Source organism: Hypanus sabinus, chromosome 13 (genome assembly GCF_030144855.1).
Source record: "Hypanus sabinus isolate sHypSab1 chromosome 13, sHypSab1.hap1, whole genome shotgun sequence".
NCBI lineage: Eukaryota > Metazoa > Chordata > Chondrichthyes > Myliobatiformes > Dasyatidae > Hypanus > Hypanus sabinus.
The window spans coordinates 110030039-110102127 of record NC_082718.1 but is presented as its reverse complement, the minus strand read 5'-3'; positions in this window follow the sequence as shown (position 1 = coordinate 110102127).

Sequence of the window (72089 nt, the reverse complement as noted above, 5' to 3'; positions counted from 1 at the left end):
ATCAGCTAATCATGTGGCAGAAACTCAATGAGTAAATGCATGCAGACATGGTCAAGCAGGTTCAGTTGTTGTTCAGACCAAGCTTCACAATGGGGAAGAAATGTGATCCAAATGTCTTTGACTGTGGAATGACTTGTGCTCCTAGACAGAATGGTTTGAGTATCTCAGGAACTGCTGATATCCTGGGATTTTCAAACAAAACATTCTCTAGAGTTTACAGAGAACGGTTCAAAAACCAAAATATCCAGTGAGTGGCTGTTCTGTGGGCAAAAACACCTTATTAATGAGAGAGGTCAGAGGAGAATGGCCAGGCAGTTTCAAGCTGACAGGAACTCAACGGTGGTGTTCAAAAAAACGTCTTTGAACACACAGAATGTCGGATCTTGAAGTGGAGGGGCTACAGCAGCAGAAGACCATGCACTCCTGTACCTAATAAAGTGGCCACTGAGTTTATATTTATAAGCAGTCCCTCCTATTCAAGGATGGCTTGCATACAAAGTTTTGGCTTTGGTGTGGCTAATGAGGCCAGTGTTGAAATCACAGAAGCAGATAGGGCAGGAAGGACCTAGTAGAGGGGGTAGGTATGTACTTCACTTCAATCACTCCTTTAGGCAGCAGGACGCAGATTCCAATTGCTCCCCGGACAAAAAGAGAATCCTTATCGGGTCCCCTCCATTTTTCTTGTCCCAGTTTATTTCTCGCACAGGGAGTGGCGAGTATATGGAATAAGCTGCTGGAGGAGGTGGAGAGGAGGGTACAATTATAATGTTTAAAGATTTATTTATTTATTCAGCTATACAGTTAGGAAACAGGCCCTTCTAGCCCAATGAGCCACACAGCCCAATTGCACCCATATGACCAATTAACCTACTAGCATTCTCCAATATTAAATGGAACTACTTATCTATCTCTTTTAGTTTCTGCATAGAGGAATACAGAGTACAAGAAGATATAAGTCAAAAGAAAAAGATCAAATAGTACCAAAGGCATTGTATTAAAAATACAGTTACTATCACAAAATCCTATATTCATAAAAATTTAATCAAATCATAATATTGAAATATTGTGGTGACCCACTTCCCAGCGCATTCAAACTTGCTCACAAAGTGGCGCGCGCCAGCATTGAGGCTGGTCCCAAAAAGGGCGCCAACCGTGCTTCACCAGCAAGAGGAAAAGCCCGCACACGGGACGGGACTGTAAATACGTGCCCCCTACAGCATTCCTGCCCGGGGAGGGCAGGAACAGGAAGGCTTTAAATCGAGGCCACAAAGTTTGAATAAACCTCTTTTGCAACTGCAACTCACTGACTGCGTGTCGTTATTTCAGCACTGTATGTAGCACACCGCTACAATTGGTGACCCCGACGGCCCAAACGATATTTGGACCGGAGATGAACGACGCCACATCTGTTCATGCAGTTTCGTTAAAACTGCCAAGATTCTGGACGCTGCGACCTCACCTGTGGTTCCAGCAAGCAGAAGCCCAATTCCACATTCGGCAGATAACCGCGGATTCCACACATTACTACTTCATGGTGAGCTCCCTTGACCAGGAGACAGCCGTCCAGGTTGAGGAGTTCATACAGTCGCCCCCGGAGGATGGCAAATACACAGAATTCAAAGCCCTGCTCATAAGGACTTTCGGACTCTCACGGCGCGAGCGAGCTGCCCGCTTACTGCACCTGGATGGTTTGGGAGACAGACTGCCATTGGCTTTGATGAACAAGATGCTTTTCCTGGCCGGAGGACATAAGCCCTGCCTTATGTTTGAGCAGGCATTCCTGGAGCAGCTGCCCAAGGACATGCGCCTGCTGCTGTCCGATGCGGATTTCAGCGACCCCTGGAAGGTGGCAGCCCGGGCGGACGTGCTGTGGAAAGCCAAGAAGGAGAGTGGGACGTCCGTCACACAGATCACCAGGCCACGCTCCCAGCAGCAAACCAGACCAGGCCTGGCTGTAGAGCCCTCTAATCCCAGAGGCAGGGGTGAGGAGACCAACAAACACTGGTGCTTCTACCACCAGCAGTGGGGCGCAGAAGCCCGCCACTGTAGCCCATCCTGCAAGTTCCTGGGAAACGACAGGGCCAGCCACCACTGATGGCTACCGCAGCTGGCCATCGGGATAGCCTCCTGTATGTGTGGGACAAGCGGTCGGGACGCCGCTTTTTGGTCGACACCGGAGCAGAGATCAGCGACTTACCTCCAACGAGTTACGACACCCGCAACAGAGAACCAGGTCCCACCCTGATGGCTGCGAACAGCAGCACAGTAAGGACCTACGGCACCCGTACGGTGCGGCTACAGTTTTGCTCCAGCCGGTTCACGTTCACTGGCTGCCGTAGCCCAGCCGCTCCTGGGAGCAGATTTTTTGCAAGCTCACAGCCTACTGGTCGACCTGCTAAGGAAGAGATTGGTCCACGCCGAGACCTTTCAAACATTCTCCCTGGGTGAAGCCCAGTTGCCGGCCCCACACCTGGATTCCATCACGCTGTCCGACAACGACTTCACCAGAGTCCTGGTGGATTTCCCATCGGCTCTGGTACCGCAGTTCACTGCAGCCATGCCTAGACACAGAGTACAGCCCCACATCCCGATCCAGGGACCACCCCTCCACGCCCGTGCTCGAAGGCTTCCCCCGGACAAGCTCCGACTGGCGAAGGAGGAGTTCAAGAGGATGGAGGAATTGGGGATCATCCGGCGGTCCGACAGCCCATGGGCCTCCCCCCTGCACGTGGTGCTCAAAGCAACAGGGGACTGGAGACCAAGCGGCGACTACCGCAGGCTGAACGAGGCTACAACATCGGACCGCTACCCTGTGCCGCACATTCAGGACTTTGCAGCAAACCTGCACGGCGCACGGATCTTCTCCAAGGTAGACCTCGTCCGGGGATATCATCAAATCCCGATGCATTCGGACAACATCCCCAAAACGGCACTCATCACCCCGTTCAGCCTTTTCGAGTTCCTTCGCATGCCATTCGGACTAAAGAATGCCGCACAGACATTTCAGCGGTTAATGGACATGGTGGGACGTGACCTGGACTTCGCGTTCATCTATTTGGATGACATCCTCATAGCCAGCGGCAGTCGTCAGGAGCATCTGTCCCACCTCCGTCAACTCTACGCCCGACTGAGTGAACACGGCCTGACAATCAACCCGGCCAAATGCCAGTTCGGGCTCGAAACCATCAACTCCCTGGGCCACAGGATTACTAAAGACGGTGCAACCCCTCTGCCCACCAAGGTAGACATGGTCCACCATTTCTCCCGACCCAACACAATCAAAGGCCTTCAGGAATTTGTGGGTATGGTCAATTTCTACCACCGCTTCCTCCCTTCAGCTGCCCGAATCACGCGCACCCTGTTCGCCCTGATGTCAGGTAAAGGCAAGGACAAGACCTGGGACAAGGAGTCCGCCGCCGCTTTCATTAAAACCAAAGAAGCCCTGGCAAACGCCGCGATGCTAGTGCACCCCAGAATGGACGTCCCTACCGCCCTCACAGTGGACACATCTAACACGGCAGTCGGTGGGGTACTGGAGCAACTCATCAAGGGTTGCTGGCAACCCCTGGCGTTCTTCAGCAAACACCTATGACCACCCAACCTCAAATACAGTGTTTTTGACCGGGAACTGTTGGCGTTATTCCTGGCAATCCAGCATTTCAGGTACTTCTTAGAAGGTAGGCCCTTCACCGGGTTCACGGACCACAAAGCACTTACCTTTGTGTTCACAAAAGCATCCGACCCCTGGTCGTCCTGCCAGCAGCGACATCTGTCCTACATCTCCGAATACACGACGGATGTCCGGCTTGTCTCAGGAAAGGACAATGTCGTGGCGGACGCCCTCTCCCTCCCTAACATCCAAGCCCTGTCCCAGGGGGTAGACTATGAAGCGCTGGTGAAGGCGCAGCAGGCAGACGAGGAGATCCCCAGTTACAGAACTGCAATCTCCGGTTTGCAGCTCCAGGACCCCCCCATAGGCCCGGGTGAGAGGACCCTACTCTGTGATGTCACCACCGGCCAACCCCGCCCTGTTGTCCCGGCAGCCTGGCAGTGGCGCGTTTACAACTACATCCACAACTTAGCACACCACTCTATCAGGTCAACCATCCAGATGGTAGCCAACAGGTTTGTTTGGCACAGACTCCGCAAGCAGGTCAGTGAATGACCCAAAACGTGCGTGCACTGCCAAACAGCCAAGGTGCAGAGGCACACCAAAGCCCTGCCGCAGCAGTTCCACCCCACCCGCCGGCGTTTCGACCACATTCATGTGGATATCATGGGCCCCCTGCCAGTGTCACGCGGAGCGCAGCACCTCCTGACTATCGTGGACCGGTTCACAAGATGACCAGAGGCAATCCCACTCACCAACACCACCGAATCTTGTGCCCGAGCACTGATTGCAACTTGGGTATCTCGCTTTGGTGTACCGGCCCACATTACCTCCGACAGAGGCGCCCAGTTCACCTCCAGCCTGTGGTCAGCCTTTTGGAGACACAGCTGCACCACATTACTGCCTACCACCCACAGTCGAACGGGCTAGTGGAGCGTTTCCACCATCACCTGAAGTCGGCTCTCATGGCCCGCCTCACAGGGCCTAACTGGGTGGACGAGCTTCTCTGGGTCCTGCTCAGAATCCGCATGGTGCCCAAAGAGGATCTGCACACCTCGTCGGCTGAGTTGGTGTACAGCGCACCCCTGGTCATCCCAGGAGAGTTCATACCAGCCCCAAGGGGGCAAGAGGAAGAACCCGCAACAGTCCTGGGCAGACTGCGTGAGAGGCTCGGTAACCTGGCCCCCATACCCACTTCACAGCATGGGCAGAACTCGACCTGCGTACCCAAAGACCTGCAAAACTATAAGTTCATTTGTATATGACGGGGCGGACATCGGGCACCGCTACAGCAGCCCTACAAGGGGCCGTTTACGGTGATCAGAAACAACGGGTCCACATTCGTGCTGGACATTGGGGGGGAAAGAGGAGGTTTTCACGGTGGACTGACTCAAACCGGCCTATGTGGACTTGGCGCAGCTGGTCGAGATTCAGGCACCGCATCGCAGAGGCAGACCTCCCAAACAGAGTCCAACCCAGACGAAGGACATTGGGGGGTGTATCGCCGGATCTGGGGGAGGGGGTTATGTGGTGACCCACTTCCCAGCGCACTCGAACCGGCTCACAAAGTGGCGTGCACCGGCATTGAGGCCGGTCCCAAAAAGGGCGCCAAGTCTGCTTCACCAGCAAGGGGAAAAGCCCGCGCGTGGGACAGGACTGTGAATGCACACCCCCTACACAGCATTCCCGCCCGGGGAGGGCAGGAACAGGAAGGCTTTAAAGTGAGGCCGCAAAGTTTGAATAAACCTCTTTTGCAACTGCAGCTCACCGACTATGTGTCGTTATTTCAGCACTGCGTGTAGCACACCGCTACAATATAATAATTTTGTTATACAGAAAAAAATCTAAACCCACTACCAAAGTCAGAGCTGTTAGGAAAAGCAAGAAAAAAGGGAAAAAAAGCCCTTATCATATAATAAAATATATTATTAGCCACCATCTGTACTTTTACAACAAGTCAAAGGTTTTGAAAATAACTCAAAAATGGTCCCCACAATGAATAAAAGTCTTGGCCAGATTCAAAACCTGAACATCAGATCTTGTCTAAATTTAAGCATGACATAACATCCCACAACCATTGAGCATGAGGAGGTGGAACAGCATCCTTCCACTTTAGCATCCTGGCTGTAAGAGAAGTAAAAGCCAAAATATGCAAATCAGGTGTCTCCAAAATAAAATATTTTCCTCCAACAATACCAAATAATGTGGTCAAAGGTTAGACTTAAAATTTACCTTGAAAAGTACTGAGAAAGTTTGGAATACGTCCTTCCAGTATTTCTCAAGGCTCGGACATGTCCAAAACATGTGAATTAATGAAACTTCTCCATTATTACATCTATCACAGAAAGGAGATATATCCGAATAAAATCAAAATAGTTTATCTTTAGACATGTGAACCTTATGAACCACTTTAAATTGTAAGAGGGAATGATGGGCATATAACGATGAAGTGTTAACCAATTTAAAAATTTCATTCCAAGTTTCCTCAGAAATTGAAGTCTGGAAATCTTGTTCCCAAAGATTTTTAATTTTGTCTATAGGAGCGTTTCTCATTCCTAGCAGCATACCATAAATATTGGATATCGAATCATTATAAAAAGGTTTCAAATTAAAAATTACATCTAATAAATCCTTATTGGAACTTACAGAAAATGTATATAGTTGAGAATGCAGAAAGTCTCCAACTTGTAAATAATGAAAAATATGAGTTTTGGGTAAACTGTATTTAGCTGATATTTACTCAAATGAAAGAAGGCTTCCTCTGACAAACAAATCCTGGAAGCATTTAATACCCAATCTATCCCATTCTTTAAAAACTGAATTGGTCATCAAAGGTTTAAAAAAATAGTTAAAACAAATGGGACTAGACAAAGAAAATCTCGATAGACCAAAGAATTTCCTAAATTGTACCCAGATCCTCAAAGTATGTTTAACTATCAAATTTTCAGTTAGTTTACTAAAAGATAAAGGGAGTGAGGATCCGAGAAGAGAAATAATAGAAAATTTATTAACAGAGCTAGCTTCTAAAGAAACCCGTATAGGACAGTCCTCATGGTTATTATAATATGTCCAAAATGTAAGATTTTGTATATTGACTGCCCAATAATAAAATCTAAAATTTGCTAAAACTAAACCTCCATTCTTCTTAGATTTTTGAAGATGAACTTTATTTAGTCGAGAGTATTCATTTTTCCATATTTAAGAAGATATAATTGAATCAAGAGAATCAAAAAAAGATTTAAGAATAAAAACAGGCAATGCCTGAGAAAGGTGTATAATTTTAGGTAAAATGTTCATTTTTAATAGAGTTGGTTTGGCCAATCAAGGATAACGAAAAAGGTGACCAATTTGACAGTGTCCTTTTTACAAAATTCAGTAAGGTAAGAAAATTTTCATTAAATAGGTATTTATAATTCTTGGTTATTGTTACACCCAAATAGGTAAATTGATTTCTTACAATTTTAAAAAGAAGGTTAGTATTAATTGATAACAAATTATTCAGAGGAATAAGTTCATTATTATGTAAATTCAGTTTATATCCTGAACACTAGCTAAAACAAGAAAGTAGAGAAAGCACAGGAGGTAGTGAAGTCTTGACATTAGAAGTAAAAAGCAATAGGTCATCAACATAAAGCGAAACTTTATGAACAGTCCCTCTCTTTAGAATACCAGTAATATCCTTAGATTCTCGAAAAGCAATGACTAAGGGTTCTAAAGCCAAATCAAAGAGTAAATGGCTCAGGGGACAACCTTTTCTCATTCCACGTTGAAGTTTAAAAGGTGTGGAATACTGAAAATTAGTAACGACCCTAGCAGAAGGAGATAGATACAGTAATTTAATCCATTGAATAAAATCGAGCCCAAAATTAAATTTTTCTAAAGTTTTAATTCCATTCAACCCAATCAAAGGCTGTTTCAGTGTCCAAAGAAATCACACATTCAGATATCTCCATAGAAGGAGAATAAATAATGTTGAATAAATGACGAACATTAAAGTGAGAATATGGATTTTTAATAAATCCCATCTGATCATCAGGAATTATAGATGGTAAAATATTATCAATTCTATGGGCCAGAACTTTAGGTAGGATTTTAGTATCAACATTAAGTAAGGAGATTGGTCTATATGAAGAGCATTCAGTTGGGTTCTTATTCTTTTTAAAGATAAGAAAAATGGAAGCTTCATTAAAAAATTGTGGCAACCTACCCAACTTAAAGGAATCTGAAAAAACTACACACAAATGAGGTATAAGCAGCGAGGAAAAAGCCTTATAAAATTCTGCAGAAAATCCATCAAGACCTGGAACCTTCCACAAGTGCAAGGAGCGTACAGCCTCAACAATTTCCTCATATGAATTAGGTTGATCCAACAGTTTTCAGTTATCAACAGAAAGTGTAGGAATGTTTAATTGATCTAAAAACTTATTCTTTACAGAGTTATCTTTGGGAGGGCCAGAACAATAAAGTTTAGAATAAAATACTTTACAAATATTGTTTATTTCTAAATGGTCAGTTGTCCAATCACCATTGGCTTTACCAATGTCTTTAATTTGCCATTTAGCTATAAAGGTTTTTAATTAGTTAGCCACTAATTTACCTGTTTTGTCTCTGTGGATACAAAATGACTTTTATCTTTTAAAAGTTGAGTTTCAGTTGAATATGTTAAAAGAAGATCATAGTTAGTTTGAATTTCAACACACCTTTTCTATAAAGCAGGATCTGGAGCCAAGGCATATTTTTGGTCTAATTGTTTTAACTGATTAGCTAATTCTCTCTTTATTAGCTTTTTACTTGACACTTGCAGTATAGGAAATAATTTGACCTCTAATAAAAATCTTAAAGGCATCCCATCTAATAAGACTAGAAGTCTCTTCCAAAGTATTCTCTTAAAAAAAAACAGAATAAATCTCCAGAAAGTTTAAGAAACCTTTATCAGATAACAAAGTTAAATTAAAACACCAAGATCTGTTTATTTGAGGAAAACCAGGGAGATTTAAAGATAAAAGCACTGGAGCATGATATGAAACAGCAATTTCTTTGTATTCACAAGATCGAATTAAAGGAATCATTTGACTATCAATAAAAATGTTATCAATCCTGGAATACATATGATGGACTAGAGAAAAAAATGAATACTCCCTATCTAGTTGATGTAAGAAATGCCATCCATCAACAATACCATATTTCATTCAAAAAGATTGAATAAACAAAGCTGATTTATTAAGTGTCGATGTTTTAAAGGATGACCTATCTAAAACTGGATCTAACCAACAATTAAAATCTCCTCCCATCACCAATGAGTAAAGGCTCAAATCTGGCAGAAATGAAAAAAAAGCTCAAAAAGTCCTGGATCATCTGTATTTGGAGCATACAGATTGGCAAATACCATTAATTTATTATCTAATTTTCCTGACACTGTGGCAAAACGCCCATTAGTATCAGACACTACTTTATGTTGGACAAAGGGAACTGTATTATCCATAAAAATCGAAACTCCTCTAGACTTAGCCTGGAAAGAGGAGTAAAAATGTAGTCCTTTCCATCTACTGAAAAGACATAAGTTGTCACAATTATGTACTTGTGTTTCTTGTAAAATAAAGTAATTGAGGCCATAAGTTTTTTTTTAATATAGGCAAAAATCTTATTCTGCTTCACAGGATGATTTAATCCTTTCATGTCAGGACTGAATAAGTTAATACTATTTATTAGAGAAAATTAAAGTAATAACCAGTAAAATGAACATTAAACCAAACAATAAGCCTTGAAATAGGGTAACCAAGCAACAGATTTGGCTAACGTCCCAAAACAGAAAAAGGCACCCTCCCTCCCCCTCCCAAAGTTAGAAGGCCAGCCGAAAGAGGGTTGGCAGCTACAACTAATGACATCACACTCCCAAAACAGTGTGCTGATTGACTCCTAATTAATTCCAAGGTCAACTGTATTCCAGGTTAGACTAAATAACGGCCAAAAAAAAACAGCCCTCATAACAAGAAAACAAATAGATTAATTATTACAGTTTCAAAACAATATTACAAAAATACCCAAACTAAGCCATATTGATTAAAAAAAACCTCAGGAAAAGTGTATGAAATAATAGAAAACACCAAAATTCATAACATATAATCACACTCAGTATTAACTCATTAAAATCTTATTCTCCAAGTAAAGCATTTAAATCACAAGGAAGTTTAGCTGCGAAGGTTTACCAAAAGTAAGAGAAGCAATTATACATATAGCAAGATACTAAATAGTCAATAGTCGGGCCTCTCCACTCAAGCAAAACTATTCTTTATCACCATCTTGCAGAGTGATTTTAAGACAAGCAGGATAACGAAGAGCCAGCTTTAAACCTTTGTTAAAAAGTTCTGACATAACCTCTTTGAATTTAGCATGCTCATTCATGCTCGGGTGAAAAATCCTCAACAATCCTAATCTTCTGATCCTTGTAATCAACCATTCCTCTTCAATGAGATTCACAAATTAAACATTCCTTTGTTTGAAATTCATGAAAACAAATTATAACTGATCTGGGCTTGGCTCCCAGAGGTGGTCTTGGGATGGGCGATCTATGAGCTTGATTGATCATAGGTGTTGATGGTAAGATTTAGGAAATAATTGTACCAAAAAGCTTGCAAAGAATTCAGTAGACTGATCACCTTCCCTTAACTCTTCAAGACCCAGAATTCGTAGGTTATTTCTTCTGCTTCTGTCTTTTAAATCCATAATCTTCTGTCTTAGTTTCTCATTAGATTTAGATTGCTTTTGCAGGTCATCCATTCTTGCATCCAAAATCGTCAGAGATTCTTCATTCTTTTCTATTTGTTTATCATGCTCGAATAAGGTTTTTTGAATAGAATCCAATTTTGCATCCATTAGTTTAAATTCAGATCTAAGTTGTTGGAACTCGTCGGAAGATTCTTTTCTGTGTTTTCAAAGCAAATCCATTGTAGAATCCAAGGATGCAGGAGCATCTTCTTCGTTTAAAGTTCCTTTGGCACTCCTCGTACTCATAGTAAAAATTATCACGTTTAAAAGCGAGGTTTCAAAACAGATTGGAAACAGTAAAGTAAGTGAGATAGGAGTGACTGCAAGAAGCTGTTACTCCATTCACAACCAGCAGGAGAATCAGAACTATTTATCTATTAAACTTTTGAACCCATACACCTTAGGAATGCAGAAGGAAAACCATGTTGTCATGGAGATAACATACAAGCTCCTTACAGACTGTAGTGGAAATAGAGGTCACTTTCTGTGGTGCATCAATAAAAATTGGTAAGTATCAACAGGTATATTCTTTGGCCTCCTGAAAAATAAAGGTGTTGGTAAGCTTTCTTGGCTGTAACATGGGACAAAAGCAGGCAAACGAGATCAGCTCAGGGAGGTAACTTAGTCAGCATGGACCAGTTGGCTCAGTGACTTGATAAATAATTTTAGGTTTACCAGTATGGTACATATTGGTATGTGAAGGCGATGATGAAAATTATTCTAAACCACAAATTCTTATCATCTTGAATGCATTGCTTGAGAGGCCAGTGGAAACAAAATCAATAGCAGCTTCTAAAGAGATATATACATAAAAGAGAAAAACATAGTGGGGTTATGGGTAAAGAGCAGAGCAATAGAGTATAAAATGGCAAAGACATGCACAATGGGTGGAAAGGCCTCCTCACCATTGCAAGATTCTTTAAAAGAAAATCTTCAGAATTCATTAGAGAATAAGAGCCTCAAGATTTATACTTGGTGAAATAAATCTTTCAAGTTGGTTTTACAAAAGTTGTGACTGTGTTATGAATGCATGTTACTGATAATAAATACTACATATATCTGCTACAAAGCTGGTCTTTTGTGATAAAAACTACCTATAATTAATCAAAAAAGACCAACTTCTTCCATTCATCTAGAGCATCAGTGGACTCTTAAAACCCTAGGTGGACATTTATACTTCTTATTTGATCAAATTCTTAAAAAGTTATAGCATTTCCACATCTTCTATCAAGAACTCTGTGTAGCTATGTATGATGAGGCAGATAGACATCCATTTTGGTCTTTATTGCCAGATGCCCTGCACTAATTATTTCCCTCTCCGTCAGGTTTCTGTGCAAGGAGACAGCCACATTAAATTACACCTGACGGAGACAAATGGCAGTAAACGTAATAACACTTGGGACTAGAAAGAGAAAACAAACCAACAAGATGAAAGCATTTGAAAATAGTACCTAGAATTTAAAAATTAGAACTGCAGCAGGGGGCTGTGTCAGATTTATGATCAGAATTATTTTTAGTTAATTTATTTACAATAATCAAACCCAAAAAAAACATTTGAAGGTAAGGCATAGGAGCAGAATTAGGCCTTTTGGCCCATCAAATCTGCTCTGCTATTCCATCATGGCTAATTTACTATCCCTCTCAACCCCATTCTCCTGCCTTCTCCCCATATCCTATCAACCTCTGCTTTAAACATGCCCAATCACTAGGCTACCAAAGCCATTTGTGGTAATAAATTCTACAGATTTACCACCCTCTAGCTAAAGAAATTTCTGCTCATCTCTGTTCTAAGGGACATCATATTCTGAGGCTGCGCCCCCAGTACTCACTTTTGGAAACAATTTCTCCATGTTCACTCTATCTAGGCCTTTCAAAATTTGATAGGTTTCAAAACTTCTAAACTCTCCCTTTCTTCTAAACTCCAGTGAGTACAGACCCAGAGCCATTAACTGCTCCTCATGTCTTAAAAGCCAGGAAATTTGAAAGCTTTTCAGCCTTCTATCTAGAAAGAAGGTGTATAAAGAAGATAGAATTAGAGCAGGAGTCTGACACACAACCTCTCTACTATTCAACAACTCGTTCAGGATTTGATCTTTGCCATTAGCACTCCCCAATATTGCTGAATCTGTAAATTCAAAAATCTTTTCAGAGGGGTTTTACCAGGATGCTGCCTGTTTTGCAAGTATAAATTGAGCAAACTTTTCACTTTGTAGCAAAGGAGGTTGAGAGCTGACGATGGAGGTGTACAAGATGATTAAGGATGGGAATGGCTATTATGGGAGGACATAATTTTAAGATGATTGAAGGGAAGTACGGGGGTGCTGAAATGCCAGAAGTAGATGTCTTTTACACGGAGTGCTGGGTGTGTGGAACATGCCACCGAGGGTTAGTGTGAGTGGCAAATATTTTAGAGACATTTAGGAGAATCTTAGGCACATGGATGGAATCAAAAATGGATGGCAATTTGGGGGGCATTGATCTTGGAGTGGTTTAAAATATCAACACAGTATCATAGGCTGAAGGTCCTGTACTCTACTGTACAGTGCTGTTCCATGCTCTATATTCAGGCATCTAATAGCCTCTTGAACTTCACTATCATATCTGCTTCCAAGAATTCCACCTCCAACGAAACCACACAGCTAATTTATGGCTGCCCCACAGGTGGGTTTATATATGGCATAATTTTATAATCATAAGGCAGTTGGTGAAGTGAGGAGAGGCAAGTTATAGAAGAATCCACAATTACCCTCACCCATGAAGACCTGTAATTACATAGCAGCATCCCTGCCTAGTTTAGAATCAGTAAACTCATATGTGGTAATGTTTGAAAATGGAAGTTTTGAAATAGGATTCAAGTTTGTCAGGATTGCTATAGTTGCATGATGTGTTCAGAGCAGCCCTGATCAAAATGCAGACCACAGAGTAACCTCCTGGCCTCCTTACGAGTCTGAGAGTGACAGTGCAAAGATGCATCCTCATTCCTCAACCACAATAGACTGGATAAACAACTTCAAACTATGCTTGCAATTATTGTTCCAAAGCAGTAATATGAAAGATGGATGCAAGAAACCCAGGAATCAGTTCACAGTCAGAGGATCCATAAATCACAATGATGGCATAACTGCTTTTGTTTTGTAGTGGTTGAGAGCTAAATAGCAGGCAATAAGCTGGGAATAATTTCCCCAAATTGGTACAATGTATTCCCACCTGAGAAGGCAACTAGGGCCTTGGTCTAATATTTATTCTAAAAGATGTCAGAGTGCTCATCTAGATTCTGTGGCCAACTCTCTAAAGTCAATATAAAATGTTGCAGTTGTCTTAGCGATTCCCACCTCTAATTGAGTCCAGTGCTCCTGTCTCTGACACAGGACTATTCTTTACATATATCAGATTCTCTGCATTGAGTGCATAAGACATGGAATCAAAATAGCTTACAGCAAGTTTTATCTCTAACTTTGCAGCTCTATAATATTGACTCCCTCCAGAGTTTTGTGCATTTCCAATATTTTCTGTTCTTATTTATTACTGACTGACTCCACAGAAGATGAGACTTCAGCCTGAAGCTGTTTCTCAATCTTGGCTTTATGGAACACAGGCAAGTTTGCACTTTACATGGCATTGGTATTGGTTTATTATTGTCACATCTACCAGGATACAGTGAAAAGCTTGTCTTGCATACTGGTTACTCCAATCAAATCATGACACAGTGCAGTGAGCTGGAAAAAGGTAAACAATAACAAATTAGAATAAAGTGTAAAAGTGCAAAAAATACCAAAAAAGTGTAGTGCAGGTAAGCAATAAAGTGCAGATTTGTAATGAAGTAGATTATGAGGCCAAGAGTCAATCAACAAAAAGGTGATGAAAAAGCTCCAAAACCTGGGCCCCTGTACCTCCCTCTGCAACTGGATCCTCAACCCCCCACCAGAAGACTACAGTCTGTGCACATTGGAAATTACATCTCTATCTCACTGATAATCAACACTGGTGCACCTCAGGGATGTGTGCTTAGCCCAATGCTCTACTCTCCCTACATCCATGACTACGTGGCTAGGCGTTACTCAAATAACATCTGTAAATTTGCTGATGAAACAACTATTTTTTGGCAGAATTTCAGGTGGTGATGAGAAGGCGTACCATCTGGTTGAGTGGTATCACAGCATCACCAGTAAGACCAAAAAACTGAATGTGGACTTCTGAAAGGGTAAGGTGAGGGAACACACACCAGTCCTCAGAGGGATCAGAAGTGGAAAGGGTGAGCAGTTTCTAGTTCCTGGGTGTCAACATCTCTGAGGATCTATCCTGGGCCCAACATACTGACACAGCTACAAAGAAGGCACGGCAGTGGTTATATTTTATTAGGAGCTTGAGGAGATGTGATATATCACTGAAGGCACTCGTAAGTTGCTAAGGATGTATTGTGAAGAATTGTCTCGTATGGGGTGGGGGCACTGCAGAGGATAGAAATAAACTGCAGAAAGTTGTAAACTCATTCAGCTCCATCATGGGCACTGTCCTCCCCAACATCCGGGACAACTACAAAGGCAGCTTCCATCATGGGCACTGTCCTCCCCAACATCCGGGACAACTACAAAGGCAGCTTCCATCATGGGCACTGTCCTCCCCAACATCCGGGACAACTACAAAGGCAGCTTCCATCATGGGCACTGTCCTCCCCAACATCCGGGACAACTACAAAGGCAGCTTCCATCATGGGCACTGTCCTCCCCAACATCCGGGACAACTACAAAGGCAGCTTCCATCATGGGCACTGGCCTCCCCAACATCCGGGACAACTACAAAGGCAGCTTCCATCATGGGCACTGGCCTCCTCAACATCTGGGACAACTACAAAGGCAGCTTCCATCATGGGCACTGTCCTCCCCAACATCCGGGACAACTACAAAGGCAGCTTCCATCATGGGCACTGTCCTCCCCAACATCTGGGACAACTACAAAGGCAGCTTCCATCATGGGCACTGTCCTCCCCAACAGCCGGGACAACTACAAAGGCAGCTTCCATCATGGGCACTGGCCTCCCCAACATCCGGGACAACTACAAAGGCAGCTTCCATCATGGGCACTGTCCTCCCCAACATCCGGGACAACTACAAAGGCAGCTTCCATCATGGGCACTGTCCTCCCCAACATCCGGGACAACTACAAAGGCAGCTTCTATCATGGCACTGGCCTCCCCAACATCCGGGACAACTACAAAGGCAGCTTCCATCATGGGCACTGTCCTCCCCAACATCCGGGACAACTACAAAGGCAGCTTCCATCATGGGCACTGTCCTCCCCAACATCCGGGACAACTACAAAGGCAGCTTCCATCATGGGCACTGTCCTCCCCAACATCCGGGACAACTACAAAGGCAGCTTCCATCATGAGCCAGTCCTCATTTAGGCATCAGAGTAGAGAGGGTCAGTGACTATAAATTCCCCAGTGTTACCATTTCAGAGGATCTGTCCTGGGCCCAGCATGTAACTGCAATTACAAGGAAATAATGACAGCACCTTTTCTTCCTTAGAAATTTGCAAAGATTCAGCATGACATCTAAAACTTTGACAAACGTTTGTACATGCGTGGTGGAGAGTTTATTGACTGGTTGCATCACAACCTGATATGGAAACACCAATGCCCTTGAATGGAAAATCCTCAGAAAGTAGTAGGTACAACCCAATCCGTCATGGGTAAAGCCCTCCCCACCATTGAACACATCTAGGAGAGGGCAAAGAATACACTCCGTGTATTCCTCCTGTAACTAATAAAGTGGTCACTAACTATTTCTGCTCTAGCCCATCCACTTCAAGGATCGACATGTGCATTCAGAGATGCTCTTCTGCACATTACTGTTGTAATGTGTGGTTACTTGAGTTACTGTCACTCTCCTGTCAGCTTGAACCAGTCTGCCATTCTTCTCTGACCTCTCCAACACCATTAACAAGGTGTTTTCACCCACAGAACTGCTGCTCACTGAATGTTTTTTTGTTTTTCACACCATTCTCTATAAACTCTAGGGACTGCAGTCTGTGAAAATCCCAGGAGATCAGCAGTTTCTGTGATTCTCAAACCATCACATCTGGAACCAACAATCGTTCCATAGTCAAAGTCATTTAGATCACATTTCTTCCCCATTCTGGTGTTTGGTCTGAACAACAACTGAACCTCTTGACCATGTCTGCATGCTTTCATGCATTGAGCTGCCGTCACAAGATTGACTGATTAGATATTTGCATTAACAAGCATGTGTAGAGGAATGTCTAATAAAGTGGCCATTGAGTGTATGTTCACCAGGATGCTGTTTGGATTAAAACAATTTTTCATAAAGTGACGTTGGATAGATTTGGATTCTGTTCTTTGAAGCATCAGATGCTGACAGGAGACCTAGCAGGAGTTTATAAAATTATTGGAGACGATCAGATTTTAAAATTATACAGGGTAACCAGTCAGAATCTCTTTTCCAAGGTAGGTCAAATAGGAGAGCATATAAGTTTAAAGTGAGAGAGGGAGGTTGCTAGGAGATATCCTTGGCATCTCCATGCTGTAGACCTTAGGAGGCAACATGGTAGTGTAGCAGTTAGTTAATGTTATTACAGCTCCAGCAATTCAGGTTCAATTCCATTGCTATCTGCAAGGAGATTATACAATCTCCCCATGACTACTCAGGTTTCCTCCAGATGCTCTGGTTTCTTCCCACATTCCTAAGACATCTGGGTTCATTGTCAGCACACATGTATTGGACCGAAGGGTCTGTTCCTGTGCTGTATTGTCATTTTGCATCAATGAGCAACACAGCCTGAGGGTTGTGCTAAGTGCAGTTTGCAAGTGTCACCACATTTCCAGAGTCAACATAGCATTCCCACAGTTCAGTAATCCCAACAGTATGTCTTTAGAAAGTGGGCAGCTGAAGAAAACCCATGTGGAGGAGAACTACAAACTCCAAGAACAGGACTGTGGCTGGTGATCACTGGAGCTTTGGTTGAAGCTTACGTTGGGTAACTTTCAGAGCAAGTTCAGTCACACGTGAGCATTTACAGCAATCCCATTTGTCCTTGCACTTGGGAGAAAGCAAGTAAGGAAAGTAGCAAGGCAACACAACATACCGTCAGACTGATGAAAAAAGCCAGAGTTTTCAGGAGTGCAATGACAGGACTGGCACCCACCAATCAAGGAACCAATTTGCAGTTCTGAAAAGAAAAGCTATTTTGTCTCATAGTTGCCTTTTCAACTGCACAAGTATTACTTCATTTGAAGGAAAGCAAAGATGTAATCATGCCTGAGCTCTGACAAGGAGAGCATTTGTAAAATAATTTATATGTCATATCCTTTTACTGCAGTACTTTGTTAGGACTAAACAATAGGCTTCTAGATCGAATGCTATCAGTAGAGAGTTGTGGACTCAGCCCAGGCCATCAGTCTCTCTTCCATGTATTCTGTCTACATTTCCTGCTGCTTCAAGAAAACAGCCAACATCATCGAAGACCCCTCTCACCCCAGAGATTCATCCTTCTCCTCCCTCCCATTGTTCAACTATACACGTTTACTGCCAAACGAAACAACATTTCTCCAGAACAAGGTGCACAACACAGTACCCATAACTCACAGACATAACACATAAAGTAATATTACAACAGATAAGTTAACAAATAGTAAGGTGCATTTATGACACAAATTAAAAAGTCAACAATATAATGTTACCGGTGCTTCCAGTGTAATGAGAGCTGGGTGGCGGCAGAGTGTTCAGTCGTCTTACAGCCTGCGGGAAGAAGCTGTTTTCCATCTTAACAGTTCTTGTCTTAATGCTACAATACCTCCTGTCTGATGGTAGGGTGTCAAAGAGATTGATGGATGGCTGGGAGGGATTATTAACAATGCTCAGGGCCCTGCAGATGCTGCACGCCTGATAAACACCCCTGATGGGTGGAAGAGAGACCCGACTGATCCTTTGTAGTGACTTGCAGTCAGATGCCCTGCAATCCCATACCAGGTGCTGATGCAGCTGGTCAGAACACTCTTGCTGGTGCTCCTGGAAAAATTGGTTAGGATGGAGGGGGGAGGGTTCACTCGCCACAGTCTCCTCAGGAAGTGGAGATGTTGCTGCAGGCTCTTGACCGAAGAGGTGGAGTTGAGAAACCAGCTCAGATCGTCGACTCCCAGAAACCTGGTGTTCCTAACCCTCTCCACAGAGCAGCCGTGTATGTGCAATGAGGAGTGGGCAGCATGCACCCTCCAAACTTCACAATTGTCTCTTTAGTTGTGTGACGTTGAGACTCAAACCATTCTGCCTGTTGCGTTTCTTCCTCTCCGTACACCGTCTCATTATCGGTGTTGATGAGGCCAGTAACTGTTGTGTCATCAGTGATTCAGTTTGAAATGGATCTGGCAGTGCAGTCACGTGTCAGCAGTATGAACAGCAAAAGGCTGAGCCTGCAGACTTGGCAAGTGCCGGAGCTCAGTGTGATGGTGTGAGTGATGTTTTTGGCAACACGAACCATGGCCTTTCTGTCATGATGTCCAGGATCCAGTTACAGAGAGAGGTGTTAAGACCTAACAAGAACACTTTACCCACCAGCTTCTGATGAAGATCATATTAAGCACCGAACTGGTCAATAAACAGCATCCTGGCGTATGAGGCATAATTTTCCAGGTGGGACAGGAGAGTGGAGTGCAGAGGCTATGCATCAACAGTGGACTGATTTGAGTGATAAGCGAACTGGATGCAGCAGGAAGACGGAACTTAATATGATCCATAACCAGTGGCTCAAAACACTTCATTATTTTTGAGGTCAGTGCCACTGGTTGGTAGTCATTGAGGCAGGTTACTGTCTCCATTTTGGGCATTGGCCATCTTGAAACCAGAGGGAACAGTGGACTGTCCAGAGAGATGTTCAAGATGTCTGTTAGAACCTCTATCAACTAGTCTACAGAGTCCCTCAGCACCCAAACGGATACATTATCAGTCTCTGCAGCTTTATGTAGCTATGGTCTTCCTCACATCACCTGCAGCCAGCCAGAGTGCCTGCTCCTCGGGGGAAGGGGCCCATCCTCACCGACACTTCAAACCAAGTGTAAGTTCATTCAGTCTATCAGGGAGAGAAGTGTCACAGCTGCTGAGGCGCAGGGTAGACTTGTAGTCCATTATAATCTGAATTCTCTGCTACATACGCCACATGTCTCTGGAGTCACAGAAGTCTCTAAGCATTCTCTGTGAATAATCCCATCTTGCCTCCTGATGGCATGGGAAAGCACAGCTGTTGCTTGACCCGAGAGCTGCTTTATCCCCCAATCTGATATCTCAGCTGTGCCTGGACCTCTGCTGTCAGCTATGTGAGTCCACAGCCACAAAGCCGGACACAGCCAATTCAGGAGTCCATTAGCTGTGCGCCACAGAGATGAGTAAACCTTGCGGAGCAGCGAGCTGATCCCTTGTCCCCAGCCCCGACAGCCTGACCTTTTCAATCTGGCCTGGAACTTAATTTGACCAAGTCCTCACTCTTGGACCCCGGCCCTGCCGCTTCGATATGCTATGAGGCAGAGGATTCGCTGCCTCCATTCAGCCTATACCCGAGTTTTCCTATGGAGCCCTGTACTTAAATTAATCAAATCTCAGTTTGTCCCTTACCCCAGTTCTGCAGCTTTGAATCTCCACCTAGCTCACCTCCTCATTCAACCCATACACACCATGCCACAACTGTCCTGCACCTCAAGACCAATTCACACTGCAAGAAGGCCTGGTCATACAGGTGGTTCAAAATCTCAGCCTCACAAGGGAAGTTACAAACTATTGATTGCAGTGACCGTTTTTGAGAAAAGTGTCAATAATAAAATAGTTAATAGTTGTTTAAGTCCTCACTGTGCTTCACCTGTACTGTCTTAAAAAGAAAAAAAAACTTCTTTTACTACATGTAGTCACCATTAAAATATGGCAGTTATTTGCAACAAGAGCAATCCGCTGATGATCAGATAACCATTGACTGAGTCATGACCAATGGGCAGGACACTGGAATAACTCTCCTGGGTCTCCCTCCAGAAGCTACCCATATATTTTTGCGTCCTTAATTATCTCACCCAAAAGACATGGAGACAGTGGGGCACAGTGAAGTCTTTGAGTTCTACTGGTAAAATACATGAACTTCTTTGAGCACTCTTCTATTTATTGAGTTGATGCGATTTGGGATAGCTTTTGTAGACTGCATGTAAACATTTACGAGTTGCCATAACATCAGCCATCATAGACCATTTCAGCTCTGACAGGAAGGTTTTCTGCAAAATGTGATTCAAAATCTGGAAAGCTTTCATTCCTCTGTGATATCAAGGACTGCTCCTACTTTGATAAAGACAATGAATGTTATTTCACTTGAGGTTCTGTCAAATAGATCTCATTTAGAATATTGCTCTCCACATGACTTTGCACAAAAGAATTTCCTTTCAACATCTTCCAGTTAAAGATAAGAAGACTACACGAGTATTATTAAAGATATCCTTTTGTGCTTCTTTTCTTAAATTCACATAAATTAAGTAATTCCGTGCAGAATACCACTGCAGCAGCGGCAGCTGAGGCATTGAGTTAAACAGTCCGTACTCATAGTTTCCGAAATGTCTAAGTGGACAGATGTAAAGGAGGAAAGCATTGCATTTGCCTAGCACTTTTGATAACCTCAGGACTTGCCTTCCCAACTCTCACAAGCAGCAGAGTGACTATGAGCATATCAAATATTGATCAGACAAACGATTGATTGAGGGATAAATATTGGCCAGGACACTGAGAATAACTCTCCTGGATCTTCCTCCAGAAGGTATCTATGGATTTTTATATCCTTAATTATCTCACCTGAAAGACACCATTCAGCTTATCAAGTCCACTCTGCCATTCAACCATGGCAGAGTTATTATCCATCTCAACATTCTTCTGCCTTCTTCCTGTAAGCTTTGACGCCATGACTAATCAAGAACTTATCAACCTCCGCTCTATATATACACTCAATGATTTGGCCTCCACAGCCATCTGTTATAATGAATTCCACAGATTCGCCCCCCTCTGGCTAAAGAAATTCCTCCTCCACTCTGTTCTAAAGGGACATCCTTGTTTTCTGAGGCTATGGAATTGGTTTTTGGTATATTATTCCACTATGGCCTCACCTCTTCCTGTCTCTGTGACATTCTCCAGTTCTATATCCCATTCAGGCTTCCAGCTTCCTCCAACTTGAGTAGCACAATTTTAAATGCTGCAACATTAGTGATGTGCCAAGGATCCAAGCTCAAAAATTCCCTCCCTATCCTTCTCTTCTGTCCCCCTTTTTTGGTAAAAGATGCCTTAAAAGCTTCTTACCACCTCCCTGAACATTCTCTTTTTGAATTCAAGTTTTTTATATTTATGTTCCTCTGAAATGGGATATTTTACTGTGCTAAAGACGCTACATAAATGCAATTTATTGCTCTGAATGTATACTTGCAAGCTGAGTGGTGCCTTTGTATTTGAGTGTGTAACATCTGTATAGCTCCAGTCTTACCAAGTGTCACAGCACTCTCCAGAGAAAATCAAATTACACCTGGTGTTAATCGGCCATCAGAAGAATCCAGGAGGTAGTGAATAGAAACCACACACTTCTGGAAATAAGATTTTGATTATAAGGAAAAAACAATATGTACAAAATATTTACATGAACAAGAACAATTCAAAATTCAAACGTTCTGTTTAGGTTCCAAATGTTAGATATCAAACCACAATAAATTCCTTTTTAATTAGAATCAGTGTTATTCATTAGAATAACCTTTGCTACTCCAATTTCTCTAACTAATTAGACCTAGTGTTATTCCCTATTTAAAAGTTTACAGAGTAAACTTTCTTTTTTTCTCATCCCTAGTTAGTTAGAAAACCAAATATAATTCCTATTCTCAAGTATTATAGTTAACTTCAGTTTCAGTTCCAGGCAGTATATCTTCAAGTTTAAATTCAAATTCAAAATTATATATACACAGTTTAACTCCTTCATGACAGTTCTCTAACATCGCAACTCTTAAACAAAGTAAATCTCATTCAGTAAGTCAGAGGTGATTTTTTCCACACAGAGTGATAAATGTGTAGAACGTGGTGCCGGGAGTGCTGGTAGGGGCAGATACATTAGGGGCATTTAAGAGACTTTTAGATTAACACATGGATGAAAGAAACATGGAGGGCTATGTTTGAGGGAAGTGTTAGAATGATCTTAAAGTAGGTTAAAGGGTCAGCACAACTTGATGGGATGAAGGGCCTATACTGGAAATTAGATAGAGGGGAACAAACAGTCAACACTTCAGTTCCTCCAGAATCTGCAGAAACTCTTGTATATGATGATGATAGTGTGGATCACTGTATCTGCAGCAGGAACTCAAATTCTCAGTGTGTAACTGGGTTAAGTGATCTTCCCTATTAATACATCACTTGACTCATTGGAAACACAGTATGCAAACTTTCCTTAAAACTTTGTGAAGCCATTGCAAATGTAAGGAGAGAGATACAGACAATAGTATCAGAAAGACAAACACCACAAAACAGACCCTTCAGCCCACCAAGTCTGTGCCAGCCAGGGCAAGGTGGGGAAGGACCACAGCATAGTGTTCTTCCACTACCAGGGAGGGAGCCCTCAATTATTACTGTAGTGTACTACCCCAGGGGGCCACATGAGTGGAATCAGTGCTATTGGTTTTAAACAATGTAATTTAACACAAAAGACACTGTCTACAAATGTAAGACTGTGAAGGCATTACACAATTTATTGTTGTAAATATTTTATTATGAATAAAGTTTATTCTAGTTCATAAAAAAAACAGTGGAAAATTCACCTACCAACCCACATCACTGGGATGAGGGAGGGAACTGGAGAACCCCACACTGTCACAGGGAGAAGGTGCAAACTCCACACAGACAGCATCAAGGTCAGGACTGAACCTGGTTCGCTAGAACTCTGAGGCCCCGGCTCTTCTAGAGGTGCCAATGCATGACACGTGAATCTGTGCCATACATTTTTTCCAAGAAAGTTATTAGTTTCATTGTTTTATACCAGTGAAATTCTCAGCAAATTAAATATTTAAACAGAACATAGAACATTACAGCACAGTACAGGCCTTTCAGCCCCTGACCTTTTAACCTATTCTAAGATCAATCTAACTCCTACCCCAGACACATAGCCCTGCATTTTTTGATCATCCATATGCCTGTCTAAGAGTCTCATAATGTATCTGCCTCTACCACCATCCCTAGCAAGGCATTTTATACACCTACCACTCTAGGCAAAAAAAACTTACCTCCCGAATTCTCCCTTTACTTTCCTCCAATCACCTTAAAATTTCCCAACCTGCTTCTGCCCCTAATGAAAGTAAGCACAATTTGTAGGGAGCCTGGGCTGGAAACACTGGGAAAAACAGTCCAAAGAGAATGGAAACTCCATCCTTTCTACTTCTGGCACTGAATTTACAGTCATTTCAAAGTTCATTCAAGTCAGGGGGTTGTAAAATGGAGAGCTCATTTAAGTAGTTGGTTGCCACTCTAATTTCTGTTGAAATTTGTAAGTTCTGCAATGTTCTGAGGTCCTTTTGAATGATCTGACAAAGAAGAAGAATTATTTGCTGAGCATTCTCTGTATTTTTGCAACAATCTCTATTAATATTAAACATCCCTTCATCTAATTGCATAACATTAGTGTTCCAATTTACAGAAATGACAATTCTTATGTGCAAATCTGCTGACCCACCATACCTTCTATTTTAATAAATTAAACTTCCAAATAGCTGCCATTTATTTCACAGATCTCTCTCCCACTCTCTCTGTCACAGTACCTTGGGAATATTGAATGCTAAGGTTGTATGATTATTATGTTTCAAGTTCACTGACCCGCGTGGGACTGATGTAGGATGAGATTTGTTTTACAGTAATATCCTCTGCAGTCACCTAATGTACTAAATTAGTCTGCAAAGGTTTCTTGGTAATTACCCTGACTTCTATGCCACTGTAGAATAGTTAAATGTGCTCTATTAAAGCCGGGAAAATATTTCACAGCTCCTTGTAAATTTTAATAGAAATTGCAGCGACCATATTCTACTTACAAAAGCCCTCCATCATACCTTCCACTCTAGCGGAGCACAAACTTGGAGCCAAAAACACTAAGGGCGACACAGGAGCATAAAGTTTAGTACAATCACTTTACAGATTCACAGATTGAGGTTCAATTCCCGCCACTGTCTGTAAGTTTATACATTCTCTCCATGACCACATAGGTTACCTTTGGGTGGTCCAGTTTCCTCCCACATTCCAAGGACATCCTGGTTAGGGTTATTAAGTTGTGGGCATGCTATGTTGGTGCTGGAATCATGGCAACACCTGTGGACTGCCCCAGAACAATCCTCAGACTGTGTTGGTCGTTGACACAAAATGGCATATTTTACGTGTTTCAATGTTTCGGTGTACTGGACATGTGACAAATAAAGCTAAGTTCCATTTTGAAGTGATTGGGGACCTCAGGAAGGTGAAATCAGGAGAAGGCACACTAGTCCTCGCTGAGGGGTGAGAGTGCAAAGAATGAACAGCTTCAAGTTCCTGGGCATTAGCATCTTAGAGGATCTACCCTGGGCTCACATTTTGATGCAAGCACAAAGAAGGGACATCAGTGACTGCTTCATTAGGAGTTTGAGGAGATTTGGTATGCCACAAAGACTCTTGCAAATTTCTACCAAAGCTTGCAGCAGGATCTGGACTGGTTGGAAAAATGGCAGATAGAATTTAAGACAGACAGTATTAACCATTAACCAATGCGATCTGTGATCTTTCAGTTCTGATCCAAAATGTCAACAATTCCTTTCCCTCTGTAGATACACAATTATATTGTTTCCTAAAAGTAGTGTCACAGGTAGGCAGAGGATTGAAGAAGGCATTTGGCACACTGGCTTTCGTCAGTCTGGACACTGAGTTGCCCCAGGCATTTTGTGGACAGCTTTGTTTACACTGTTATATGAAAAATTACATGAAGTCGGAAAGAGTGCAAAGAATATTCACAGGATTGTTGTCAGGACTGGAGGGGAAAGTTTGAATGACAGAGTGTGAAGGTTTAATGTGAGAGGGGATAGATTTAATGTGAGAAGAAAGGTTTACTGTGAGAGGGGAAAAGTTTAATATGAGAGTAAAGGTTTACTGTGAGTGGGGAAAGGTTTAGTGTGAGAGGATAAGGGTTTAATGTGAGAGGGGAAAGGTTTATTATGAGTTCCTCCAGCAGATTGTTTGTTGCTCCAGATTCCAGCATCTGCTGCCTCGTGTGTCTCCTGTGATCCTTTATCCCATTCCAGATGAAGTTCACCAGGATCAGGATCTCCCTCAAGATGAAACTGCAAGATTTCAACTTTCTCCTGTTACATACCCGTGACACGTGACAATGGTGTACTTGTCACGTGACAGGTGTTGAAGCTATACTGGACTTAAGGTAATGGTCTTGTGCTGGTGGAGTGACGTCATTTTCCCACCATTAGAGATCATGTGACAAGTTTTTTTTTACAGGTTTTAAAAGGAGGATCCCTCCCTGTGAGGAGGGGCAGTTCGTGGCTGGATTTGCCATGTTGACTTCATGCCACTGCGTGATTTAATGTTATGACACAGTGTGGTTAAAAGATGGAGTTTTATTTAATGCCTAACATTTAAAAGGTCATTGTCAGCAGTTTCTTTATAATACTGCTAGTTGAAAACCAGTGGAGAGTGAAGATTGGAGTTCGGGAGTTAAAAGATTGAGGAAAATTGATTTCAACGGTAAAACAGGTTCGACCTTGTTTGATCCTCATTCGGAAGGAATTCATTGACTGTACTCATGTTAATCCCTGTGAATAGCAGAAAGGATTGAGTACAGTGTTGTAAAGGAAAGGTCAGTGCCTTTAAGCCGTTACATTTCATCTTCGTAAAATTCTTCGTGGGAAAAGTAGTTCGACTGGGAACTGCAACAATACGACATGAAAGAGAATTAAAATCATCTTAAAAAGTCTCTCCCTTAAATGGACTGTAAGCATTTTGAACTTTTGCAATACTACTTTGAAGAACTGTTTTTGCAACATCACTTTAAGAACTGTTTAAGCTTCATTGCTTTAAGAACTGTTTAAGGGGTCGCACAGTAGCTGATTTCTGGTTACGTTAGTGATTTGTTTACTTTTGGGGGGGTTTGTTTTCAGTGTTTAATAAACATGTTGCTTGTTATAAAAACCCCTGCCTAACTCATATATTTATTGTCGCTTGAATCCGTAACATAAATATGGGGGCTGCGTCCAGATTGGATCATGTGAGTTTATCTGCTTGTTAAATTTTGAATCGGTGTTTTGGAAAATGGGAATACTCGATTCTTTTGTTTGATTGGCTTGTGAGTGGTATTTGGCAGCAATGAAAATTGATGAGTTTCTGGCTTCACCAGACGCGGAGTTGTCAGCGAAGGCAAAAAAAACTGAGGTATCTGAGATAGCTAGTAGATTGCAACTTAAAGGTATTTTGAAGTCGACATCAAAGGCTCTCATACAGAGAAAAATCGCGTCACACTATGTGGATTTGGGTGATTTTGATTAATCGATTTTAGAGTCGTTACCAATAAGTAATATGGAGATGCAGTTGCAAATCGAACAAATGAAGTTGTAACAAAGTAAAGCAGAATTGGAGCGTTGTAGGTTAAAAGCTGATCAGAAAAAAAGGGAATTTGAAGAAGCGATGACGGAATTAAGGTCTGGGAATCAGTCTTCTGGTTCTAGAAAACCGTTTGTTGCTAGTCAAGAAATTAAATTAGTCCCTCCATTTAGTGGAAGTGGAAAGATATTTCCAACATTTTGGAATAATTGCTCAGATTTCAGAGTGGCCAAAAGATAAATGGTCAGTGTTGTTTGAGAGTGTAATTAAAGGCAAAGCACAACAAGTTTATACAGCTTTAACTGCTGCGCAAGCACTTGATCATGATATTGTGAAAAAGCAGATTTTAAAAGCATATGAATTGGTCCCAGAAGTGTATAGAGGAAGATTCAGAAGTTTGAAGAAGTCTGTGGAAAAAACTTATGTGGAATTTGCCTATGATAAAGCTGTGTGTTTTGAGAGATGGGTTTCTTCTAAAAATGTAAATAGGGATATGTAAATGTAAATGTAAATGGGATACATTGAAAGAGCATATTTTAATGGAGGAATTTAAAAGAAGCATTCCTGTTGAAGTAAGGACCTACTTAAATGAGAGGGATACTGATACATTGCAGGACTCTGCTAGATTAGCTGACCAGTATGTTTTAATCCACAAGAATAAATTTCCTCAGGGCAGAATTTTTAAGAGGAAAAATAACTCGGAGACTCAAGGTAAATCAGAAATTAAATCAGAAGTTAATGAGAAAGGTAAGGAGGAAGGAAAATCTGTGAAGGAAAGACAGTTTGGTTTTATTTGGAACTATTGTAAGAAACCTGGCCATGTAATAGCTAACTGTTTCAGATTGAAAAAGAAAGAGAAGGAAGCAGTTCTAGATGCTTGTGTGCAACATATTGAAGCACCTGTAAAATCACAGGGTTTGATAAACACAAATGAGGTTTTGTTAGAGTCTGACCAAGTTAAAAAGGGATATGATCATTTTATAACTGAAGGGTTTGTATCCTTGAAAGAAGGATCCACTCTGGTGCCAATAAAAATCCTTAGGGATACTGGAGCTTCTCAATCACTGATGTTAGACAGTGTATTGAAGTTTAATGAAGAGTCTGATTCTGGTGAGGTAAATTATATAAGAGGTGTTGGGAGTGATTTTATGCCTGTACATTTACAAAAAGTAAATTTAAAGTCAGGGTTAGTTACAGGATTTGTTAAAGTAGGATTACAGCCTAGCTTACCTGTGAAGGATATTTCTTTATTGTTAGGTAATGACTTGGCAGGTGGACAAGCTTTTCCTGAAGTGCGTTTGACAATGGAGTCAGAGGAACCAGAGATGAATTCTAACACAGATTCTTCCTCTGTTGTGACTAGAGCTATGGCTAAAAATATTGATGCGCAGAATGAGGTTGTTACTCATGACTATTCAACTCAGGATTCGAGTTTTGAGGATGTGTCAGAGACTTTCTTACCTTCGTTGTTTGAACAAGATTCTTGGAGTAAGTCTGACTATGAAGATTTATCTCTGTCTCGGAAGGAGATGGTAGCAGAGCAGAATAGAGACCCTGAAATTATAAAATTAAGAGAACAAGCTCTACCAGATAGTGAAATTGGAAAGGTGCCAGTAGGATATTATTTGGAAAAAGGAGTGTTGATGAGGAAGTGGAGATCACTACAATTCCTGCAAGTGAGGAATGGAATATTGTTTACCAGGTGGTCATCCCAAAAGTTTATCAAAATGAGATTTTGACTGTAGCTCATAGTATGCCTTTAGGTGGACATCAAGGGGTAAGGAAAACTGTGGACAAGATTTTAAAACATTTTTACTGGCCTAGTCTAAGAAAAGATGTGGCGATGTTTTGTAAAATGTGCCATACTTGTCAAATTGTGGGTAAACCAAATCAAGTTACACCAGTGGCTCCATACAACCTATTCCAGCATTTGGTGAACCGTTTTCTAAAGTTTTTGTAGATTGTGTTGGTCCATTACCAAAGACAAAAACTGGTTATCAGTACTTGTTGACTATCATGTGTACTTCGTCTAGGTTTCCAGAGGCAGTACCACTTAGGAATATAAAAGCTAAAACTGTGACAAAGGCTCTTATAAAATTCTTTACTTATTTTGGATTGCCTAAGGAAATACAAACTGATCAAGGCAGTAATTTTATGTCTGGATTGTTTCAACAGGTAGTTTATAAATTGGGAACTAAACAAATCACTTCATCTGCATACCATCCAGAGTCGCAAGGTGCCTTGGAGAGGTTTCATTCTACCCTCAAGACTATGATTAGGACATATTGTGTGGAAAATGAAAATGATTGGGGTGAGGGTATAAACTTACTTTTATTTGCAGTAAGGGAATCGGTACAAGAATCTTTAGGTTTCAGTCCATTTGAACTTGTATTTGGGCATAGAGTTAGAGGATCTTTAGCTTTATTAAAAGAACAGTGGATTAGTAAGGAAATACACACTAATTTGTTGGACTATGTTTTGAAATTTAAGGACAGGTTACATAAAGTTTGTAGCTTAGCCAAGGGAAATTTTAAATTGGCTCAGGAGAAAATGAAAACTTGGTATGATAAAGAAGCTAGGAAGAGGATGTTTAAGCCTGGAGATAAGGTGTTGGTTCTTTTCCCAGTGCAAACGAATCCTTTACAAGCTAGATTTCATGGTCCTTATGAAATTGTGTCTAAACTCAATGATGTGGATTATGTGATAAAAACTCCAGATCGTAGAAGGTCAACACAACTTTGCCATATAAATATGATAAAACCATATTTTGAGAAACAATCTGATACTGTGACTATTGTGGTTAGTGAGAATAAGTTTGGTTTAACTAGGAACATGATAGATGATTCATCTGAATTTCATTCTAAATCCAACATTGTTTCTGTTAGGTTACCAAATTCAACCATTCTGGAAAATATTGATGAGAAATTAGCACATTTACAGCCAGAGCAGAAACAACAGATGAAGAAAATAATTTTTAAATATAAGGTTTTGTTTCCAGATGTTCCGAGAAGGACTACTATAGTTTCACATGATGTAGATGTTGGAGATGCCAAACCTATTAAACAACACCCATATAGGATGAACATAGAAAAATGTGAACTTGCTGAGAAAGAAATTAAATATATGTTAGAGAATAATATCATTAGACTTTCTAACTCGAATTGAAGTTCACCCTGTGTTATGGTGCCAAAACCAGATGGTAGTATTAGGTTTTGTACGGACTATAGGAAGGTGAATACTGTAACAAAAACAGATGCATATCCAATTCCTAGAGTAGATGATTGTGTAGATAAAGTTGGATAAGCAAAGTTCCTTACAAAGATTGATTTATTGAAAGGGTATTGGTGTGTTCCATTAATGGACAGAGGTAGAGAGATTTCTGCATTTGTAACTCCATCTGGGCTATATGAATATAATGTTCTTCCATTTGGGATGAAGAATGCCCCAGGTACTTTCCAGAGGATGATTAACTCTGTGATTCAGGGATTGAAAGACACTGATGCTTATATTGATGATTTAGTGACAGGAAATGATACTTGGGAAGCACACATTATTGTGGTAGAGAAATTGTTGAAAGGCTTTCAAAAGCTAACTTAACTATTAATTTAGCTAAGAGTGAATTTGGACATGCCACAGTGACTTACCTTGGCTACGTTGTGGGTCAAGGTAAGGTAGCTCCTGTTCAGGCAAAAGTTCGGGCAATTTTAAAGATTCCCACTCCAACGGGGAAAAAAACTCTCAGAAGATTCTCGGGAATGATAGGATATTATCGAAAATTTTGTAAAAATTTTGCTAATGTTGCCCTTTCATTAACTAATCTTTTGCAGAAGAATGTGAAGTTTGTGTGGACAGTGCCTTGTCAAGAAGCATTTGAAAAATTGAAAACAATGATATGTTGAACAACCTGTGCTCAAGGCACCTGACTTTGAAAAACCTTTTTCATTAGCTGTGGATGCTAGTGATGAGGCTGCAGGAGCAGTATTAATGCAAAGGAATGAGGGTGATGAGGTTGATCATCCAGTAGCTTACTTTTCTAAGAAATTTAATAAGCATCAAAGAAACTATTCGACAATAGAGAAGGAATTGTTATCTCTTGTTTTAGCTTTAGAATATCTTGAGGTATATGTTGGTACAACTCAAAAACCACTTATTGTTTACACTGATCATAATCCGTTAGTTTTTCTGAGTAAGATGAAAAACAGAAACAGAAGGTTATTAAATTGGAGTTTGACGTTACAAGAGTACAATATTGTGATAACTCATATTAAAGGTAAAGATAATGTGGTTGCTGATTGTCTATCTCGATGTTGAATGTACAATGGGATTTTTATGGAGTGTTTTTTTTTACAATTGTAACACTCCTACTGTATTGTGAGTTGTAAGATGTTATATGATGATACTGTATTGTATATTGTGTATGTTATAAAATTTATACATTTGTTTTTCTTGTAAATAATTGTTAAAATTTTTGTTCTTGACAGAATTTTTTTTTGGAGGGAGGTGTTACGTACCCGTGACACGTGACAGTGGTGTACTTGTCACGTGACAGGTGTTGAAGCTATACTGGACTTGAGGTTATGGTCTTGTGCTGGTGGAGTGATGTCATTTTCCCGCCAGTAGAGGTCATGTGACAGGTTTTTTTTATAGGGTTTAAAAGGAGGACCCCTCCCTGTGAGGAGGGGCAGTTCGTGGCTGGATTTGCCATGTTGACTTCATGCCACTGCGTGATTTAATGTTATGACACAGTGTGGTTGAAAGATGGAGTTTTATTTAATGCCTAAAGTTTAAAAGGTCATTGCCAGCAGTTTCTTTATAATACTGCTAGTTGAAAATCAGTGGAGAGTGAAGATTGGAGTTCGGGAGTTAAAAGATCGAGGAAAGTCGATTTCGACAGGGAAACAGGTTCAACCTTGTTTGATCCTCATTCGGAAGAAATTCGTTGACTGTACTTGTGTTAATCCCTGTGAATAGCAGAAAGGATTGAGTACAGCGTTGTAAAGGAAAGGTCAGTGCTTTTAAGCAGTTACATTTCATCTTCGTAAAATACTTTGTGGGAAAAGTAGTTCAACTGGGAACTGCAACAGCACGACATGAAAGAAAATTTAAATCATCTTTAAAAGTCTCTCCCTTAAATGGACTGTAAGCATTTTGAACTTTTGCAATACTACCTTGAAGAACTGTTTTTGCAACATTGCTTTAAGAACTGTTTAAGCTTCATTGCTTTAAGAACTGTTTAAGCTGCCGCACAGCAGCTGATTTCTGGTTACGTTAGTGATTTGTTTACTTTTGAGGGGTTTGTTTTTCAGTGTTTAATAAACGTGTTGTTTGTTATAAAAACCCCTGCCTCACTCATATATTTATTGTTACTTGAATCCGTTACACTCCAAAAAAGAGAATTGTGCTCATTTTCTTCAGGGACTGAAGCAGATTGAGAAGTATTTAATTTGTGGAGTCCCTGGCTGGTGCAGACCAGCCTGATAAACATTAGACTCAGTGGTTTCTAAACTATATTAAAAACAAGTGGATGACAGAACCCTGTTTAATTTACTTTTGGCATTGAACTCATTCTCAATAAAAATGCATGAGGCTCCACTTCAGATACATAAACAACCTAAGCATGTCTCTTTACAGCTGCCAAGGTGCTGTTAAAAGGACTGTAGTGCAGGGTACACAGCAGACTCATTATTCAAATAGCCATGGGGGAGATGCTGTAAGATCTGTTTAGCTGCAAATATAATGAAAACAGAAATTGCTAGAAATACCCAGTAGGTCATGCAGCGCCTGTGGGGAGAGAAACAGAGAGTTTCAGAATGAAAACCTTTAATCAAAACCATTCTGACAAGTAATCATGCCCCATATTTGCACAGTTTGTTGTCTTCTTCACATTATTTGTTTATCTGTCCTATTGAGCGTGATCTTGCATCGATTCTATTGTGTTTCTTAGATTTACTGAGTATGCCCACAAGAGAACAAACTCAGGGTTATATTTGGTATTTTGATAATGAATTAATGTTGTACTTCGAACTTTGAACATTTTACTCTGTTTCTACACAGATGCTGCCTGACTCGCTGACAGTTTCACTATCTCAATGGTCAAGTTTACATGTCTGAGAAGCTCCGTTTGCGACACCCTGTTGATACTGTAGATGGCTCATACTGTTGTAATGTGAGTATTATTAAAAGTAAGTTAATACAAATCGGGAAGCTGTTGGTAGCAAGAGGCGGGATTCGGGGTTGGCGGGGTCTTTACTTCTGCTCTCTATACTCCCATTGTGCATTGTATCCAGTTCCCCCACCCATGCTGCTCGAGGTACCTGGAAGACTCTGTATTGTAAATATCATTTGCCGTCCCAGATACAGACGCTCTTTTGCCATCAGGTTGTTGAGTGGTCTTTTTGTAAAGTAGAAGTTACCACATATTTTTGGCAACGAGGTAAACTGGTTTTGTGGACAGGTCGGCCCCGTTTTCAATCTGAAGCTCTGAGTGGGCAAGAAGCCTCATGTTTGGATGGTTGTGTTTGGAATGGTTGGTGTGTTCGACGAGCAAATCGAGGAATGGCCGGAGTACGAGGAAAGGTTGGGCCACTTTTTCTGTGCTAATGGAATTACTGAGGGGGCTAAGAAGCATTCTATTCTCCTGAGTGTGTTTGGGGCAAAGACGTACAAGCCGATATGGAACTTAGCTATGCCGCGGAAACCAGGAGAAATTCCACACGACAAACTGGTCAAGCTCGTGGGAAACCACCACAATCCAAAGCCTTCAGTGATAGTTCAATGGTTCAAGTTTCACAGCCATGTCCAGAAGCCAGGTCAGTCTGTGGGCGATTTTGTGGCTGAGCTTCGGCAGCTGACGGAGCATTGCGATTTCAGAGCCGTGTTGGATGACACGCTCCATGATAGATTAGTATGTGGCATTAATAATGACGCCACACAACACCGCTTGTTGGGGGAAACCCCACTGTTGACTTTCAAGACAGCCCTAGAGATTGCCCAAGCCATGGAGATGGCTGCTGATATTGCCAAGGATATACAGAAAGGATACGGGGGGTCGCAGTCAGCAGCAGTGCTCCAAGTCAGCAGGGAGACTGGTAGACAGGAAAAGCGGGTGGAATGTTTGCGGTGTGGAGGAACGCACTATGCAAATGTTTGTAAATTCAAAGATACTGTCTGCCATGCTTGTAGCAAGAAGGGACATTTAGCTAAAAAGTGCAGGAGCTTCAAGGGTAAGGTTAAGCCTGGGCGGGGGAAAGCTCAGCAGACTCAGGCAGCCACACACCACCGAGGAGAAGCAGACGGAGAGGCAGCGTGTGCCTACAACGTGTTTGGGGTGGAAACGGATGAGGGACCACCTGAACCTTATTATGCCACAGTCACTGTCAAGGGAAAGGACATTAAGTTTGAGATTGATTCAGGACTACTGCATCGGTCATTAGTGAGGAGACCTACAGGAGGACATGGGGATCCAACCTGCCTCCCATCAGACCATCTAAGCTCCAACTCAGGACCTATACAGGGCAGCCCATACCTCATTTAGGGGTGTTATCTGTGGATATTTCAGCCGGGGGCCAGAAGGCTGAAGCCAGGCTGGTGATAGCTAAGGGCAGGGTGCCCAGTCTTTTGGGCCGCGATTGGCTTCGCAAAATCCAGCTCAACTGGCATGAAATTAAGTATTAAGGAGGACATTCTGCAGCGGTACAGTGATGTTTTCAGGGACGAGCTGGGCACACTGAGGGGCGTGACCATGAAACTCCATGTCGACCCTGAGGCCACACCATGTTTCTTTAAGCCCAGGTCAGTGCCCTATGCCATGAAAGGCAAAGTCCAGGCGGAGCTGGAACGTTTACAGGGGCTGGGCATCATTGAGCACGTCCAGTTTTCAAGGTGGGCGGCTCCTGTTGTTCCAGTTTTGAAGGCAGATAAAATGGTGAGGATATGTGGGGACTACAAGCTTATGGTGAATCAGGTCTCTAAGCTGGAGGAGTACCCACTGGCACGGGTGGATGACCTGTTTGCGACCCTGTCGGGGTAAGCTGTTCACAAAGCTGGACATGAGCCACGCCTACCAACAGCTGCTGCTCGACGAGGATTCAAAGGAGTACGTCACAATCAATACGCACAGTGGATTATTCAGATACAATCGCCTGGTGTTTGGAGTGGCGTCTCGCCCCGCCATTTTCCAAAGGACAATGGACTCTTCACTGCAGGGGATTCCGCATGTAGCAGTGTATCTTGATGATATTTTGATCATGGGAGCCACGGAGGGGGAGCATCTGGCTAACTTAGAACAGGTGCTGAAGAGACTCTCAGATGCAGGGCTGCAGTTGAAACACAGAAAGTGTGTGTTCCTGGCTCCGAGTGTGACCAACCTGGGACACGAGATTACAGCTGAGGGGCTTTGCCCAGTGGAGGGAAAAGTGAGAGCTATCAAGGAGGCCCCAAGCCCCAAGAGCGTCACTGAACTCAGATCAGTTTTGGGCATGGTGAATTATTATGGCAAGTTTCTTCCGGACCTCTCAAAGGTTTTGGCTCCATTGTATAAGCTGCTTCACAATGATACTAAGTGGCGGAGAGGTGAAGAGCAGGAGGAAGCTTTCAAGGAAGTGAAAGAACTCCTGCACTCAGCGAAGCTGCTTGTTCACTATGACCCAGACAAGGAGATCACCCTTCCATGCGATCCAATGGAGTCGGGGCAGTTCTCTCACACATAATGGAGGACCATTCAGAGAAGCCTATTGGTTTTGCTTCACGTACCCTGACGGCTGCTGAGAAGGGATATTCACAGCTAGACAAAGAAGGTCTGGCCATTGTTTTTGCAGTCAAATGTTTTCATCAGTACGTCTATGGACATGCATTCACAATTTATATGGACCATAAACCACAGCTGAGCCTTTTTAGGGAGACCAGATGCATCCCACCGCTAGCCTCAGCCAGGATACAGCGTTGGGCTCTCACATTGTCATCTACCAGTATACTATTGTGTACAGAGCGGGTGGGGATAATGCAAACGCTGATGCGCTGAGTCGACTCCCTTTACCTGAGATGCCTGTTACTCCAGATGTGCCTCCAGAGACTGTGTTTTCATTGGAGAGGCTGTCAAATTCACCTGTAAAGGCGTCCCAGATCAAGCAATGGACAGAGAGGGACCCAGTCCTGTCTCAAGTCAAGACTTTTCTTTTACAAGGTTGGACCAGAGTTGTGGAAGGAGAGGAACTGAGATCTTATGCCAAACGCAAGACCGAACTGAGTCTGCAGGATGGTTGCATTTTCTGGGGGGGGGGGGGGGGCAAGTGTCATCATGCCTCCCTCTGGCCATTCACAGATTGTGGAGGAGATTCATGAGACTCACCCAGGAGTGTCTCGAATGAAAAGCCTTGCAAGATCCTACGTCTGGTGGCCAAGAATGGATCAGAATCTGGAGAACAAGGTAAAATCATGCACGCAATGTCAGACCAATCAGAACATGCCACCACCAGCTCCTTTGCACCCATGGGAGTGGCCAGTCTAGCCCTGGTCTAGGCTACATTTCGACTTTGCTGGCCCCTTTATGAAACAGATGTTTCTTGTAATGGTAGATGCGCATTCCAAATGGATCGAAGCTCACATCATGAGCAACATCACCGACCCTCAACCACAGACAAACTCAGGCAAGTGTTTGCAGTTCCCGGGTTGCCTGACATTCTGGTCACTGATAATGGCCTGACGTAAACCAGTGAGCTGTTTGGTGAGTTCATGCTGCAGAAAGGCATTCGTCACATTCGGACAGCCCCTTTCTACCTAGCCTCAAACTGTTTGGCTGAGCGGGCTGTTCAGACAGTGAAGGAAGGTCTGAAGCGGATGACAGGGGACTCTCTTAGTATCCGACTGTCACATTTCCTGTTTAAATACCGCCTCACTCCACAGACTATGACTGCACACACTCCAGCAGAGATGCTGATGGGGCGTAGGCCTAAGCCAAGATTGAACCTGCTGTGCCCAGACATGAAGGCAAAAGTGGAGAGAAAGCAGGAAAAGCAGAAGGAGGGATATGATTAACATGCGCGAGACAGACAGTTAGAACTGGATGACAATGTCATGGGAGAAACAATCAGCAATGGCTACTTGGTGTTATTCTTAAGCAAAGTGGTCCAGTCTCCTATGTTGTTAAGCTGACCAATGGGCGTGTTTTCGGCAGACATCAGGACCATGTGCGCCTGCATCATGATTCCGGCTCAGAGGTAGACAGTTCCATGGAGTTTCCAATGGGGAGACAGACTACTGGGGAAGCATGTCCACCAGTGACTTTGCCAGAGGGAGACACACTGGCAGAGGGGGCAGAGTCCCCTGAAGAGGATGGACATTCTCACGTGGACACACAGACCCCTCTCGTGTTCCCAACACTGGATCCACCCAAAACATCCTCACCAGCGGTGCCTGCTGGGTCACCGGGGTAATGCGTAGATCACAGCGCCCTCGCAAACCTCCTGACAGACTGAATCTTTGATTGGATAGTTTCTTTTGTTGCTAGATTGAATGTTGAATTTGCCATGTTTTTTTTTAGGTGGTTTTGTATTGGTAACCTGTTGCTAGTGATACCACTGTTTTTATTTCCCAGTTCTTCTATATATGGGGAATGTTGGATTTTAAAGGGGGAGAAGTGTTGTAATGTGAGTATTATTAAAAGTAAGTTAATACTAATCGGAAAGCAGTTGGTAGCAAGAGGCGGGATCCGGGGTTGGCGGGGTCTTTACTTCCGCTCTCTTTACTCCCAGTATGCATTGTATATAGTTCCTCCACCCAGGCCGCACGAGGTACCTGGAAGCCAAACATTAGGTCGATACAAATACAACACCAAACATTTGAACTTGAAACCATTTCTTAATTATCTCTCAACCTTTTTGGCAAAGAGGTGCCCCAGTAGAGTGGTGGCCATCCTGGTAGATATTGGATTTGCAGGCTCACTGTGAGCAATTGAAGGTAGATGTGCAGTTTGAATGGGCTGGGATGAACCTTTCAATTAAATTGCCTGACCTTCATCACAGCTGACTGCACATCAGCAAGTCTGCTGCTGAGAGATAATTTGAGCTGTACATCAGAGGTTATTTGTTATTAAAAGTAATTCTCTTACTAACTTCTTTAAAGAGTTTACAAGTTATTATCTCCATTACAATGCCAGATAAAACTCAATAGCTATTGTTATAGTTTACAAGTTAAATGGTTGTTAATTCAAGAATCTACAGTCAGATGGTTGTGAGTTCAGGAGTTTACAGGTCAGGAAGTTTGAGTTCTGGAGTCTACAAATCAGACAATTGTGAATTCAAGAGTCTAAAGGTCAGATGGGTGAATTCAACTTCCCATTAAGATATTAGACTGAGGACAGTAGTGTTGTCATCTGAACGTGATGATAAACAGAGACTTGGTTTACATGATGAAAAAGAACACCAGATGCTTAGTTGAATGTTCTTCACCCCCCCCATCCTTCTTGTAGCCCCGTCTTTGCTTTACCTCACATGAAAATGTTGAATAAATGGTCTCCATAACTTTTCAAATTTGATAGAAGTCTCAAAAGTACCACTTCTAATTTTTTCTAAATTTAAACATAACGTAGTTTGAGAGAACCAATTAAATACAGTGGGAGGATTAATTTCTATCCAATTCAACAATATAGATCTTCTAGCCATCAGAGTTAGAAATGCAATCATTCGACAGGCAGAAGAAGATAAATGCAGTGAGTCTAACATTGGTAAACCAAAAATTGCGGTAATAGGATGAGGTTGTAAATCGATATTCAAAACCGCAGAAATAATATCAAAAATATCTTTCCAATATTTCTCCAAAAATGAACAAGACCAAAACATATGAGTTAAAGATGCAATTTCAGAATGACATCTATCACAAATAGGACTAATATGAGAGTAAAAATGAGCTAATTTATCCTTGGACACACGGGCCCTATGTACGACCTTAAATTGTATTAATGAATGTTTGGCAAATAACGATGATGTATTAACTAATTGAAGAATTCTATCCCAATTCTCACTAGAAATACTAAGACTAAGCTCTCTTTCCCAATCCTTTTTAGTCTTATAAAGAGGCTATGAATGTATCTTCATAATTATATTGTAAAGTTTTGAAATAAGCCCTTCTTGAAAAGGGTCTAATTCAAATAAACTCTCCAAAATATCTGAAGGCACAAAATTTGGAAACGTAGAGAGTACAGAACTTAAAAAATGTCTAATCTGTAAATATCTAAAAAAATGAAATCTAGGCAAGTTATATTTGTTGGATAATTGCTCAAAAGACATGAAACAATTATCTAAAAATAAATCAGAAAATCTTAGTAATCCCTTAGTTTTCCAAGCCGAATAAGCTTGATCTATAATGGAAGGGTGAAAAAAACAATTAGATACAATAGGACTATTTAAAACGAATTGAGTCAACCCAAAAAATCTCCGAAATTGAAACCATATACATAAAATATGTTTAACTATCGGGTTGTCAATTCGTTTCGGCAATTTAGAAAGAGCAAAAGGGAGAGAAGTCCCTAAAATAGAACCCAGAGCATAAGCTGATACCGATTTAGTTTCTGAACTCACCCAACAAGGGCCAAAAGATCCACCCCCATCTTTCAACCAACATAACAAATATCTAATATTAACTGCCCAATAGTAAAATCGGAAATTAGGTAATGCTAACCCGCCTTCCTTTTTTGTCTTCTGTAAATATGTTTTACCTAACCTGGGATTTTTATACTGCCATATATATGAAGAAATTTTAGAGTCAACATTAGTAAAAAAAGATTTCGGGATAAAAATTGGTATCGCTTGAAAAATATATAAAAACTTAGGTAAAATAACCATCTTAATAGCATTAATCCTACCTATTAGGGATAAAGATAAAGGTGACCACTTAGTAAACAAACCTTTAATCTGATCAATTAAGGGTAAAAAATTAAATCTAAATAAATCTTTATGGTTTTTTGTGATTTTGATCCCTAAATAAGTAAAAGAGTCATTAACTAATTTAAAAGGTAAATTTCCATAAATTGGAACCCGTTTATTTAATGGAAACAATTCACTTTTATTAAGATTTAACTTATACCCAGAAAACTCACTAAATTGAGCCAATAATGATAAAACTGCTGGAATGGATTTCTCCGGGTTAGAAATGAATAGTAATAAATCATCTGCATACAAAGATAACTTATGAATATCTGTCCCACGATTAATACCCAAAATATCCTGTGATTGTCTGATGGCAATTGCCAAAGGTTCTAAGGCAATGTTAAATAGTAATGGACTAAGAGGACATCCTTGTCTAGTGCCCCGAAATAAGCGAAAAAAGGGAGATCTTTGATTATTGGTAAACACTGAGGCTACTGGAGTATGATAAATCAATTTAATCCATGATATAAATATCGGACTAAAATTAAACTTCTCCAACACATTAAATAAGTAAGGCCATTCAACTCTATCAAATACTTTCTCTGCATCTAATGAAATCACGCATTCTGAAGTGTCATGTGAGGGAGTATAAACAATATTCAACAATCTCCTAATGTTAAAAAAAGAATAACGATTTTTAATAAAACCAGTTTGATCATCTGAAATAATTTTGGGTAATACCTTCTCCAATCTAGATGCCAGTAACTTGGAAAAAATCTTGAAGTCTACATTCAATAAAGATATAGGTCTATAAGAAGCACAGTTAGTAGGGTCTTTATCTTTCTTCAATATTAAAGAAATGGAAGCTCTATAAAAAGATTGTGGCAAATTCCCCAATCTAATGGCTTCCTCAAAAACCTTACCTAACCAAGGGGAAAGAGTAGCGGAAAAAAATTTTAAAAATTCAACTGTATAACCATCTGGACCCGGTGCTTTCCCAGAATTCATTGAGGAAATAGCCCCCTTAATTTCTACATCCATAATAGGAGCATCCAATAAAAGATCATCAGATGATAATCTTGGAAAATTTAATTTCCCAAGAAAATCAGACATGGTATTATGATCTTAAGGAAATTCAGATTGATACAGGGAGGTATAGAAGTCTTGAAATGCCTTATTTATCTCATCATGATTAACTGTCAGATTCCCATTCTGCTGACCAATCTTAGTGATTTGACGTTTAACCAAAGCATTCTTCAATTGACTAGCTAACAGTTTACCAGATTTATCACTATGTATGTAAAAATCAGATTTAGAATTCATTAATTGATTTTCAATCGAGGATGTAAGTAATAAACTATGTTCCATTTGAAGTTCAACCCTTTGTTTGTAAAGCTCCTTACTAGGAGCAATCGAATATTTCTTATCAATCTCTTTAATTTTATCAACCAATAAGAGTTTCCATCTTAATATGTTTCCTCAAACCAACAGAATAAGAAATAATCTGTCCATGTATATACGCTTTAAAAGTGTCCCGAAGTGTTCCACAGGAAATATCATCTGTAGAATTAGTTGAAAAGAAGAAGTCGATCTGCTCCTCCATAAATTTTATAAAGTCAGAGTCTTGCAACAAGGTAGAGTCAAATCGCCATTGTCTAGCATTAGAAGCAGTATCCGTAAATTTCATAGAAAGTAATAATGGAGCATGATCAGAGATAGCTATAATATCATAGTTACAACCGATTACCAATGGAATAAAACAAGAGTCTACAAAAAAATAATCAATTCTCGAATAAGAGCGATAAACATGTGAGAAAAAAGAAAACTCTTTGTCATTAGGATGCCGGAATCTCCAAATATCAAAAACTCCATTGTCAGTCAAAAAAGAGTTAATACAAGTGGCCGACTTATTAGGTAAAGTCTGAATAGATAAAGATTTACCCATCAGAGGATTTAAACAACAATTAAAGTCACCACCCATTATTAACTTATATTCGTTTAGATTGGGTAAAGAGGTAAATAAAGACTTTAAAAAGTCAGGACAATCCACATTTGGAGCGTAAACATTAACCAAAGCAACCTTTTTATTACAAAGTAAACCCGTAATTAACAAAAAATCTGCCATTCGGATCCGAAAAAATATCATGTTGAACAAATGAAATAGAGGAGTCAATAAAAATGGAAACTCCTTTTACTTTAGCATTCGAATTTGCGTGATACTGTTGACCCCACCAAAATCTAAAAAAACGAAATTTGTCCTCCTTCCTCACATGAGTTTCTTGTACAAAAATGATATGAGCATTAAGTCTTTGGAATGCTTTGAAAATCTTCTTTCGTTTAATTGGATGATTTAAACCATTAGTATTCCAAGACACAAAATTAATGGTCTGAGCCATAATTCTAAAATCAACCCTTTGGTATAGAAAGGGTTAACCAACTTATAAACTCATGCACCCGGAAGAGGATCAAAAGTAAAGCGAAGACCCGGAAGTGACGACAACACAGACATATTTGAGTTCAAAAACAGCCCAAATAAAAAAACTGACACAAACTGGTACAAAAAAAATAGAATTAGAAAACAGACCATCCCCCTACCCCCCCAAGAAAAAGAGAAAAGCCAAAATATGACTTAAAAAGGGAAAAAGTAAGACTAATCCTACCCCCATGTCAGCTGAAGAACACTCCATATATAAAGGATATATATAAAAGAATCACCCCAACTTTAAAAATTAAAATCGCTATAATAAAAACCATATTTCTAAGTATAGTTAGTTGTAAAAAGAATAAAAATATAATCACTAAAAAAATTATAAATCGGGCTCTAGCCCAGACAAAACAAAAAATATTTAAGCTATGATAAGCGATGCATTGTAGGAAAAAGGCGAAAAAAATAAAAACATAATGCCATCTTAAGCAAAACCAAAAATCTTTTTCAAAAAACCACCATCTTAATCAAAGAAAAATTCACCTTCAAAGAATTAAAAATATACCTTCGAAGGAACAAAGTTAATGGACAAGTATGTAGTTAAATGATTAAAGTATATAAGGCAAAACAATTAATATGACGAAAACACACTTTAACTTAAGTATAAAGTATAGGATGAACCTACACCAATAACCAGATTTTAATTCTGGTTTAAGAGATCGAGAACCATATTACACGATCAGAATTGTTCATTTATTAGAGACTGGTGTCTGTAGCAGTAGGGAAGTTCTCCTCCAGATATTTTCTCGCTTCTGAAGTTGAAAGGAAAACTTGTCGTGGAGATTTCGACGGAGAAATTCGAAGCTTCGCAGGGTATAGAAGCGCAGGTTTCAGATTTTTCTCATAACATTCAGCCATCAACGGTTTAAAAAGAAGCCTTCTTTTTAAAAGGTCAGGACTAAAGTCTTCTACCAGGCGGAAGCAAAATTCTTTGAATTTAATCATTCTTGCTCGACGAGCTGCTCTTATAAGTTGTTCTTTGTCATGTACATAATGGAACCGGACAATTACCACCGAAGGTTTGTCTGTAACACTCGGTGATCGACGCCGAATTCTATGTGCCCGATCCAATAAAGGAGGGTTATTCGGGAAAATCGTCGGAAACGCTTCTTTTAAAAGTTGAGCAAAATATTTCGAAGGGTCATCTTTTTCTATGCCGTCTGGAAGACCAAGTATACGTAAGTTCTGTCTTCTGGACCGATTCTCAAAATCATCACTCTTGGCTTTAAGGGCTTCCATCAGCTTAATGGTCGAAATTAAATCCTGTTGCAGTTTTTCAATAGTCAAATCTCGCTTCCGAGCTTCTTCTTGCAGAGACGCAATAAGAGCTTGTTGCTGTTTAATTACTAAATCCATCTTAACCATGTACTCTTGAAAAGCCTTTATATCTTCTTTAAAAAATTGTTGTAGTTGTGGTGAACTATGTGCCTGTCGGGACACGCCCCTGCTGACTGCTCCTGTGGCTCCTCCCACAGGCCCCTGTATAAAGGAGACCTGCGGCCTGACGCTCGGCCTCAGTCTCCAAGACCTTGTATGATAGACACTCACTCCTGGTTCCTTCTTCCAGTCAATAAAAGCCGATATCTCGCCTACGTCTCAGTGTGAGTTATTGATGGTGCATCAGTAGTTCAGCAAATTTTTTATCCAAAACCTCCATAAACAATTCAAAAGTTAATTGAGTTTGTTGTGGCGGAGCCTGCTTTTTTCCGTTACCGTTCGGATTGCGTCCGGGATCCCGTCCCTTAGACCTGAGAGACGTTTCTGTTTGCATATCTTCAAAAGTTCACAACAAACTCTTGGCAGTAAATCCAAAAAAAAATTAACAAAGAAACTTCCAGTATAGGTAAAAATAAGCTGAATAAGGGTGATCAAAAGTTAAAAAAAGTAAAGGTTATGGAGCGAATCCAAAACAGTACTCACTCCATGAGCGTCTCCAGCTGACCTAGGTTGATTTTTGTCACCTCATCCAGTCTTGTAGTAGATCACTTGAGTGGATGTGTGCAGCTCCAAGAACAGGTAAGAGGTTGGAAGCACACGGTACAATGCATCCTGTTGATAGGCTCCTCGTCCATCCACAACCATTCAGTCACTTCACCATAGCAGCAGATTGACCCATCTACAGGATGCACTGCAGCAACTCACCGAGGCTCCTTCGACAGCTGTAGCCAGTAAGCTGCTGGCCATTTAGCACTGTGACCATTGTTAGATCTTTAGGAGGGTGGCCCAGGTGTGGAGTGAGCTGTCAGCTGAAGTGTGGGTGTGCATTTGATTGCAACATTTAAGAGAAGTTTGGATAAGTTCATGGGTGGAAGGACTATGGAGGGCTATGATCCTGGTGCAGGCAAATGGGACTGGATAGAACAGTTGGTTAATTGATCATTGTAAATTGGCCCATGATTAGGTTGGGACTGTGGGGTTGCTGGCACAGCATGGCTCAAAGGGCCAGAAGGGCCAACACTCCATACCGTCTTGCTTAAATATAAGCAGAGCACTGAGAAACCTGTTTAGGCTGCAGGCAATGGAAGGTGACCCCATAAAGTGCTACATTTGCAAAGTTATGAACCAAGAACTAACCAAGAACCAAGAACTAAGCAGCTTATCTTGGCCAACATGGACACAATAAACTGAATGGCCTCATTCTGCTCTTGAAATTTTTATGGTAAACAGAACTGGTAATTTTGACACCTCTCTTTGAACTCATTGAGAGTTTTTTTCAAAATGCGAACAGTTTTCTTATGGCTAGGAAATTACCATGAGACTTTGGTTCAGTCTCTTGTGGCATTTATGAAAACATTAACTACTGTCAGTGGTTTTCTAGTAGACTTGCACATTGTGTTTTGTGATAAATTAACATAATTCATGTGTGCAAGTACAAAATAATAAATGTGCTTGTGATAATTAATAAGTGTTTACAATTAATTTCCCTTGTCCTGAAAGTGAATAGTTAAAAATGAGGACTTGTTTCAGGTTGTGTATTGCTGAATATATTTTACATACATATTTCAAACGAAAGGACATGATTTGAGAGTTAGGGGGCAGAAGTTTAAGAGAAACACGAGGGGGTATTACTTTACTCAGAGAGTGATAGCTGTGTGGAATGAGCTTCCTGTAGAAGTAGTAGAGGCCAGTTCAGCTGTGTCATTTAAGGTAAAATTGGATAGGTATATGAACAGGAAAGGAGTGGAGGGTTATGGGCTGAGTGCGGGTAGGTGGGACTAGGTGAGATTAAGAGTTCGACACGGACTAGGAGGGCCGAGATGGCCTGTTTCCGTGCTGTGATTGTTATATGGTTATATATGGTTATGCCAAATTTTAAGAAGGAAATTCTTTCATTCTCATATTTTCCTCTTCTCTCTGCACATGGTTTGATGCTGGATTCACTCACAAATCCCGGTTGTCAGCCGGTAATTACTCAATCTATTACGTTAGGAAACAAAGAATTAAATGTGGAGAAATTGGGTTAGAACCACTTTTTAGCTTACTAAGCACGCAGCATATTAGCATAAGTGCCTCTTTGGAGTTACACAAAAAAAATCACGAAATTGGGCAAAAGTCTTGGCAACATTTTGCATGGCACAATTCTCAAAGAGAAAGTGGATTGCATAGAGGGAGAGAGAGAGTTTTAAAAAAAAACAAGCAGGGGCAGTCAGTATATTTTGTGCACTATAGTTCCCAAGGAGACATTGGATTTTGCATAATTAGGCACTTGGCAAAATCCAATAGAAAAAAGTTATGTCATAAACTGGGCATTGAGAGCAGACCCAAATGCAAGGCATAGACACTGAAGTACAAGGAACAGGACTAGGTGTGTCAAGAAAGCAAGGGAAGTGGGGAAGAAACGACGAGACCAGGATACAGGACCTGGGCTAGGACTAGACTAGGAAAGCGGGACCTGGACAAGGAATAAGGAACTTGGAACCTGGACAAAGACTCCGAGCCAGAGACTGGACAGGGACCCGGAACCTGGGTCTTGACCATGGCTCAGACTCCAGATCTAGGTGAGGACAAGATGTGACAAGGCAACAGGACTGGACATGGGGGCAGGACGCGGGTCTCCTGGGCTGGGCACGGACATGAATCTCAGACTTGGACTTGGGAGACTGGAACGTGGAACACAGAGCCAGGACCCCTCCTTGGGAACAGGACATAGGGCCAGGACTCACACAGAAAACTGAACATAACAAGAAAGTTCCCAACACAAGGTAGTGGCAAATAGCCAGACCTACCTAGCAAAGGCATGGACACAAAGAGTCAGTTCCAAACAACAAAAGATGGTTCCTTATTGAAACACCACAAGGCTCCAGTCTTGCTCCAGCAGTAGAACTTGATGGCGAGAATAGGCGAGGACACAGGCAAGGCTCCAGCCAAGGGCTACAGAAAGAAGGGGAAGGGAAGGGAAGGGAACAGTCCAGCCTCAGGGTAACAGCAAAAATGGCCTGGCTTACCCAACAGGACAGGAAGGGACAGATCCAACCACAGGGTGCCAGCCTGACTTACCCCACAGAGGCAATGACAGCACACTGACAAGACAAACCAGCACCTACTCTTGGATCCAGGGCCATTTATATTCCCAGCCCCAAGGCAAGCATCAGGTGCCTATGATTAAGCCCAACTGAAACAAGGGACGGCCAGAAGACCCAGAGTCCAGGGTCCACGGACCAGACCATGACAAGTTAAACTTAAGTGGAGCAGCCATTGTGTAAGTGGGCCAGTGTTAGAGTGGAGAGTTGAGGCATGGGCTCATCGAGGCTTTGGTGAGATGTGTAGGCCATAGGTGGATTTTTTTGTTATTTATTCTTTCTTTCTTATTGCATATTTAGAGCAGTAGGAATGCCAGGCAGGTTTAGTGGAATGCTCCTCTTGCAGGTTGTGGAAAGACAGGGAGACTTCCTTGCAAGAAGTGAATCCAGCTGCAGCTTCTCACAAACCAGGTTAAGGAGCTGGAGCTGGAACTGGATGAACTCCAGATCATTCAGGAGGGTGAGGGGTTGATAGACAGGACATACATGGAGAAGTTACACTCAAGGTGCAGGGCTGAGGAGTTGATAATCAGGACAAATAGGGACACAGGAAAGTGGATGTCCATCAGGAGGGGAAAGAGGATAGACAGCCAATGCAGAGTACCCCTGAGGCCATTCCCATCAACAACAGGTACAGCACTTTGTATACTGCTGGAGGGAATAGCCTAGCAGAGGAAAGTCACGGTGGTCGGGTCTCTAGCTACAGTCTGGCTCTGTAGCTCAGAAGAGAAGAGGCAAGTTATAATTATAGGGCATTTGGTAGGGTACTAGGAAGTGTGGTAGAACAGAGGGATCTGGGAATACAGAGCACTATTTCCTTGAAAGTGGTGTCACAGGTAAATAGGGTTGTAAAGAATGCTTTTGGCACATTGACCTCCTTAAAGCAAAGTATTGAGTGCAGAAGATAGTATATTATGTTGAAGTTTTACAAGACACTGATGCGGCCTAATTTGGAGTATTTGCAATTTTGGTCACCTACCTATAAGAAAGGTGTAAACAAGATTGAAAGGGTAGAGAAAATTTACAAGGATATTGCCAGGTCTGGAGGACCTGTGTTATAGTGAAAGACTGAAAAAGTTAGAACTTTATTCCTAGAGCATGGAAGACTTAAGGGAGATTTGAAAGAGATATATAAAATTATGAGCAGTATAGATGGTGTAAATGCAAGCAGACTTTTTCCACAGAGTTTGGGTAAGACTAGAACTAGAAGTCATGAGTTAAGGGTGAAAGGTGAAATATTTAAGGGGAACATGAGGGAGAACTTCATTCATAAGGTGGTGAGAGTGAAACGAGCTCTAGTGTAAGTGGTGGATGGAGGTTCTATTTCAACATTTGAGAGAAATTTGGACAGGTACATGGATGGGAGGAATATGGAGTCTACAGTCCATGTGCAGCTCAATGGGACTAGGCAGATAAATGGTTCAGCACAAGCTAGACAGGCTGAAGAGCCTGTTTCTGTGTGTAGTGCTCTTTGACTCTATAGCTTATATATATTGATTGCATACCCATAAAGAGACACTGGGCACAGGAGTGGCAGTACATAAGGTGAGTAACAGGAAATGACAAAGTGGTTAGGGACATGGAGGGTGGGGTGGATTAATCGCCTGTCCAGGGAGATAGTGATGAAGTAAGGCAAACTAAAGACATGATCATTGATGTGATTGTACTGCTTCTTTGTTGCACACATTGACATATGAACCGTTGTGTGTACAGTATGTGTTACATGGCACACTTATTTTATAAGCCACCGAAAAATTTCTTGCTGCACATTCTCTTCCTCTTGACTATATCTACCAAAATACTCCTTTATTCCACCAATTATAATTTGGCATAAAGATTTTTTGGCAGTATCCAATTTTTAAACCTGAAAATAGATTTCATGACTTCTGATACCATACCATCACATACCATCAGCCTCCTAATGAACAGTCATACTGGTGAATTTCATGTAGGATCCTGACTTTGCACTGTCATTACATCACCAGAAGGTCTGAAGGACCTAGGAGACACAAAGAAATTCAGAATCCCAAATGGTGATGAAAAGTATGATACATTTAAACTTGAAATTTATTAGTATCAATTTTGAAACCATTTGTTTTTATTATCTTACTTGATACTTATTTTGCAGAGCAGACTGAATGGGCCAAAAGGCCTATCTCTGCCATCTGGTCTTATCGTTTGCCTGCAGTCTGATGGATTGAAGATGAGAAAAGAGTACCAGATATATTTCCCATGACATGGTACAAGAGCCATTTCTAGAGATCCCTGTCTAAAGTTGAGGTGTCTCAAAGCTAACAATCACCAGCTTGTGAGCTGAGTATCAAAGTCTATTGTTGCTACTGTGAGAGATGGTCAGTCTTTGTATCTCCTATCATTTTCTTCAATAATTCAATTATAGGGTATCCACCTCTTCGCCCATTCCCAGTCCTCAGTTTGTATAAGTGTCTCTAGTAAAACAAAGTTGTCCATGTTTTAATGAATACTCTTCCATGTTTTAGTAAATACTCCCCACATTTTAATAAATACTAATTAAATTCTTTTTGTCTTTGGATTTCTGGAAAACTGAGTTATTTGAGTTGATATTCTTTATAGCCCTCCAGACACTGTAATTTTCCTGAGCTGGGAAGAGAAGACAAAATCAGATTCCATCCTCCCAATGAAGCCAAGGGCACTAATTACTGTCAATAAAATTTCTCATGAAATTTTATTGAAACGAGGTAGTAGACCACTAGCTAATCCCTATTCTCTCAATTTAATTGGATTCTTTACAAGTATTCATGATATCCTAGCTATCACCTCCCCCGGTGCCCTTCCCTTTCTCTTTCTCCAGTGGTCCACTTTCCTCTACTACCATATTCCTTCTTCTCCAATTCTTTCTTTCTCTACCTATCACCTCCCAGCTTTTTACTTTATCCCCCTCCCCACCCACCCAGCACTTCCAAGCTTGTACTTTCCCCCTGCACCTTCTTATTCTGCCTTCTTCCCCCTTTCTCTCCAGTCTTGATGAAGGGTCTTGGCCCAGAACATCGACTGTTCATACACTTCCATAGATGCTGCTTGACCTGCTGAATTCCTCCAGTGTTTTGTGTGTGGATTTCCATCATCTGCTGAATCTCGTGTGTTCATGATAAACTGCGTACTTGGACATCAGAAAACATGTTTATTCAGTACATTGTTAGTAAGTAGTCTATTAAAAAATAGTCTCACCTTAAGAAGGCCGGAATACAATGATGTTGTATTTCATATGGACAGTGCCTTATTTATATTAAGCTTTGGACATCACTCCTCAGTAAGGATATGTTTGACTGGAACGTGAGGCCTCTGTTGGTCAGGGTCAACCATCCTACCTGTCTATATATGCAAGCCAGGGCAATACAATATGGAGAGCAAGCTGTTGCCCATGTAACAGGCACCCCCTCTCCATGCATCTCATGAACCCAAAGGAACAGAAGAGACCAATAGAGTTTGGAACCAGCAGTGTCACAGGATTTGCCAGTCAGTGTTGAACTCAATGTAGGACTGCCTTAGGGACTCCAGCTCCAGACTGTTTTCCTCAGGGTTTATTCCTGAAGCCTTTCCCATGAGTGGGTATAGCTGTAAGGCAGCGGAGGTTCCAGATCAGAGATTTCCTTCTCCTGGATGAGCTGCCAAACACAGTTGACGAGCCCCATATGCCCAAAGTGACTGGTTTTAAGGCGCCAGTAACATTTGCCACTTCTTCTGACAGTGGAAATGGTTCCTCCAGGCTTAGTAGCTATGTCACGTGTGAAAGCCAGGAGCTGGACATGGTGGTCAGAGGATATTTGATGTGCACACCTTTGGGAGCATTTAACAGGTAGTGGGAGTTTATTCCCCATTACTTCCCCTGGCTATAACAACCTTAAGGAACCATAGCACTGGACTGGAATAGGTACAGTGTAAATTCACCATCATATTACTAAAAGCTATATTAGTGAATAAACTGTATCCTCTAGAAAGAGAAGGCTTGGGTGATGTTACAAATGTGTAAACAAAAGGGATTTAATAAACTAACTACAGCACTATCATTACTTCCAGGACAAAGGCAATGCATTTAAAATTGGATCACACCTGCGAAATTTCAAAAATTTACCACCACTCTGTGGAAATCTAAAATGCTCTCTAAAAGTTATAACACTAGGGTCAGTTGAAGTCTTGAAGACTTGACTTTAACATTTATGCCTCTTAATGTGAACAAAACTAAAGAGATGGTTGTTGACCTCAGGAGGGCACTCCCCGCTGAACATCACATTCTACAGGGGTTGTATTGAGAGCATCCTGAGCAGCTGCATCACTGCCTGGTTCGGGAATTGCACCATCTCGGGTTGCAAGACCCTGCAGTGGATAGTGAGGTCAGCTGAGAAGTTCATCGGGGTCTCTCTTCCCGCCATCATGGACATTTACACTACACACTGCATCTGCAAAGGATGAAGGACCCCATGCACCCCTCATACAATCTCTTCTCCCTCCTGCCGTCTGGGAAAAGGCACCGAAGCATTTGGGCTCTCATGCCCAGACAATGTAACAGTTTCTTCCCCCAAGCTATCAGACTCCTCAATACCCAGAGCCTGGACTGACACCTTGTCCTATTGTCTTGTTTATTGTTTATTGTAATGCCTGCACTGTTTTTGTGCACTTTATGCAGTCCTGTGTAGGTCTGTAGTCTAGTGTAGCTTTCTCTGTGTTGTTTTTTTACATAGTTCAGTCTAGTTTTTGTACTGTATCATGTAACACCATGGTCCTGAAAAATGTTGTCTCATTTTTACTGTGTACTGTTGTGGTGAACTACATAAACCTGTCTGGACACGCCCCCTGCTGATTGCTCCTGTGGCTCCTCCACAGACCCCTGTATAAAGGTGATCAAGGCCTGACCCCGGCCCCTCCGTCTCCAGGATGTAGTATGGTGGTCACTCACTGCTTGTTCCTTCTTCCAGTCAATAAAATTGATGCACCATCAATAACTCACTCTGAGACGTAAGGCGAGATATCGGCTTTTATTGACTGGAAGAAGGAACAAGCAGTGAGTGACCACCAGGACACACACACACACACACACACACACACACCGGTCCACACATCCCACCCAGCACCATGCCGACAGCTGCGCTACCGACACCACTTGCAACTGTACCAGCAGTTATAGTCGAAATGACAATAAAAGTGACTTGACTTGACTTGACTATACAGCTACCTCATTGAAGTCAAAACCTTGCTTTTCATCTGCTGCACTTGTTTGCTAGTTTTGTGTCAGTTTGTATGAGGACCTGCAAATTATTTAGCACTGTACTTCTTAGCAGTCTTCCTCCATTTAATTAATATTCTGTTTTATCCAGTTTTGTTTCCAGTTATACTGCATTTCCCAAAGTCTGTCCCACTCTCAACCTATCAATGCCCTTCAAAATTTCCTCGTTTTGCAGACATGTTTTTCTGTGCCACTCACAAATTTAGCTATCAATTGCTACCTATAAATCAGTAATATGGATTGTAAGCAGATGCAGTGCCAGTACTGACCCCTGTGGCACTCCACTGTCTACAAACTGCCAGCCTGTAAAATGATTCCTCCTATTGCTTTTCGATCCTTCCTGCTGGTTAGTCAATCTTTTGTCCGTGTTACCTCCAAAACCATGAGTTCCCTTGCATAGTTTGGGGTACTTTGAGGAAAGTTTTTTTGAAAATTCTAATATTTTACATCTGCTGATTCCTTTAACCACTGATACTTCAATGAAGAATGCAGTAAATTTGTCAGACACTATTTTAATCCCTTGTGAAGTGCACTGATTCTGTCCGAAGAAACCAATGATGATTTGAATGAGGGAACCAAAGGTTTTCAAATTTGTTGATGACGTGAAGCCATCTGGATCAGAAAAAATATAAAAGGGACCTTCAAAGTTTCAGTCAAGTTTAGTGAATGGACAGGTACATGTCAGATGCACATAACATGGCTAAATGTGAAATAGTCCCACTTGAGTAAGAAGAACAGGAGGGCAAAGTATTATCTACATAGTGATTGGAAAATTCTAATGCACACAAGCACCTGGAGGTTGTGAGCAAACATGTATATGAAAGCAATTAAGAAGGCACTGCAATTTGTTGGTCTGTATTGCATAAGATTTTTAAGTATAGAAGCAAGAACAATTTGGTGAGACCACATCAAGCATTGTGTGCAGATTTAGTCCCCATGCGTACACTTGCCCTTTGCATGAGAACGCAGTGAAGGTTCACCAGACTGATTCCTGAAATGACATAAATGTCATAGAAAGAAATCGGGTTGACTCAGTCTAAGAAATCCCGATGAAAGGGTTACTGAACCTGTGAAATTCTTACCACAGAGCATAGTGGATGTCAAATTCCGAATATATTTAAGAAGGTGCTTATATTTCTAGATATAAAAGGCATTAAGGCTTATCAGGAGAGTAAGAACTAGACTTGAAGGACCACATGACCTACTGTTGCTGGCATTTGCTATGAACATCGAATATTTCAAGATTGCAAACTATTTGCAAACTGAAAATTTTGATGAATGCAGCAGTTATTGTGGAGAACAGTGATTAGTTATAAAGGTTCATCGGGTTCAGTAATGTCCTTCAGAAAATGAAATACAGTGCGTATTCCCAGTCTGGCAAGAAAGCCTTTCCAAAAATGCAATTGACTCTCAATGCCTTCTGAATTAGCTGCATACATTTTTTGATTTTTTTTTCTTTATTTTAAATTTCAGTTCAAACCCAGCAGCTGCAACCTCAATTTGGGTGGGAGTGTGGTTATTTGAGAGAGGTGAACAATTGTAGTCTTGTGTCTATTGCTTATCTCTTTGGAATATTGTACGTTGAAGCTTTTACAGGACGTGCTGTGTGAAGGGCTTGCAGCTTTAGAAAACTGATTAGGCTTCACTTGGAGTATTATGTGCAGTTATTGTCACTCCATTACAGGAAGGTTGTGGAGGCTTTGGTGAGAGTGCTGAAGTGCTGCCTGAATTGGAGAGGATTTGCTATAGGGAGAGGGTGGGCAACTCGGATTGTTTTCTCAGGAGTATGGGTGCCCAAAGGCTGACTTGACAGCTGGGGCAGATGTTCAGAATCTGTCCCCTGGGATGGAAATCTCTAATACTCAAGGGCATAGCTTTCAGAAGGGGGGGGGTAGTTCAAGAGTAGAGGCATGGGACTTTATATGGTGGTAAGTGTCTGTAATGTTCTGCCAGGATGGTGGTGAGAGCAGATATGATAAGGACATTTAACAGACTTTTATAAGGATGCAGGGAATAGAGCGATTATGGATCAGCTGCAGGGAGAAAGGATGAGTTTCATCTTGCATCATGGTTGACACACACACGAGCCAAAAGGGCTATTATTGTGGCGTTCTTCGCTTTCAAATACAATAAAGCAAGTGGAATGCAGGAAATGAAAGTTTTGTGGAGATGAGATTGAGTGATTTTTGTAAACTGGTTGACAGGTAATTTATTCAATGATTCTTTCTACCTGAAGTATCTTCATGGCAATGATATTACTCAGAGACATCAAGCCTGAATGTGTGTTACTCAAAAGCAATGAGGAGAACTGCCTCTAGGATTGATATCTACTACCACACCATCTGCTGATAGAACTAACATGATGAGTGTTAAGAGCATCTTATTTCTGAGAACTTGTGACGTTTTGTAGAGGTAAGATGATGCTTACACTAGTGTCCTTATCGCACAATGTAGTTTACATGGTGAGTGTGTAAATATTCAAAGACTCTTCATCTCATGTTCTCAGTATTTGTTGCTTATTTATTTATATTATTGTTTCTTCTTTTTGCATTTGCAGTTTTTTGTCTTCTGCACTCTGGTTGAATGCCCTAATTCAACAGGTGGTCTGTCATTGATTCTGTTATTGATAGATAGATACTTTATTGATCCCAAGTGAAATTACTCACAGCAGCATTACTAGTGCACAGGTATACAAATATTAGAAGTAAGAAAAAAAAGTAAATTACCTTAAAAATAAGAGGTACAAGATTTATAAATCAAAGATTTCATGGTTACTTCACCAGCTGTAGGTTGAGTCATTATAGAGCCTGATGGCCAAGGGTAAGAATGACCTCATATAGCTCTCTTTGGAGCAGTGCAGCTGTCTTGGTCTGTTACTAAAAGTGTTCCTCTGTTCAGCCAAGGTGGCATGCTGAGGGTGAGAAACATTGTCCAGAATTTCTAGGATTTTCCATAGGGTCCTTTGTTCTACGGCAGCCTCCAGTGTGTCCAGTTTGACTCCTATAACAGAGCCAGCCTTTCTAATCAGTTTATTGAGGATGGTGGCATCACCCACATTGATGCCATTGCCCCAGAAAACCACCACATTGAAGATTGTACTGGCGACAACAGACTGGTAGAACATGTGAAGGAGAGCCGTGCATTCTCCAAAGGACCTCCGTATCCTCAGGAAGTAGAATCAACCCTGACCCTTCTTGTATATAGCCTTTATGTTCTTATTATTCTCCGAGTTATTATTCTATAGATTCATTGACTATGCCCACAAGAAAATGAATCTCAGGGTTATATATGGTGATATATGTATATGTACTTAGATAATAAAATTTATTTGGTTTTGGACTTGTGCCTACATAAAATTTCAAGTGGTCCTACACATTCTATAACTAATTGCTTTCTGAGATGACCAATGTGTGGCTATATCTGGAATGACTTTAAAATCCACTGCCTATACCATGCATAATGCGTAAATAGAAGCCTCTGTTCCAAACATACTGACCATCAAATATACCCACTTCCAGTTCACAAAAGGATTTTGTTTATATTCTCTCATTGTGCTAAGCAAGTTGAAATCAGCTACTGTCAAGTCAAGTTTATTGTCTTTTAATAATATACATGTATACCATCAAACAAGACATCTCTCCAAAACACAGTAGTACAGATAACACACAATTTAGGAAAATAAGAATAAAATCTGCAAATGAATAATCTAAGTAAAGTGCACTCTGCACTTTAAATATTGTAAGGAGCAGAGCAAGCTAATCAGTGACACTTTGATTATGATGCGTCAGGGAGTTCAGAAGCCTAATGGCCTGAGGGAAGAAACCGTTTCCCATCCTGACCGTTTGTATTTTTATGCATCATGGAGCTGCTGCTTTTTGGACACTCTCAATGGTACTCCTTTAAAATTCAGTTAAGATGGGGAGGGAAACCTCATTTGCCTCAATCTTCTTAGGAAGTGGAGCGCTACTGTGCCTTCTTTCTCAGGGAGGTGATATTAAGGGACCAGGTGAGGTCATCCATGATGCGAGCTCCCAGGAACTTGGTGCACTTAACTCTCTCTACGGAGGAGCCAAGTATGTGCAGAGAGGGATGGTTCATCTGCACCTTCCTAAAGTCGACAATCATTTCTTCGGTCTTCTGGTCCGACTAAGGTTGTTGTTCTCACCACCAGCCATTCCACATCCTCTCTGTACTCCGACTCATCATGGTTGTTGATGAGGCCAACCACTGTTGTGTCATCCCCAAACTTGATAACACAGTTTGAGGTGAATCCTGCGACACAGTCATGTTTCAGCAGTGTGAAGTGCAGCAGACTGTTGGGTACTGGAGCAAGCTCCTGTTCGAAAGCAGAGCACTGTTGATGCCTTTTCACGTGGTAGGTCACTGGACTTTTACCAAAATTTATCAATGGAAAATGGCTTTCAGAAAAAAGTGATTTTGAATTAAAGGTATTAGGTTTCTATTTTAATTCAAGATTGATTTGTCTATTGAAAGTGATACATTACATTCAGTTTGGATGCTTGCAATACTTGGTGATGTATAGGGATTTCTAACTGGCCTTTTGTAACACATGGAGTTTTGAAGAATATTGCTGTCTACTTGACAAGTCTTGAAGAAAAATGATACCTGAATATTTTTCTAGCCAACTATCTTTTTGTTGATCATTAGCATTAAGAGAGCAGCAACATCTTTTTTGGTTTTAAATTTTGCCACTGATATTGGAGGAAGCTTCTATGTGTTATGATGCATTAGGCATTTCAACTAGAATGAATGGATATGTGAGCAATTAGATATCTTTTGGGCTGAGACTATGACGATGGTCATTTATAAATTTATATGTCTGTACATTGCAACGGAGTCATAATGCAAAGATTATTACTCCCTCACGCCTTCATGTTTTGGGATGGATGTTAAGATTTAAATAAATTCAAATTCAAATACATCTGACTTATGAATATTTACATGAATTTATTACAAGGCAGACTAAATTTGATCATATTTCTAAAATATTTTGTTTAATTAAATGAAGAATCTACAAGAAGAACATGCCAACTGAGCTTGCATTACCTTAAGATAGTCAATCAATTTTTGCCAATCAATCTTTACATTTTTGTCCGAGAGTTTATTGATCTTGAATATACTCTGACTGTGAATCTACCATCCTCTGTGTAAAGAATATAAAAGACTCATGATGCTTTGAATGAAGAACTATTTCCTAATCTCAGTTGTGTGAATTTGTTCTGAGAGAATGCCCTTACTCAGGGATTCCATAGCTAGAGAAATAGTCTGTCAGCTTCCAACCTGCAACAGATTCTAATCTGTTCAATGTGTGTGAGAGCAGTAGAGTTGTTATGGCATTCTGTTTAGAATGCAACCATGCTAGTCAGAATGGAGGAATCTATCTCCTCCTCTCCAATGGGTCACGGACTTCGGCATTGCACACAAGGCAGGTACCAAATAGAGGACCGATACATCTTTCAAAACAAAAATTGGAACTTTTATCAGACTGAGATTATTTTTTGTCCACAGAGAAGTTTAATGTTAGCAGATGTCTCAGGAAAGATTTGTTTTGCAACATTTTTTAAGAATTGGTAATATTGATTACCTAAAGCAAACTGTTTAGCAATGCCCTTTTGTTTTTCTCTAGTTTGACTGGGTATCCACCATTTGGTGATCAAAACAAGGAGCTGGCACTGAAGGATCAAATTGAAAAGATCATTATAAACTAGTCCGTGACTGCTGAGTGTATGGATCTGAAACAAGCAGGCATGAAATTTCAAAAGTCTTCTATAAAATTGTTAACTGGATTGAGTGTTGGCAGAGCCTATATTACTAACTTTGAGAAGACTTCTGAGCCACTGTATTGCACTGTAGTTGGTGTTTTGCCTAACGGACATGGCAAATGAAACAATTGGGTATAATTTTACATTGTTTGCTGTTTAGGTTTCAACTTACCTACCCAAGATGGCAGAATTCTTCTTTCTAGTAGTGATTAATATGTTCCAAATAGACCGTGAAATACGACTTTCGGTATTTGACAGAACTTTTACCTTAAGGGTCCACAATCTGAAGGCAACAGAAGGAAATAAAACATGAGGAAATCTGCAGATGCTGGAAATTCAAGCAACACACAAAATGCTGGTGGAACACAGCAGGCCAGGCAGCATCTATAGGGAGAAGCGCTGTCGACATTTCAGCCAGAAACGTCGACAGAAGGAAATGAATCCATTATTTTAATGAGTTGATAGTTCTGCAAGGGGAAAATAAAATGAAATATTTACCATTTGTTTTGTTCAAATCTGATCAATCATTCTAGTGTAACAATTGTTCTAATATAATACCTTGAATCTAAGCAGCTCTTGCTAAGTAAAAATCTATTTATTTACTTAGCAATACAGCACTGAGGCCCTTCTGGCCTTTTGAGACCCACTGCCCCAGCGACCCCCAACAAACTCAATTAACCCTAACCTAATCATGGGACAATTTACAATGACCAATTAACCTACCCATCTTTGAACTGTGGGAGGAAACTGGAGAACCCCAGCAAAATCCATGCATTCCACAGGGCCGATATCCAGAGACTCCTTACAGACCAGCACCGGAATTGAAATCCGAACTCTGGAATGCCCAAGCTGTAATAGCGTCAACTAACCACTACACTACTGCAGTGCCCAAATTAAGGCTACTTTTGCCTAGAATGCAAATAGCAAATGCAAACAGCAAATATTTTGGGTCAAAGAGTACTAATGAGTTTTATCCGTTACAATGAGAGGACATTGAACTACAATACAAAGCTTCGTTTCTCTCTCAATAGATGCTGCTTGGCCTGCTATGTCACATGGGGACAGGAGGCTGGACCCAAGTGCAGGAAACAGGCACTGAAGTACTAGAGGCAGGACAGGAATAACTAAAGGATAGAACCAGATGGGGAGACTAGGGCATGCGAAAGAGACAGGGTTCAGAGAGAGTCCGTGGCTGGGCTGGGTCCCAGAGTCTGTGGCTGGGCTGGAGAGCTCCCTGGGCAGCCACATAACACCTGGGCAGGGCCACCTCCCAGGCAGGTACAGAGGCCCAAGCAAGACACAGAACACCTGGGCAGGTGCAGGCACAACCCACAGGGAGCAAGGAGTAGGAAGGGGCAGAGACCTCAGGGTGGGCCACATACTCCTGGGCAGGGCCACCTCCCAGACAGGAACACAGAGGCCCAGGCAAGACACAGGACACCTGGGCAGATAGCAGGCACAACCTATCAGAGGTGAGGGGTAGGAAGGGGACAGAGTCCCCCCACCAGGCAACAGCAGTCCAGCCTGCTACCCAACAGAGGCAAGGGATCAGAAGGGAACTTGGTCCAGGGTAACTTCAAGGCTGACTCACAGAACTTGAGGATGAAGCCACAGGCCCTCCAAGCCAGGACAACCAGAACAATCAGACAAAACACCTCAGAACATGGCAAACCAGCTCATACAGAACAATCCCCCAACTAGGCTCAGTCCCAGAGTCCCTTATATCCACCTGCCAGCTGATAGGCAACAGGTGCACCTCTTAAGCCAAGATAATCCTATTGATCCACAGACCGGATCAAGACCCGGAATATGGGCTCCGGACCAGACCGTAACATCCTATGTATTTCAAACATTTTCTTTATAATTGATTTTCATTCATGATATTAACCATGCTGTCTTAAACACAATGGTATTTCTGCATTTTTCTTTGCCAAAACCTAACTGTTGTCTCTTACTTAGCAAAGAATTTGGTGAAGAAGTTGCTTGTTCTAGATCCAGAGAAAAGACTCTTGACAGAAGAGATACTTAATAACCCATGAATAAAGTATTTTTTCTTCTGGAACATCATTCGCATAGTGTGGCACAGTGTCTCAACAGGTAGTGCTGCTTCTTCAGGTCTAGAGAGCCCAGTTCCTTCCTGACCTCCTGTGCAGTTACAACATTGTCCTGTGACCATGAGACTCTGGGTGAAGTAGTTCCTCCTCTCATCCAAAAGATTCACTCATTAGTAGATTAAATGGCAACTGCATATTGCCTGTAGTGTATAGAATTGATGGGCATGTGAAGTAGATGAAATTACAGTAGAGGCATGAGGTCGTTGCTCTGAAGATGGCATACATTTGATGGGCTGTAAGGCTCCAATGTTGTAAGGAAATATTTCAACATCAACTACCATCTTCATCTGTTGCTCAGATCATTTAGCTGCAGGTAGAATGTGACCAGACTTCCTTGATGTGTAAGTTTCAAGAGCAGAGTAGGCTTCTTCCATTAGAACTGTTCCTCTGCAGTAAATAAAAATGGAAATCGGGCTTGAACAGAGGCAGCAGTGAGCTCCACACTTGGGGACTAGACAATGGCCAGATTGGATGCTCTTCAACAGTGGTCCCCAACCACTGGGCCATGGACCAGTACCGGGCCACAAAGCGGGCTGCGAGGAAACGATATGATTTGTCGATATGAAACAATATGAGTCAGCTGAACCTTTCCTCCTTCCCTGTCACACCCTCTGTTGAGCTTGAACACACGCGAGGTCATCAGTCGCCTAAACGCAGTGATACCTTCGCGCCAGGGGTCACTGGCTGGCTTCGGGTAACTGGCTGCCTCGCGTGGCCAGCAAGAAGTGCCATTGCTACTGGCCTGGAGCGTGGACAGATAGGTGCCGCCTCTAAACCTGTTTAGCACACTGAATGTTCATGGGGAACCCGGTGCTAAAATATTCGCAGACAACCTAATTCGGGCTCAGGATTTCATAAGTAGCAGAGCAGCTCCCTCGCTGCGATCTCCTCAAAGTCATCCCTCGAGCCAAACTTTTGTCGGCCGATAGATCCTACCTACCTACAAGGGGGTCGGGCACACACCCTGTTGCACTCCTCATTCGGTCAGCTGTTCTCTACGGTCTGCGACCGCCACGGCCCCAGTACGGGGATCGCTGGCCCTTACCTTGTCCTCTAGTTGGTGTGTTGCAATGATTTTATATGTTCATACGAGGAAAATAAGCACTGTGTGTTTAATATCCAAACGTTACTTAAAATGTTATGATGCTATTGACTTATGAGTGAGTTATAATTGACTTATCACTATATTCATGCAAGGGAAATATGTGCTGCATGTTTAATATCAAATTTGTTAGATAAACACTTTTAGAAACGAACTTGAGTATATTAGCCACTTATAAGTGACTTATAGTTGACTTGCCACCTATATTCTGGTCGTGATTAACACCACCCCTCCCATCAGCCGGTCTGCAAGAACTTTGTCAATATTAAACTGGTCCGTGGTGCAAAAAAGGTTGGTGACCCCTGCTCTTCAATATATTGTCCACCTAACTGAGAAATTCTTCGCTTATTATTTTATTCTAAAGGTAGCTCTTTGACAGTTCCAAAATAGTACACTATATTTTTACACCCCTCTCTATGGAGTGTTGCCTTTAATACAATGCAAATGCCACAAAAATAATGTTGAGATAATTGTTCAATTTCAGAATGGATATCCACATAATACTAACGTAGGATTTGTCTATTTCATTTGGTAAGCTTGTGACAAATGCATTTAAACAGTATTGTTTCAAGGATGAAGATATGAAGAGAAAGGGAAAGCAGCTGAAGTATCCACAAGCTGAATTAACGTTACCACCAGGCGCAAGTGAACAGGTAGGAATTGCTTTCATTTGCACCAACAATGGACTTTACAGTAAACCCTGGTTTTACTGTCTGCGTAGGATGTGTTCATTCTTAATATAATTGGCTGGCGTGGGTCTTTAATCTTCATGAATAAAATTTTGTATATATTAAACACTGCATGGCATTAGATCATTGTTTAAATTCATTAAAAATAAATGTGTACTACAGAGCAATTATCAAAATTGTAAATTGGATGGGCAAATTTGTAGAAATTAGATATTTCGCAGTAATTGTGGATGTCAGCTCAGTAATCAAGCAAAAAATAGATTTGAAATAGAAATTAATGTATGAACTGAAGCTTCTGTAAGAAGGCTGCTAAATCAATCAATGTAGTTGTGATTTGATTTATGTATGTTCACAACCATTTATCTGTAATGGTTTATTATCATAAATTGTGCCCACACACCCTCTAATTTTATGTAATTCTGAAAATTCACATCAATGGCAAAAGTATTAATCTGTCAATATTATTAAACAAGGAAAATATCTGAAACCAGCTTTGATCCTGCCAAGCCTATTTTTGAGGTAAGAGAGCTGGTCAGTGGTTCTTGCTTTTTGCAAGATGGAGGGATAGGGTTTAACTAAAGTAGGTGCGGAGAAAATTTTGCAAGGATGTTGAAGAGCTTGAGTAGTAAAAAGAAGCTGCATCAACTGAGATAGCTTTCTCTGGAGTGAAGGAGAATGGTTTAAGTGAGTGGCCACTGTTTTCTTCTCAGGGTTGAGGAATCAAATATTAGGTTTAAGGTGGGAAAGATTTAAAGTGGATCTATGGGACTAGCTTTTCCCCACCTAAAGGTGGGTATATGGGAAATGGTAGAGGCAGGTACACTTACAATATTTAAAAGATATTTGCATAGGTACTTAAATTGGAAAGCTTTAGAGGAACATGGACCAAATACAAGCAAATGGCATTAGCTCAGAAAACGTCTCAGCTGAATTGGGCTGGGAGGGTCTCTTTCCATGTTATATAACACTTGACTCTCTGAAAGTGAATATAAAACTGGATGTAAACAGGAAATTCCCTGAAAGACTACTAACATGGGTATAAATTTCACGAGTCATCTTTACCAGTAAGTCATCAGTGTAGATGACAACTTTAATATGAAAAGTACTGTTGTGTTTGTTGATCATTATCAACCAAGTGGTTTCTGAAACCCACAAATGTCATGCATATGTGGGATGACAGTTGATTATTGTACAGCAGGTAGTTGAAAGTGGGGGTGAGGCTGAGCTTAAAGAAGGTGTACAAGTAAGTTTTTTTACACTTAGAGTGGTGGGTGGTTGGCATGACTGCTGGGGCTGAAGTGCTGGAAGCAGGTGTAATACTGGCATTTCAGAGGCTGATAATTTGTTGGACTGCTACATAAATATAAGACCTTGGTGGATGATTTCTTTTTGGGCATTCTGTATTGCTGGAAGCTTCAGTGTGATTTTTGCTTCATAGTTATTGTGATGAAATGAATCGGCAGTGTAGTTAGAGAACTTCTCTTATTGGGGTGGCGGCTTACTTGGTTATTTTTCTTAGATTTCCTCTCCGTGTCCGTTTAACAATACATGAAGGAGGCAGGTCTGAAACAAGTTGAAAGTAGCATGAGGGAAATTTAAATGTCTTGCATCTTGTCTGCTGTTAGGAAACATGCAAATTTAAATTATTGCATCCTTTGAGCCTTTATTGTATCCTTTGAATGAAAAATTGATAATCAGTCACCAGCCTTCTAGCTGCAGTTCCCTTCGACAGATAAGCAGCCTCGTTATCCCAGAGGATCACTGAAACACCAATGTCCTGTCCCCACTATCTATCAATATCAATACTAGGAAGGATCTCCCTACGTACGAGCACTGTAGGGTACAGCTCTGACGATACAATGTGCTAGATTCTGTGTGATTAAGTCAGCTTTAGCATAATTGTAAAGGAATTGTCATAAGTTGACTTTCCACAGCCCCATTCTCTAATGCACCTCATAGTAGCTGGTGCTGCAATCATTAGATACGAATATTGCTCCAAATGGCATGGCTTATCCCCGTACATGGCATTCCATCGGCTTTCACGTAGAATTCAGTGAATTTTTGAATTAAAGTAACTTCTGCCCCACAATCTGAATGGGTTTTGAAATGTAAATGTTTCTAATTAAGTTGCTGTTTTGTCCGTTTTAGATTCATGAATGTTGATATGAAAGTTTTTTAAGTCAAGGTTAATGCATATTTGGTACAAATTAAGAAATTTCTAAGGTAATTGTGTACAGATGAAGACATCTTAAGGCATCCTTGTATTACGTTTAGACAAAATAAAATGTTTCCTTGTATTGATTTTATTGTTGCTTATTGGTAAATCACTTTTGGCCAGAATAGCAAGAAATCTTAGTTGCCATTCAACCCATTCCTGATCTTACTGCAGCAGACTGTCTGCATGTGTGGAGTATGATATACTGGATCATATATACTTCATGATATAAGCAAAGTATGGCAGAATATCTATCTGTGCAATCTTTAACACTGGTAGCTCAGCCTGTTGTGTTTATTTTTTCAACAATTGTGAGCTTCAGTATCTGCACATCAGAGCTGACAGGCAGTTTTCAAAATGGTGAAATGGCAGCACAGGAAAAAATTATATGGCCCATTGTTCCTGTGTCACTAGTTTGGATAAAACTGCCCTTTGGTTAACATTCCATTTTCCTCTTACAACTATATATTTTTGAAAGCTATTTTAAATCTGCTTCCACTGTTGTTTAAATGAAGTTGAGTAATGTATATTGGGCTGTATCGTGAATCACTGTGAACAAGGGTGCCACTGAACACGACCCCTCTGTTCAGAGTCTTCGATTTCTTCACCGGAGCACACCAGGCTTCAGGTGAGACATCACTGCAGTTAACCACCACCTCCAATGCTGAGTCAAGGTGCAGTTCTGAATGTTACTGTTGGACTTTGTTATGCATAGTATTTTTAAAGTAGCCAGCCAGCGGGGAAGTGGCATCAGCACTGGGTTTCGAGGCGACTGGTCCTGGATTCAAATCCAGTTCCTGGTATGCTTTCCATCCGTGCTGGGCCGAGCATCAAGCTAACACCTCAGCCTTGTAAAAACAGATAAATGCTAAGGAAATGGCATGGTTGCACCCGATGTACCTCAAGGCACAGAAAGGCACAACAGTCTTTTAAAGCCCACCCAAGAACTGTTCTTAAGACGCAAGTTCAATATGGATGACATTGGGGGACAAGCTTGTTTTATTCTCAACATTCTAAACCAGTTTTGCAGTTTTAGATAAGAAAGACCACCTGGAAGTGGAACCTAACCCCAAGGTGTGATGTGACATGATCAACAAAGGGGGATTCTCGATTCTCAGTTCCTCCAGCATTTTGTGTGTGTATTTTGTTCTAAAATATTGAGACCTCTTCTGTAACTAACTCAACTGTGGCTAAGCCCCTTCACCCTGACTGGAGCAGGCAAGCTGGGCAACACACTCGATTTCAGTGACAATGCAGACTGGAACAAGGAAATACAAGTTGGAACTCCTGAACAAACAAATGGAAGGACAAGGCCACGTACCCACAATGTGATGTCATTGTATTGACACCGGCTAATGATTTTTTTTGTTATACACATTGAAACCTCATGTTTGGGTTTTGGAGTTTTATGTGTGAAAATCTACAGAGAGGCTACAGAAGGACTTAGACAGATTAGGAGAATGGGGGGTGAAATGGCAGATGAAATACAATGTTGGGAAGTGCATGGTAGAAAAAATGAAGAGGTTGACTATTTTCTAAATGGAGAGAAAATACAAAGAACTGAGGTTCAAAGGGACTTGGGAGTTCCTGTGCAGGATTCCCTAAAGGCAAATGCAATGTTAGCATTCATTTCAAGAGGACTGGAATATAAAAGCAAGGATGTAATGTTGCAACTTTATAAAGCACTGGTGAGGCCTCACTTGGGAGCAGTTTTGGGCATCTTACCTTTAAAAAGAATCTACTGATATTGGAGAGGGTTCAAAGGAGGTTCATGAAAATAATTCCAGGATTAAATGGCTTGCTATATGATGTGCATTTGATGGCTCTGGGCCGGTATTCACAGGAATTCAGAAGAATGAGGGGTGACTTCATTGAAAGCTGTTGAAAGGTCTTGATTGAGTGGATGTGGTGAGGATGTTTCCTATGGTGGTAGAGTCTAGGACCAGAGGATACAGCCTTGGAATAGAGGAGCGTCCTTTTAGAACAGAAATGAGGAGAAATTTCTTTAGCCAGAGAGTGATTAATCTGTGGAATTCATTGCCATAGGCAGTTGTGAAGGCCACGTGTTTATGTATATTTAAGGCTGATAGATTTTTGACTGGTCAGAGCATGATGAGATATGGGGAGAAGGCAGGAGATTGCGACTGAGAGGAAAAATGGATCAGCCATGATGAAATGGTGGAACAGACTTAATGGGCTGAATGGCCTCACTCTGCTCCTATATCTTATGGTCTTATGGAAAATCCTACAAAAAGTGGTTGATACAGCACATTCCATCATGGTAAAGCCCTCCCCATCCTTAAGCACATCTACACAGAGCGATGTCACAGGGAGGCACAGGGAAGAGGTACAGGAGCCTCAGGTCCCACCCCACCAGGTTCAGAAACAGCTATTACCCCTCAACCATAAGCCTCTTGAAACACAGGGGATAACTTCACTCGCCCCATCACTGAACTGTTCCCACAACCTATGGACTCACTTTCAAAGACCCTTCATCTCATGTTTTCGATATTTATTCCTTATTTTTTCTCTTTTTTATTTGCAGTTTGTTGTCTTTTGAACACTGGTTGTCTGTCTCTCCTGTTGGTTGAGGTCTTTCCCAATTGCAAGGGTTCCCAACCTGGAGCCCGTGGACCCCTCAGTAACGATAGGGGTCCATGGCATAAAAAAGGTTGGGAATCCCTGTTTTATTGTGTTTCCTGGAATTTCTGTGTATGCCCACAAGAAAACAAATCTCAGGGTTGTATGTGATAATGTACATGTACTTTGATAAAAAAAATTTACTTTGAACTTTGATTGTAATTCTTCCCACTTTGACTTTTCTCTCTGTCTCAGTCCCAATCCCAGTACAACCTCATCTTCCATCTGGGCATGTTACAGTCCTCAAGACTCAATATCAAATTATGCAACTTCAGGTGTTACGAACCCCGTAACTGGGTCACTTACCAGCAAAGATAGAGAGGCCCGTTGAAGTCTGATGGTACTATTTTTAAAAGTCTTTATTTATAAAGGGGCACAAAAATAAGATTAATACAGACATTCAGATAAAATACGTCGTCAATACTCAACCTAAAAACGCGGGTATAATAATAATCATCAATTAAGCAATAGCTCTATCGTTTGTCTAGGGGATATTGTATTGTCCAATGGAAAGATAAAAGTCACTGTCCTTTCAAGCTGCAGCTCTTTGGGTTTAAGAGAGACGGTTTTAAACTTACCCGGGACTCTTATGAGGCCAATCCGTTGCGTCGGGCGAGTTGGTTCCCCGTTGTTAGTTCCAAGTCATTTTCTGTGGTACCAGCCACCAGTCCCCAGGCAAGGGAACCGAACGCTCGTGGCTTCCTTCAAATGGCTTCCCGCTATTGTGGGATTGCTAGCGTTTCTTCTGGTGCATCTGAGGGGCTGTCCCTACAGCCCCCCCCCCCCTTTTATCTTAACTCGCCGGGTAGTAGATGTCAATCAGGTTGGGGTGAAGCAATCTCTCTCTCAACCAGCCCACTTTGCCCGAGGGCTTGCATGTAGCATAGTCCCCAATCCACAAACGTTGTCTCCAGGAGACAATGGCCATGTCTCTGTCTCATTTCCTGGGTCCTCTGATCCAACCCAATAATGCTCTTGCGATTCTCACAAAGGAGGGGGCTACCCTGCACCCTTCGGCCCCTCAGAGCTGTGGTCCATTCATAACACAGGGAACTTGCTCTTTCCAATGGGATCACAACTGGACATTTCTGCATGTATCATTTTTGGTTCTGTTTTTCTATTAGTAGGGTCTGGTGTGCGGGCACTTCCCACGGTCACATTGTTAGTAATGTATAACAGAAGTTTAGTCTGATTCCAAAAAGCCTGCAGATTATGGAAATCTGACATACAGTCAAAGTTCTGGAACAAATCAGCAAGTTAAACGGTATCTACTAGAAAAGAAATAAGATTTCAAGCCCTGCACACAAATGCCATTTTCTGCTTTGATACACTCAGTTTTGAAACAAAGTTTTTATTGGTTCTTTGAGTTCAAAAGCAATGTCCATTGTTTTTTTTCTCACTTTTAAGCAAGCCCAGAGAGACCCAGAATTCTGTAATCTATACAAGTTCTGCTGGGTGGGGGGGAGGATGCGGGAAGATAGAGATATAAACAGAGGGAGAGGGAAAGAAAGAGAGAATGAGGGAGATGTATATGTGTGTATGTAAGAGAAAGAGGGAGAGAGAGATAGAGAATGAATGAGAAAAAAGAGAGAGGGGTGTGATCTATCATTTTCAAATCAATCCTCCCCGTGTGAATTTTGTAGGTGCAGAGTTCTGTACTATTCATAGGGGAGAGGAGAAGAAGAAGATGGGGGGCAGTATGTATCATTTTCAAACCCTCCTCCTGTGAATTTTGTGAGCTCTAATGTAAAACCAATGCCTCTCAAACTGCTGTGGGAGAATGAGTACCTGAAATTTGCAGCCTCACTTTGCACTCAGGATACCTTCCCACTAACTCAGTCAGCTCCATAAGCAGTCATTATACTATAAAATATGGAGATAAGTAACTCGGAGCATTATTTTCTACGTGTGAGTAATAACCAAAGGCTTAATTGAGGATAGACATTTAGTATTACTAGAAACTGAAAATACAATGGGGCAATATAAAATACAGTGTCAACTGATAAAGTGAACTTGGAGACGTGACAGTGGTTGGAGATGCAGTGGAAATGATTACAACTGTTCAGGATGAGCCAGGCTCCATCTAGTGGTAATGTTGAGACACTTCATGTTTGAAGATTTCCAGGATAACTGTACTGCTCGACTCTTCTATCATGGTCATAGAGCACGAGAGCACAGAAGCAGGGCCTATGTAGTTCATGCCAGCCTGATTTCCTGCCCAGTCCCATCTACATGCACCCCGATCATATCCCTCTATGTCACTCTCAAACATGTACCAATTCTCTTCAATGTTACAATAGAACCTGCATCTATCACTTCTGCTGCCAGCTGGTTCCACACTTGCACCAGCTCTGAGACAAAGATGTTCCCACTCAGGTTCAGCTTAAATATTTCACCTTTCACCCTTAACCCATTGTAGAGTAAGATAATTGGGAAAAATGTACATAAATCACAACCACCAACATTGAGGTGGGGCTTTAAGAGGCTGGACTGATGTGATGACATTGCTACGTAAGAATTTTTAGCACATTTAGGTTTTGGAGTTCAATAAAATGTGCTTCATTTAACCTAAAATGCCTTACTTCATTTTATTCATAAAAACCTACATTGGTGACCCCAATATTCTGGGACGATTCCGGACTTATTGAGCATGTCGGCCAATACAGTCACCTTGAAACTGCCGGAGTTTTGGGAGCAAAATGCCATCGCTTGGTTTGTATAAGCTGAGGCCCAGTTCGCTCTGTGAGAAATCAATGCCGACAACACCAAATTCTGCTACGTGATAATGTCACTCAGCAATTCCACAGCTGCAAGAGTGGTGAATCTGTTTGAACACCTGTCTGAACAAGACAAATACTGATCGTACAAAACTCACCTTTTACAGACCTGTGGACTACCAGAGTCTGAGCACGCCAAACAGGTGCTCTCTTTATCCGGTCTTGGCTTATTTTTAATCAATGTGTGTGTGAGCAGCCTCCCATCTCCCTGTACACAAATCAGCAAATGCTCCGGAGATGGTTAATTACACTTTATTTTTAAATCACAGAGAACCATTGAAACATTATTGCAGATGACACGTTCCACGATCATTCTCTCCATCTGAGCTCAGAGCCTGGTCTCAATGTTCTCCAGTCAGCCAGCAAGTACTACCAACTCCACCCATCCTGTCCCAGAGTGCTAACAGTGACAGTCACTGATTGACTGAGACCTGATGCCATTCATTAATGGCAGGATGTTCAATGGTTCAATTTAATATCTGAGAATGTATGCAGTATACAACCTAAGATTCTTACTCTTCACAGACATCCACAAAAACAGAAGAGGACTCCACAGAATGAATGACAGAAAAACGTTAGAATCTCAAAGTCCCCTCTCCCTAATATCACACACAAGCAGCAGCAAAGCATCAACCCTCCCCCACTTATTTCAGCAGGAGCATCAGCACCCACCACCCACCAAGCAAGCAATAGCAAAGCTCCCAAAAGAGAGATTGTGATCTATTTTTTACCCGACAATTCGGCATGGCACAGGCTCGCTCTCTTTCACTAAGAAGGAACAGCAAGGTGTCCTCCTTTCCTCAGTAAGAAGGGAGACCAACGATCACTGTTACAATGTTACGGTCTGCCGCCTCACTTTTATTCTGAGATTCTCTGACACGAGCATCGGCAACAAACTCTCTCAAACCATTGAGAGAAAGAGAATGATCGCCTGAGTACAGAGGCCTCCAACAGCTGATCGGCTGTTCGCGATACTCCACTTCTCCCACATTGCCTCATTTGGTGACCCCAGCATGGAATCGGCTTATCCACAGGACCTCACCCTGAATGCATGCATATGCCAGGCCGCATCCTTGCAATATCGAAAAACAGCCGGTCGGTCAGCTCCAGGATTGGGAACCACCGTCATAAAGATTTGCACCTTGAAGTGGAAAAAAGAGACATTAAAGCGAAGAAATTAAAGCTGTTTTGCAGATGAGCTCGAAGAAGCCACCCTCTCACAACATCTCAGCTCCGCCTCCTGTGGTTATTGGGGTGCTTATTGGTCTGGAATCCCAGAGGCAGCAGTGATTGGATGACACATTAGCTCCCAGTGACTGGTGGGTGGGATGGTGGAGAAGGGGAAGCATCAGCACAGCTCAGGGAAAATGTCTTCAGGCATGACTCCTTTTGTTTGGGACACTTTTTCCATGGAGGCCACATCGTAGTCCTTTTCTGTCCCTCTGTGACCATGCTCAGCTTATTGACACCCAAAGACAATCCAAAAAGAGGATTAAACAGGCCCAGCACTCCCCACAAAACCCAAGGGGGCAAGCAGATGGGTGGAAAATGCCACACTGCCTGAAGAATGAAGAGGAGCTTACATGGGAACAATGAGCAAAAGACCAGCTTCCAAAAGAGCTGATCTTCACCCGGTCATTCTCCACACTCTGCTAGTGACTAACCAAGCAGCCCAGAGAATGAGGAGTGAGGAAGGGCCTGGTTGGGAAGAGAGGCTACAAGTGTCCTGGGTAGACAAGGTCAAAGTGACCATTCTCCATGAACACCACACGGATGGGTTTTCCAAATCTGACAGGTGTTCCATTTTAAAACAACCAGAGCACTAGCCAGAAACTGAAGGGTCTAGGTCCACATCCCAACCTGTTTGGGTCTGGCAATGGTTTCCAGGAATGAGCCTCACTTGGATCAATTTGTCTCAGGAACTGGAATCTGTTCCCTCTCAGGGTCATCCTCCCCACCCTGAGGTCCATTGGAACAGTGTCCAGCAATGTATGGAGTATGCTAGAATGAGGATATTCCCTACAGAGAGCAGGCTCATCTTTAAATATCAGCTGACTTGGCATTCTCCTGGGGCTCATATGCTGGCCCAGCGGTGATAAAACATAAGATGTATGATGAGGATAGTCTGCGAGGCCAGGAAAGGGTTAACCATGACCATCATCTGCTGCAACTTTTGGTAGCATCCTGGAGATCAGGCAACCCTGAGCTACAGAAGCTGGAAAAGGACCACAGACTGTGGAGACTCCACCCGATCCAACTGAGGTCCAAGCAGAATAGTGATCGAGGATGCGAGCAGCTTGCTCAGCCTGGTAACCCCTCCCAGGTCCAGAAGTGATTCCAGACTGCCTCCATGAGGATCATACACTCACAAGAGTAGAGCTCAGAGCAGCTGAGGGAGCCAGCTGTTCAATTGCCCAACACCCAGAGATGTAGTCATGGGTGTCACCCCATCGCTCAGGCACCAATGAGAAGCAGTATGTTACAGAGACAGGGAGACCCAAGAGAAGTTCCAAACCTACCTTCAGAGCTCTGAACTCTGGACATACTGTCTGTTCTGGTGACATCCATAAACTCACTAATTGTTCGACCTACATTCTTGAACAAATCATTAACACATGACAAACAACAGATTAAAACAAGACAACTA